The sequence below is a fragment of the Leucopleurus acutus genome, assembly GCF_964270905.1.
Source record: "Leucopleurus acutus genome assembly, chromosome: X".
Classification (NCBI taxonomy): Eukaryota; Metazoa; Chordata; class Mammalia; order Artiodactyla; family Delphinidae; genus Leucopleurus; species Leucopleurus acutus.
Genome location: NC_139148.1, coordinates 13,483,506 through 13,555,594, shown reverse-complemented (window position 1 = coordinate 13,555,594; position 72,089 = coordinate 13,483,506). Strand labels below are relative to the sequence as shown.

The 72,089-nt window shown below is 42.9% G+C and overlaps 1 pseudogene across 1 annotated transcript; it reads left to right on the top strand.

Annotated features, from left to right (window-relative positions):
- The first annotated feature begins 12,890 nt into the window (after positions 1 to 12,890).
- Positions 12,891 to 64,424, top strand: LOC309978075 (transcription initiation factor TFIID subunit 9-like; annotated as a pseudogene). Its single transcript has 2 exons — positions 12,891 to 13,040; positions 63,631 to 64,424. The product of its transcript is annotated as a transcription initiation factor TFIID subunit 9-like (transcript).
- Positions 64,425 to 72,089: the final 7,665 nt, after the last annotated feature.

Below are 72,089 nucleotides of genomic sequence, written 5' to 3'. Positions count from 1 at the left end.
TTTTCTGATATGGTGACCAGGTGCATTTTTATGGTTGGGGAAAGATGGCCTGGTTCTCCTGCTCTTCTTGACGGGGGTGGGGTAGCTTGGCTCCCCTGATCACTTGGCATCCTGCCCTGGTCTCCACTGAGGGCTGGCTGGTCTTTGGTCATTGTGCCAGCACCCCCTGCTGATGACGGCAGCCCTTGCCATTGCCTCCACTGGAAGGTCCCCAAATTCTGCGAGGTCTCCTCAGGCCCTCTCGAGTACCTCTGCCCTCTCAATGCTTTCACGCCCGAGTCAGGAGCCCAGGAACTCCCTACTGCCTTCTGGGTGCGAGTACACAAGGCTGTGAGGCTGATGTCGCCTCACTTCTTCCTCGTCCGGGAGGATGCAGCCCAATGCTGTCGCAGGTTCCTGAGATGCTCGTAGCGATTCAGGATGTGCCTGGTGAGGTGGTCACTTACCCCAGTGCTTTCAGGTTCTCCCAAGCTTAGGTGGATGTTTCTATAACCCCTTCCTTCAGCCTCCATGCCTGATTTGGAGGGTGAGAAGGATGGGGAGATGGGGGGGACATTTGCTTCTTCCAGCTTCACCTCTCAGAACTGGAAGGGTGTCCCCTCTCCTGCATGTGGTGGCCCCCCTTCCTCACGCTGGGTCCTCATCCTTCCTACTCTATGCCTTTTCCATGGTCAACCCTCTAAGCTCCGATTTCTATTTTATAAGAGCCCAACTCGGAATCCTGAGAAAAGCCTTTGCTTTCCCTTGTTAGTCTGCCTTTCAAGGTTACTGTCCTAGGAAGGGCTTTTAAGAATCTAGTTGAAATGTCAAGCTAAGCAATGATCATGTGTCCTACACCATACCCACCTCTTCCCAGGACAGTAAGCCTCCATCGCTTGGCATAATCTTCATGACAGAACAACAAGTGATTTTTTTCTCTTTCTTTCTTTCTTTTTCTTTTTTTTTTTTTTTTTTTTTTTTTTTTGCGGTACGCGGGTCTCTCACTGTTGTGGCCTCTCCCGTTGCAGAGCACAGGCTTCCGGACACACAGGCTCAGTGGCCATGGCTCACGGGCCCAGCCGCTCCGCGGCATGTGGGATCCTCCTGGACGGGGGCACGAACCTGTGTCCCCTGCATCGGCAGGCGGACTCTCAACCACTGTGCCACCAGGGAAGCCCTTCTCTTTCTTTTTTTAAATAAAACCTACCTACCAAACACGGAAAACACATTTGGATAATATTTTAAAATAGTCTCCTACTATCTAAGCTAAGTAGAAGAGTAACGTCGTGAAAAGTTGTGGTATATTGGCTTTTATTTTAAATTACATCTACTCTAAGAAAATGAAAATTGGTTTGCTGATAATTAAAACATTGAGTTATTTTATTGCATTTTGCATAAATCTGAATTCAACTTAATTATCATTATCCATGGAGGAATTTTGAAGCCAGAGGGAGAAATCTTTAAATATTACCTCCAATACACCAGGTACAACATTTGAAAAGTGTTTTCCCAGGACAGAAGCAGCGAGATCATGAATTTAGAAGACAAAGTTCTCATCGGCAATCATCATCTGATAGATCTACAACACCCACCAGCAGTCACATTTGGGTTAATGACAAGCTGATTCCTCAATGTGTACACACCCTTACACTTTTGGGGTGAGTTTTCCTTTACCCTGAAAACATACATTTGGGAAAAGATGAGCTTTGTGTGTGGATGAGATTAGAGTGGGCAGGAGGTTCTGTTGGGTTATTTGAACAGAACCAGGAAAGGTCCCCATCCCTAACTGCCTTCCCCAACCAGGTGCCAAGGTGTGGAACATTTCACCATTAGAGAGTTATTTCTCTAACCTAGGAATTACCCTAATCAGCAATCCTCTTTTAAAATTTTCTTACGAGCTTTACCAAATATTTAAAGAGCACTATATACAAGTCTCTATACTAGGGTTCAAAGATGAGTTGGGATGGAGGGTGGGCAGAGATGAGGGAGAAGCAACAAATTGATTAAAAGTCAGCAACGCCTTAGTGTGACTTTTCCCAGAAGTTTTCCCTCCTTTGGGAATTAGGCTTAATGAGAGCTTTGGGTATCTGAAAAGAGAACAGGAAGAAGAAAGAGAAATAGAAGATGGAAGTTGGGAGAAGGGTAGAGAAGCTGCTAGAAACTATCATATCTCCTTGATTTAAGTTATCATTTCTCCCTCCCTCACACATTTTAATAATTTCTCAAGTCAGGATTTATCCTGCAATCCACATATAGATTTAATGAGGCAGTGCATTTCTTCTTTTTTCTTAAGTTATTAAATTGAGCTTGTCATTAAATAGTGCTTCTTATAATCCATGGCAGGTAATACTAAGAGATCAGTAGTATTTTAGGAGAAATTTTAATTGAGATAATTGTGGATTTACATGAAGTCATAAGATAAAACACAGAGATAACCTGTGAACTCTTTATCCAGTTTCCCCCAGTGGTAACATCGTATAAAACTACAGTATAATATCACAACCAGGACATTAACATTGATACAATCCACAAATCTTAATTGGATTCCCCCAGTTTTACTAGCACTTCTGTGTGTGTGTGTGTGTGTGTGTGTGTGTGTGTGTGTTTAGTTCTATGCAACTTTATCACATGTACAGGTTCATGAATCCACCACCACAGTCAAGATAGCACAATATACAAACAGCTTATGCAACTCAATATCAAAAAACCCACAAACAACCCAATAACAAAAAAAGGGCAGAGCACCTAAATAGACATTTCTCCAAAGAAGACACACAGATGGCCAACAGGCACATGAAAAGATGCTCAACATCACTAATTATTAGAGAAATGCAAATCAAAACAATGAGGCATCACCACACACCAGACAGAATGGCCATCATCAAAAAATCTACAAACAACAAATGCTGGAGAGGGTGTGGAGAAAAGGGAACCCTCTTGCACTGTTGGTGAGAATGTAAATTGGTGCAACCACTATGTAGAACAGTATGGAGGTTCCTTAAAAAACTACAAATAGAACTACCATATGATCCAGCAATCCCACTCCTGGGCATATATTCAGAGGAGATGAAAACACTAATTCTAAAAGATACATGTACCCCAATATTCATAGCAGCACTATTTACAACAGCCAAGACATAGAAGCAACCTAAGTGTCCATGACCAACCAGATGAATGGACAAAGGAGATGTGGTGTACATATATATACACAATGGAATAGTACTCAGTCATAAAAAGAATGAAATAATGCTATTTGCAGCAACATGGATGGACCTAGAGATTATCATACTAAGTGAAGTAAGCCAAAGATAAATATTATACAATATCACTTAAATGCAGAATCTAAAACAAATAATACAAATGAACTTACTGACAAAACAGAAACAGACTCACAAACATAGAAAACAAACTTATAGTTACCAAAGGGAAAGGGGGAAGGGATAAATTAGGAATATGGGATTAACAAATACACACTACTATATATAAAATAAACAACAAGGATTTACTATATAGCACAAGGAACTATAGTCTATATCTTGTAATAACCTATAATGGAAAAGAATATGAAAAATAGTATATATATACACACATATATAAAACTGAATCACTTGCTGTACACCTGAAACTAACATAATTTGTAAAACAACTATACTTCAATAAAAAAAAAGATACCACAAAATTCCTTCATGGTGCCCTTTTATAACCACACCCACATCTCTCTCACCTCCCAACCCCACCCCTAACCCCTGGCAACCACTAATCTGCTCACCATTTCTAAAATGTTGTCATTTCAAAACTGTTATATAAATGGAATCACACATTATGTAACCTTTTAGGAGTTCTTTCTCTCAGCATAATACTCTGCAGATTTATCTAAGTTTTGTGTCTATCAGTAGTTCCTTCCTCTCTTCTGCTGAGTGGTTTTCCAGGGGATAGACATAGCATGGTTTAGTTAACCATTCACCTGTTGAAGGGCATCTGTGCTGCTTCCAATTGGGGTTATTACATTAGTAATATTTATTGAGCACCTACAATATATGTTAGGTACTTCTGTATCTGTTGCCCCAACTAATTTTTACCCCCCAAATCCTTGTGAAATAAATATTAGTATCTGCATTTATAATATATATTAAGAAATTGAGCCTCCATTATGCCAATTAACATGCCAAGGTCACACTAATGGTAAGGTCTTCAAGTGCCAAGCCCATGAGTGCTATTTGCCAGTTGATTTGATGGTTCTTCCCTTGGGCTAGCTTGGGTTTCGGGCCTCGGGCTGGCCAAAATGAGCTCAGAGTGAGAGCACTTGGGGCTGTTTATGCAACCCCAGGTTTCTTCATTATTTTCCCACCATAAATCAGAACAGGCCTGGGGAAATGGGCAGTGAAATGCCTGGTATCTCACCTGCTCGATGTTTCTCTGCTTCAGAGGAGCCTGTGCTCAGGGGCTCATCAACAAACCAAATAAAAAGATGAAGGTGAGATTTGGTTTCCCCCATCTTGATCAAGATTCAACTGTTACTTGTGCTCTTTTCCCACTTTCTCTGCCAATTGACAAAGGTATCAGGGGAGTGGTAGTTAAGCAGACACACTGTCATTTTGAAAACAAATGACTGGAAATGCCATGCCAGCTCATACAGTTCCAGAAAAAGCCTCAGAGCAGCCCGTCTGCCCAGGGGAGGGACACACTGTGCCTGTCATAACTGAAGCAAGTCTCCTGGAAGAATGAGTATGCCTGTCAATAATGAGCCAGCTCTGACGGGACAGCCTTCGAGAAAATAGGCACGTGGATGTTACCTCCTTTGGGATTTCAACGCTGGGGCAATTCCTAAGCCCTCTCTCCTATTTAAAGTGCTTCTCCCATCAGCCCATGGCCTGCAATTGCCATGCCCACCCCATACCCCTGAAACCAATCAGAAGTTCTGAAATTGTGACAACAGTCAGGGGGCATATGTACATTTCAAGGGGGAAGTGAAAATCACACTGAGAGACCACCACACACCCACCACAATGGCTAAAACTAAAAACACTGACAATACCAAGTGCTGACAAAGGGCAAAGCAACAGGAGCTCTCATACACTGCGGACAGGAACACCAAATGGGACGACTGCTTTGGAAAACTGTTTGGCAATGTCTACTAAAGCTATAATATGCATCTCTTAGAGCCCAGCAATCGACTTCTAGGCATAAATTCAAGAGAAATGAATGCTCATGTCCACCAAAAGACATGTACCAAAATGTTCACAGCAGATTTATCCATAATAAACAAATGTCCATCAATTGGACAATGGATAAATAAGTACTGAATATTCATACAATAGAATATTAAAGAGCAAAAAAAATTACTGATATTTACAACCGGGATGAACCTTACAGAGGCTGAACTCAAGAGTACATACTGTGTGATACCATTTACATGAAGTTCGAGAACAGGCAAAATTCACCTATGCCGACAGAAGTTAGAAGAGTGGTTACCTCTAGAGGGAATGGGAGATGGTTACTGACTGAACAGGGGCATGGGGAGCCATATAGGGTGCCTCATCTTGATCTGGGGGGTGGTTGCTTGAGTATATACATAGGTAAAAATTCAACAAGCAAAACACAAGATCTGCCCTTTCCTAAATAAATATTATTGCCAAAATTTAAGTTAAAAAAAAATACAAGGGAGAGTTGCTCCACATTCACCTCAGGGGACACTGGACCAGGCCACCCTTCTTTCCTGCCTTCCTCCTCCTCATCTACGGATCTGATGGACATGGGGATGTGTCCCAGAGCCAGCTGACCGCTCCACCCAGTGGATGATTTGGGGAAGCCAAATTGATACAACAGTAGGGTATAATTAGTGGGAAAGCAGATGAGAGATTGGCACCGCAGTTGGAGGCAGGATAAGCATTTCATGCTAAAATGCCTCCAGAGACTTTTCCTGTCTCCAGTGAACAAAAGGGTGACTCATGCTGAGGCGGAGATGGAGGAATTATTTCAGCATGGATGATTTCCGCTCCCTTGGAAACCTGAGCTGGGGACAGACACACACACACACACACACACACACACACACGCACACACACACACACACACACACACGCACACACACAGAGAGTAATCTACTTCTGACAGGCACTGATTCCAGAGGGATTTAAATATTCAAAACAAGAGATAGAGAGTTAAGAAAAATCAGCAGGGTGCGCCAACCTCACACAATATATGCATTTATTCTTTTTATTGATCTAATTGGCAGCAGTAAAATTTACTCTTTGTAGTATATAGTAGTATAAGTTTCAACAAATGCATATGGTTGTGGAACCAGTACTACTATTAAGACACAGAACAGTTCTATCACACCAAAAAGTTCCCTTGAAGTGCCTCTTTGTAATCAACCCCTTGTCCCACCCAACACTGGCAATGCTGATCCCTTCTCCAACCCTACGGTCCCTAGAGTTTTACCTTTTCCACGTCACATAAATGGAATCATACAGTACGGAGCCTTTTGTTTTTGTTTTCAAATATTTGGTAATTCTTTGTTTTATTATTTTTTTAAGATTCATTTATTTAGTTTTTGCTGTATCGGGTCTTAGTTGTGGCGTGCGGGATCTTCTATTGTAGTGCGGGTGCCCTTCGTTGCAGCGCGCAGGCCTCTCTCTAGCTGTGGCGTGCAGGATTTCTCGTCTCTAGTTGTGGTGTGTGGGGTCCAGAGCACGTGGGATCTGTAGTTTGTGGCACACGGGCTCTCTAGTTGAGGCGCACGAGCTCAGTAATAGGGGCGCGCGGGCTTAGCTGTCTCACAGCATGTGGGATCTCACAGCATGTGGGATCCCTGACCAGGGATCAAACACACGTCCCTTGCACTGGAAGGTGGATTCTCTACCACTGGACCATCAGGGAAGTCCCATGGAGGCTTTTGGTTTGACTTCTTTCACTCAGCATAAGGCCTCTGAGAATCAGCCATGTCGTTGTGTGTATCAATAGTTCATTCCGTTTTATTACTGAGTTTTATTCCATGGTATGGATGGAATACAGTTTAACCACCCACTAAAGGACACCTGGGTTATTCTTAGTTTGGGGCAATTATGAATAAAGCTGCTACAAACATTCATATATAGGTTTTCATGTGAACATATGTTTTCATTTCTTGGGAAAATACCTACAAGTGGGATTGCTGGTAAGTGTAGGTTTGACTTGATAAGACATCAACAAACTATTTTCCGAAGTGCTTGTACTATTTTGCTTTCTCACTTGCGATGCACAAGTGTACCGCTTGTTCTACATCCTCACCAACATTTGGTATTTTCACTTTTTTTTTTGAACTTTTGAATTTTATTTATTTTTTTATACAGCAGGTTCTTATTAGTTATCCATTTTATACATATTAGTGTATCCATGTCAATCCCAATCGCCCAATTCATCCCACCACCACCACCACCCCCGCCACTTTCCACCCGTGGTGTCCATATGTTTGTTCTCTACATCTGTGTCTCTATTTCTGCCCTGCAAACCGGTTCATCTGTACCATTTTTCTAGGTTCCACATACATGCGTTAATATACGATATTTGTTTTTCTCTTTCTGACTTACTTCATTCTGTATGACAGTCTAGATTCATCCACGTCTCTACAAATGGCCCAATTTCGTTCCTTTTTATGGCTGAGTAATATTCCATTGTATATATGTACCACTTCTTCTTTATCCATTCATCTGTCGATGGGCATTTAGGTTGCTTCTATGACCTGGCTATTGTAAATAGTGCTGCAATGAACACTGGGGTGCATGTGTCTTTTTGAATTATGGTTTTCTCTGGGTATATGCCCAGTAGTGGGATTGCTGGATCACATGGTAATTCTATTTTTAGTTTTTTAAGGAAGCTCCATACTGTTCTCCATAGTGGCTGTATCAATTTACATTCCCACTAACAGTGCAAGAGGGTTCCCTTTTCTCCACACCCTCTCCAGCATTTGTTGTTTGTAGATTTTCTGATGATGCCCATTCTAACTGGTGTGAGGTGATACCTCATTGTAGTTTTGATTGGCATTTCTCTAATAATTAGTGATGTTGAGCAGCTTTTCATGTGCTTCTTGGCCATCTGTATGTCTTCTTTGGAGAAATGTCTATTTAGGTCTTCTGCCCATCTTTGGATTAGGTTCTTTGTTTTTTTAATATTGATCTACATGAGCTGTTTATATATTTTGGAGATTAATCCTTTGTCCATTGATTAGTTTGCAAATATTTTCTCCCATTCTGAGGGTTGTCTTTTCATCTTGTTTGTAGTTTCCTTTGCTTTGCAAAAGCTTTTAAGTTTCATTAGGTCCCATTTGTTTATTTTTGTTTTTATTTCCATTACTCTAGGAGGTGGATCAAAAAAGATCTTGCTGTGATTTATGTCAAAGAGTGTTCTTCCTATGTTTTCCTCTAAGAGTTTTATAGTGTCCAGTCTTACATTTAGGTCTCTAATCCATTTTGAGTTTATTTTTGTGTATGGTGTTAGGAGGTGTTCTCATTTCATTCTTTTACATTTAGCTATCCAGTTTTCCAGCACCACTTATTGAAGAGACTGTCTTTTCTCCATTGTATATCCTTGCCTCCTTTGTCATAGATTAGTTGATCATAGGTGCCTGGGTTTATCTCTGGGCTTTCTATCCTGTTCCATTGATCTATATTTCTGTTTTTGTGCTAGTACCATACTGTCTTGATTACTGTAGCTTTGTAGTATAGTCTGAAGTCAGGGAGTCTGATTCCTCCAGCTCCGTTTTTTTCCCTCAAGACTGCTTTGGCTATTGGTATTTTCACCTTTAAAAAATGTTAGCCACTTTAACAAGTGTGAAGTAGTAGTACATTGCAGTTTTAACTTGCATTTCCTTAGTGACGAATGAAGGTGAGCATTTTTCCATATGCTTATTTGCCGTCCTCATACCTTCTTTGGTGATGTGTCTGTTCAAATCCTTTGCCCATTTTTTAAATGGGATGTTTATTTGCAATAATGCTGAATTTGGGGAAATCTTTCTATGTTCTGGACACCAGGGCTTTGTCAGAAGTGTGATATGCAAATATTTTCTCCCAGTCTATGGCTTGTCTTTTCACTCTCATAAGAGTATCTTTCAAAGAGCAGAAGTTTTCAATTTTGATAATGTCTAATTTATCAATTTTTTCTTTTATGGATCATCATTTTCGTGTCATGTCTAAGAACTCCTTGGGTCAAAAAGCTTTCCTCCTATGTGTTCCTAGAAACTTTACAGCTTTATTTTTATGTTTTATATTTGTATATATGATCCATTTTGAGTTAATTTTGGTATAAGTTGTGAAGTTGGATAGAGGTTGATCTTTTTGCGTATGTATGTCCAATTGTTCTAGTACTATTTATTAAAAAAACTATTTTTTCTCCATCGACTTGTGTCTGCAACTCTAATGAAACTCAACTGACTATATTTGAGTTGGTTAATTTCTGGACTTTGTTTTATTTCACTGTTCTGTGTTTCTGTCCTTTCACTAATACCACACTGTCTTAATTAATGTAGCTTTATAGTAAGTCTTGAAATCATAGAGTCCACTGACTTTGTTCTTTTTCAAAATTGCTTTGGTTAATCCAGTCTGTTTGCTTTTCCATGTAAATTTTAGAATCAGCTTATCAATATCTACCCCAAAAAATCATGCTGGGGTTTTGATTAGGATTGCATTGAATTGATAGATCAATTTATGGAGAACTGACATCTAAACAACATTGAGTTTCCCAATCCACGAACATGCTATCTCTTCCCATTTATTTAAATCTTCTTTTATTTATTTATTTGTTTGTTTGTTTATTTATTTAATTTTGGCTGCATTGGGTCTTCGTTGCTGCGTGTGGGCTTTCTCTAGTTGCAGTGAGCAGGGGCTACTCTTCGTTTTGGTGCGCAGCCTTCTCACTGCAGTGGCTTCTCTTGTTGCGGAGCACAGGCTCTAGGCACGCAGGCTTCAGTAGCTGTGGCTCGCAAGCTCTAGAGCGCAGGCTCAGAGTGCAGCACACAGGCTTAGTTGCTCCATGGCATGTGGGATCTTCCCGGATCAGGACTCGAACCCGTGTCCCCTGCATTGGCAGGTGGATTCTTAACCACTGCACCACTAGGGAAGCCCCCTAGATCTTCTCTCACTTACTTCTTCAGTGCATTACAGCTTTCAGCATACATCCTATGTGCTTTGTTACACTTACACTTAAATGTTTCGCATTTTTGTTGCTGTTGTAAATAGCACTGTTTTAAAATTTTGAATTCCAATTATTTTGTTAACACCATCGCTTATTGTATATTTGCCTTGTATCCTGTGACCTTGCTAAACTTACTCATTAGTTCTAGAAGCTTTTTTGGTAGATTCTTTGGGATTTTTCTACATAGACAATGATGTTGTCTGTAAATAGAAACAAGTTTAATTCTTCCTTTCCAACCTGGAGGCATTTTATATACACATTTTAAGGTCAATCCCATGGCTGGTTAAAATGCTTCCCTTCCAAAAGCCAAACTTCGCAGTTCTTCAGATAATGCCTCTCTCTCATATTGCACACTAATAAGTAAAAGTGGGGACCACTAAACTACAGCAGTCAGGATAGGTTACGTTTTGCTGTAGTAAAATATAGTCCTGGTGCCTCAACAACAAATACCTCTTACAACGGAAAAGTTGTAAAATCTTGCTCATAGTATATACCCATTCCTGGTTGACAGGAGGACTCTGCCCTTCATGGCCTCTCAGGGACCCAGGCAGATAGACCAGCCACTGCCTTAAATGTTCTCGGTGACTGTGCCAGAGCAAAGGAGAATTCCAGAAATTTGTTCACAGAAGATTCAGCCCAGAAGTGACTCATACATTCTGCTCACGAGTCATTGACCAGAACAAGTCAAATGACCACACTCCACTAGAAGGGGAGGTGCCATTCTACCATATGCCCAAAAGTGGAGAGCCAGAAATATCTGGCGAAGAGCACTAATGACTATCAAGGCACACACACACGCACACGCACACACACACACGCACACGCACACACACAGATAGGATATAAAAATCATTGTAATGCAAGGTAGAAAGTGGTATGCCCCTCTAGAGTGGTACAGAGAAAGTACACATGGAATTAAGAGAAGGTTTCTCTTGTATGAGCTTAGGGGAGGCTCCCGGTGAGGCTCCAAGCACCAGGAATCTTTAACACTAAGCCTTGTAAGATGTTAGAAATCTGGTCTTCAGTATGTTTACATTTCATAACGTACTATAATCATTAAGGCCAGGGGTTCTGGAGACAGACGGTTCAGGTTCAAATGCCAGATCTGCCCAATACTAGCTGTGTGACCTTGGATAAGCCACTTAACATCTCTGTGCCTCAGTTTCCACATATATAAAATGAGGAGACTAACAGTGCCTGCTTCATAGGTTGTTGAGGATTAAGTGAGTTAATACTTGTAAAATTCTAGAGTAATGCCTGGCACATAAGTACTATAGATGGGCAAGTGCACACACACACACACACACACATCTTCAACCAATTTTAAATCTGTGAGATTTTTAAATGCAGACACTAGATAACTAATTTTCTATTTTTTTCTTATCTGTGGTGAAATTTACCCCTGGTTCTAGTGAGTAAGGGTTGCAAACTGACAAAGCCACCCATTCCCTGCCCCCCTGACCCGGAAGCACTGAGCAGGGCTCCTCCTGTCACTCATAACCAGCAACTCAGACCAGACTTCTCAGCTATAAGTCAGCATTCTCCCTTCCCTGTCCAGAGCTAGACCAGCCCAGCCTTTCCTAGATTTTCCTCTCTGACTGTGCAGACCTAAACGCCATTTAGGAAAGTCCTTTCACTAAGCTGTGTGGAAATAAACCTTCGTTCATCATCTGCCTGGGGCCGTCTGTGGGTACCATGGAGGAGCAGAGCCCCACAGGACAGTAAGAGATTTGGCCAAAGACACTCTTTCAGGAAAAGGATGGAACTGGTACTTGGAGACCTCCACATCTCCCTGAAGATGAGCAACTAAAGAAATATTTCTACTGTAAATGGGAAAATAATAAATCTCATAAGTAGAGTGATAATGAAAACTTTCATGGGTTTAGCTCGTTTGTGCAAGTAAAGCCCTTTGGGGTACATTCTCCTGTTTGAGTCTCAGAAACGACTCTGCCAGGAATGCAGTCACTCTCATTTCACAGATGAGGAAACAGAGACTCAGAAAGGTGATGAGATTTGCCTGTGGCGTTGCAGACTGTAAGCGACACAGGAGAAACTTGAACTCAAGAGCTCCTCCTCGCGGTTACCTCGAAGGCCCTGTTTTCCAAAAGATGAAAGGCACACTGCCAGCGGGGTGCCAAATGATTTCATTTTATATTTGATATATTGATTAGCAAAATGTAAAAACAGAACAAACTAGGGATTTGAAGCTTCCCTTTTCAATTCATCTGATTTGTTTAAAACATTAGGCAATTTAAAGAAAATCTTAAGCAATCAACGGCACAGATGGCGCGCGGACGTGGCAAAAATAGTGAAGATGATCCTGAAAGGGATGCAGGCTGGAAACCCTGCTGTGTGGTGTGTGGAAAGAACAGTGACTTCAGGACCAGGGCGCTAGGCCTGGCTCTGTCACTGAAGAGCTCTGTGACCTTGTACTAGCCATGACCTCTCTGAGCGTCGGTCCCATCCTGCCTAGAATGAGAGGGTCCGTTGCAGTCATTTCTGAAGCCTCTCCAGCAGACCTTCTATCGTCTAGGTAGAAGGTGGGTGTCACATGCAGAAGTGTGATGGGCTGGGTGACTTTGGACCCCTTCTTCTGCAGTCTGCTTTCGTTGCCTGAAATAAAGCCGACAGAACGTCAGTTGCTCAGGAGCTTCCAAGGAGGGCCGGCTTCTAAACTCTCCTGCCCCCTCGCTGGCTGTGTGCCCTGGGCTCCGCGGCCCACCTAGGAAGGGAGACCATGACGGATGCGGGAGCGGAAGAAAGCGGTTTCCGCAGAGCCATCCTCCAACAAGGAAGGAGCGAAGGGGAAGCCTTGTAAGAATTCCAGCCGGGAAGGGATCGAGGGCAGCAAGAGGAATGGAATTGACAACAGGCCCACGCTGAATGGGATCAGGGTCAGTGGGAAGGTTTCTTGCAAAGAGCCAGGATTCCCATTTGAGTGGGTCTTGAAGGTACTTGTGGGTGGATGGGTGGCAGTTGCCCTACCACTGAACCAGGTCAGCACCCAGAACGAGAAGGTACAGGAGGGTCACCATCAGCTCATGAAATTATGAGGAAATCCAGGGCCACCCTGACCTGCCTTGTGACCTTGGGCAAGAGCTCCGCCTCTCTCTGCCTCCGTTTCCTGATCTGTGACATGGAAATAATAACTATCTCCTAAGGCTATGGTGGGGATTAAGTAAAATAATACATTTAAAGCCTGGCACGTGGCAGGAATAAATGTTACCATTTATGTTTACCACTGAGAATCTGAGCTGGGGCAGCCCATATGGTGTTCCAGCTTGGAGTCAGACAAACGTGGGTTGAAATCTTGGCTTGGCCACTAATCAGTGCTGTAACTGCGGGCTGCAGTTTCCATTGATAAAATGGTGATACTAATAGTATATCCCCATCAAGAGAGAGTGGTCATCAAAATTCAACTGCGTGATTGCACAAAGCACTCGGCAGAATGCCTGCATGTTTGAATTACCCAATAAATTACAGTCGTGATAGACGTGGAGCTGTGCATGCCAAATCCTCCCTGGAGGACAGCCTCGTGACCCCAGCTGCGGGGAGTGTGACCAGCAGACCGGGCCACTGTCGGCACCTTCGGGGCCTGTGTGACCCTAGTAAGTTCTCTGAAGGCAGAACCTCCCACTTCTTGGTGTCCCCAGGATACGCAGCACAGCGCTGCAAATATACGAGGTCAGCTCTAAATACTTCCGGATGGGCTGACTCATTAAATGACTTACTTCTGAAACTCGGGATGTATTTCAGTGGTGTCTACTTTGAAACCCTGCAGGTGAGAGGAGGGGAAAGTCCATGGAGCCTAATTCCAAGTCCACAGCAGGGATGAGGCTGCCCTTGCCAGCATCACTTGCCAACTTAGGAGGTTGCTTTCCTTTCTTTCTTTCTTATTATTTTTTTAAGATGGGCTACAGAGCAGGGGCTTTGGGGGATGCAAGTGAGTTCTCATCAAAATCCCTTCCCTCCCTCCCCAGGCCTGGCTGCCAGGGAAGACACTAGCTCTGCGTTGACCCCGTTTCCAGGCGAGGTTGCCTGTGAAAGCGTAGTCTTGGCGGATGTGCCCTTTCGAGAAGATTTTTATCTTACAGAAGAACTTGACAGATTTTCGGCCTCACTCTTTCATTTGAAGTTTCTCATATTACCCCCTCTCCTCCTGTCATTCCGGCTGGGGTAATTTTTCTCTAATGCGCCAGTTTCTCAGTTGGGGGTTGCATTCCGAGTGGGTTAATGTGAAAGGCAGAATGGCCACATCTTGAATAACTTAAACCAAAGGGAGGGCTGAATATGGGATTGACCAGAAGCTAGCACAGTCCTGTTGAGCAGTGCTTTCCAAACACCAGTCCATGGAGCAGGGCCAAGGCCCCAGTCTCAAGGAATTGGGAGCCAGTGGGGGCGCGGTCACATGCAATAAAGGCTGCCATACTTGGCAGCTCCCCTCATCAAGAGGTGGGGTCCATTTCCGCACCCCTTGAATCCAGGCTGGCCTTGTGACTTGTTTCACCCGTGGAATGCAGCAGGAGTGACACCGTGTCAATGCCTGGCTTAGACCTGAAGAAGCCTTGAAACTTCCACTCTCAAGCTCTTGGAACGCTCCGACCGCCATGTGAACAAGCCTGCGCTAACCTGCTAGAGGACAAGAGAGCATGTGCAGAAAGGCCCAGTGCCCCCGCCTTCCCACCTTATAAACCAACCAGTCCCTGCTGACCCAGCAGCTGACAGCAGAAGCATGAGAGGCCTGGCCCAGATCAGCCAAGTCCAGCACAAGCAGAAGAACAACCCAGCTGAGCTTAGACCAGATTGGCAGCTTAGAAACTCATGAGCAATTAAATAAGTAATGATTTACGTCACTGAGTTTTGGGCTAGTTTGTTCCATAATAATATTGCTAAAGGGGGAGACGGTAAGCCAGGAAGGACACAAATTTTTAAAAAGATCAATATAATGCAAACTGTGACACGAACAATAAAGGAAGCAAACAGGGTTGTGTGATGGAGAAGGACTATGGGTGACAAATTTGGAAAGTGAGTCAAGGGAAGACCTCTCTAAAGAGGTGACATTTTTGCTAAGACCCAAAGGAGGGGAAGGAGTGAGCAAGGTGAAGACCTGAGGGCACAAAAATAAACAAATGGGACCTAATCAAACTTACAAGCTTTTGCACAGCAAAGGAAACCATAAACAAAACGAAAAGGCAACCTATGGAACGGGAGAAAATATTTGCAAATAACGCAACCGACAAGGGCTTAATTTCCAAAATATACAAACAGCATACAACTCAACAACAAAAAACAAACCACCTTATCCAAAAATGGGCAGAAGACCTAAACAGACATTCCTCCAAAGAAGACAGACATATGGCCAACAAGCACATGAAAAGATGCTCAACGTCGCTAATTATTAGAGAAATGCAAATCAAAACTACAATGAGGTACCACCTCACACCGGTCAGAGCGGCTATCATTAAAAAGTCTACAAATAACAAATGCTGGAGAGGGTGTGGAGAAAAGCGAACCCTCCTACACTGTTGGTGGGAATGTAAGCTGGTGCAGGCACTGTGGAAAACAGTATGGAGGTTCCTCTGAAAACAAAAAATAGAATTGGCATATGATCCAGCAATCCCACTCCTGGGCATATATCTGGACAGAACTATAATTCTAAAAGGTACACGCACACCTATGTTCATAGCAGCACTATTCCCAATAGCCAAGACATGGAAACAACCTAAATATCCATCGACAGTTGATTGGATAAAGAAGATGTGGTTCATATGTACAATGGAATATTACTCAGCCATAAAAAGGAATAAAATAATGCCATTTGCAGCAACAAGGATGGAACTAGAGATTATCATACAAAGTGAAGCAAATCAGAAAGATAAAGACAAATCCCATATGATATCACTTACATGTGGAACCTAAAATATGACACAAATGAACATATCTATGAAACAGAAACAGAATCATGGACACAGAGTAGATTGGTGGTTGCCAAAGGGGAGGGGGTTGGGGGATGGGTGGAATGGGAGGTTGGGGTTAGCAGATGTGAGCTTTTATATATAGAATGGATAAACAACAAGGTCCTACTGTATAGCATGGAGAACTATATTTAGTATCCTGTGATAAAACATAATGGAAAAGAATGTTAAAAAGATGCATATATATGTATAACTGAATCACTATGCTGTACAGCAGTAATTAACACAACATGGTAAATCAACTATACTTTAATTTTAAAATATGGACAAAAACTCAAAAAAAAAAAAAAGACCTGAGGGGAGATGAGGCTGCCAGCACAACCTCGAAGGTGTGTTTTCAAGAAAGGGAACCAAGGCTAGTGTGGCTGGAGCCCAGGCAGAGTGGGAGAACAGGGCCAAGGGGAGTCAGAGGGGTGGGCAAAGCACAGCAGCAAGCCACGGGAGGGTTTTAAACAGAAGAGAGACACTATCTGAGTCCCATTTTTTTTTTTTTTAAATGCATGTCCCTTCTTCCATCTATACTTCTGTGACTGGTGGTGTCACATTTATAGACGGAGTAAACACAGCCTTCATGGAAGAGATATGCAGTGTGAATTGCTTATTTTTTTAATTTTATTTATTTATTTATGGCTGTGTTGGGTCTTCGTTTCTGTGCGAGGGCTTTCTCTAGTTGTGGCAAGCGGGGGTCACTCTTCATCGCGGTGCACGGGGCTCTCACTATCGTGGCCTCTCTTGTTGCGGAGCACAGGCTCCAGACGTGCAGGCTCCGTAGTTGTGGCTCATGGGCCCAGTTGCTCCGCGGCATGTGGGATCCTCCCAGACCAGGGCTCGAACCCGTGTCCCCTGCATTGGCAGATTCTCAACCACTGCGCCACCAGGGAAGCCCTGAGTCCCATCTTTGAAAGGTCTCTGTGGCTGCAGTGTGGGTGTGGAGGACGGCTCATAAGGTGCCAAGAGCGGAAGGCTACTGCAAAATCCAGGCGAGCCAAGATGCTGGCTTAGACGACGGAGCTATCAGTGGTGGTCAGAGGATGGGGTCAGATTCTCGAACTATTTTGGAAGGAAAGTATCCTTACAGCACATATGCTGGCTTGAAACCAAAGTTCGTTATTTGAGCCAAATGTCTAATAAACTTTAGGTCATTGGTATTGCTTTACTCTACATATGCTTACTCCAAAAATTTTACTGAAGAGTTTTTAGTAAGTGTTTAATTTACTCATATTTTATACCAGTTTTTATTGTTAATTATTAATAGGTGCATGAGGTCTTCCCTATACTTAAAAGTGGATGAAACCTAAATCCAATATCTGGTTGTACAGACAATGGAGTATTTGGTTCATAATTCTTATATTCACAATTTTGTGAACAGGATTAAATTTTTTTTTCTATTCAGAAATCATTCTCAACCTTTTAAACCAGAATCCCCATTATCATCTCCCAAGATATCAACATTCACTTATAAACTATTTCCTTAAAATGTCAGTTTTCTTAGAAGTTAATTTGGAAACATCTGTTTGACAATTATTGAGAAACAGTATAGTTCAGTGATTAAAAAATCAAGGACTCTGGAGCCAGTCTGCCCAGTCAAAATTCTAACTCTGCCATTTATTACTTGTAGGATCTTTGAAATGTTTTTAACAATAAGGCAATAATAGCATTTCCCATATGGTGGTGTTGTGATGATTAAATTATTTAAATTATCTAACACACAGAAAGCACTTAGAATAGGCTCTGGTGCATAATAGGGGCCTTTAGGATGCCGATCACCAGGCTACATGTCTTTGTTGGCGTAACTACTTGAAAGGTGCAGAATAACATTTCATTTAAAAATTAACCGGATTGGAAGAATCAACATTGTGAAAATGACTCTACTACCCAAAGCAATCTACAGATTCAATGCAATCCCTATCAAACTACCACTGGCATTTTTCACAGAACTAGAACAAAAAATTTCACAATTTGTATGGAAACACAAAAGACCCCGAATAGCCAAAGCAATCTTGAGAACGAAAAATGGAGCTGGAGGAATCAGGCTCCCTGCCTTCAGACTCTACTACAAAGCTACAGTAATCAAGACAGTATGGTATTGGCACAAAAACAGAAAGATAGATCAATGGAACAGGATAGAAAGCCCAGAGATAAACCCACGCACATATGGTCACCTTATCTTTGATAAAGGAGGCAGGAATGTACAGCGGAGAAAGGACAGCCTCTTCAATAAGTGGTGCTGGGAAAACTGGACAGGTACATGTAAAAGTATGAGATTAGAACACTCCCTAACACCATACACAAAAATAAGCTCAAAATGGATTAAAGACCTAAATGTAAGGCCAGAAACTATCAAACTCTTAGAGGAAAACATAGGCAGAACACTCTATGACATAAGTCACAACAAGATCCTTTTTGACCCACCTCCTAGTGAAATGGAAATAAAAACAAAAATAAACAAATGGGACCTAATGAAACTTCAAAGCTTTTGCACAGCAAAGGAAACCATAAACAAGACCAAAAGACAACCTCAGAATGGGAGAAAATATTTGCAAATGAAGCAACTGACAAAGGATTAATCTCCAAAATTTACAAGCAGCTCATGCAGCTCAATAACAGAAAAACAAACAACCCAATCCAAAAATGGGCAGAAGACCTAAATAGACATTTCTGCAAAGAAGATATACAGAGTGTCAACAAACACACGAAAAAATGCTCAACATCATTAATCATTATAGAAATGCAAATCAAAACTACAGTGAGATATCACCTCACACCGGTCAGAATGGCCATCATCAAAAAATCTAGAAACAATAAATGCTGGAGAGGGTGTGGAGAAAAGGGAACACTCTTGCACTGCTGGTGGGAATGTGAACTGGTACAGCCACTATGGAGAACAGTATGGAGGTTCCTTAAAAAACTACAAATAGAACTACCATATGACCCAGCAATCCCACTACTGGGCATATACCCTGAGAAAACCATAATTCAGAAAGAGTCATGTACCACAGTGTTCACTGCAGCTCTATTTACAATAGCCAGGAGATGGAAACAACCTAAGTGTCCATCATCGGATGAATGGATAAAGAAGATGTGGCACATATATACAATGGAATATTACTCAGCCATAAAAAGAAATGAAATTGAGTTATTTGTAGTAAGCTGGATGGACCTAGAGTCTGTCATACAGACTGAAGTCAGGAAGAGAAAAACAAATACCGTATGCTAACACGTATATATGGAATCTAAGGGGAAAAAAAAAGGTCATGAAGAACCTAGGGGTAAGACAGGAATAAAGACACAGACCTACTAGAGAATGGACTTGAGGATATGGGGAGGGGGAAGGGTAAGCTGTGACAAAGTGAGAGAGTGGCATGGACATATATACGCTACCAAACGTAAAATAGATAGCTAGTGGGAAGCAGCCACATAGCACAGGGAGATCAACTCAGTGCTCTGTGACCACCTAGAAGGGTGGGATAGGGAGGGTGGGAGGGAGGGAGACGCAAGAGGGAAGAGATATGGGAACATATGTATATGTATAACTGATTCACTTTGTTATAAAGCAGAAACTAACACACCACTGTAAAGCAATTATACTCCAATAAAGATGTAAAAAATAAATAAAAATAAAAATTAACCCAAAATATCACATTTCAGATTTTCCCTAATCCAGCATTCGCTTCCTAACTTTCTGTGTCTGTGAGTTCTGACTATAGGTTGTCCACTCACGCCTGGTTTTCATGCTCCCTGTCCGCTAGGGCAGCACCAGCATTGAGTTCTCAACTGTGGATTGTGTAGGTAAGAGCAACCACATCGGCAGCACAGTGCATGGTGACTATGCCAGAGATGGTCATGGAAAAGTTGCCTGCTGCTCCAAAAGAGGTGGATGGAGAGCTAGTCCTGAGGTTGCACTTAGAGAGGGACTGGGACTGAGGTCATCTTGCAGGCTTATTAGGTCAAATGTCTAGTGCCTGGGTTGGGAGGATGTGACCAGCTGGGGCTCCTCGGGCATCTCTATCTCTATGTGGTCTCTCCCTGTGGCTTCTCCAACATGGCGGCCACAGGGTAGCCAGATTTCCTATATGGTAGCTCAGGATGCCAACAGTGCCTGTAGAGGGGTGGAGAAGGGGAGCAGGGGAGGCGGGACATGGGGAGGGAGGGGAGGAGAGAGAGAGAGCACACATGTGCCAGGCAGACACTGTACTGCCTTTTATGAGCCAGCCTTGGAAGTCACAAACTTGTCACAACTAATACTGTAGTCTACTAGTTGAGGCTGTCAGAAAGGCCCACCAGATGTTCAAGGGGAAGGAACTTAGACTCCACCTCTGGATGGGGGAGTGGGAAGGTTCTGGAAGAACCCATGGGACTGGAAATTTATGGACATTTGGGGAAAATATGCTCTGCCACAGTTGGCAAGAGTCAGTCAATTGAAGCATGACCTGTGCTGGCCCAGGAGATGATACCCACCATGAACAAAAAGTCACAGGTCCACCTGAGCCAGTGTACTTTATAGCTTTACCTGAATGGCCCTACTTTCATCACGTGAAGAGAAAGAGTGATTATGGGGGAAGGGGAAGAAGGACACTCATATTTATTGAGCACCTATTATGCCCGGAATGCTTCGCACAAAGCTGACTGTGGATCAACAACAACTCAGTCCATGATTCTTCAGGAAGGCAATTTGCATTAGACTCAGCTGGCCAGCTTGTCTGCCCTACACCAGCTTCAGCTGAGAGCTGGGCTTGCTGCTGCCTCATCAACATCATCAACCAGTTGATAGGCGAGGCACCTTGGTTCTCCCCAACCTGGTCTCTGTTCATATGATGGACGCAATCCCCATTACATGAGCACTTTTGAAGTGTCTTCTTACATCACGATTGCTTTCATTCCAGGGCCCCAATCAAGTCATGTGACCAGACAAGCTCCACAAATTTTGCAGGAGTGGGGACGCAGGGAAGGGAAGAATTTGCAGCCATTTTTTGCAGCGTACCCCAGCCTGAGAAGTCAAATTTCGTTCACCAACTCCACAATCATCTCTCACAGAAGAGGAGCACAGTGAGAGAAGGGCCATGCTGAGACTCCTTATGCTTTGCCCAAGGAGAGCCAGGGAGGACCAGGAGCAGCGTGTCCAGAATGGCTGGGCACACTAGAGCAGCCCCACGTGGTCCACAGGCACAAAGGGACATCCAGGGGCCACCTCTAGCCTGGAATGACAGCAGCATATTTTGAGACAAGGAAGAAGTATGAATGGGAGAAGAGTGAGGGGAAACTTGGCAGTAATGAGGACTTGAGAGGTAGAGAAAGAGTGAATTTTGGTGTGTCACTGAGAGACAACATGGCTGAGAATGGTTCTGCAGCCAGACTGCGTGGATAACAATTCTGGCGCACTGCTGCTTAACTAGTTTTGACCTTGGGATGTGATAATACGTGTAAAACACTTGTTCCTGGCACATCGTCAAGGATCAATGAATCATCACGGTCACCATCCTGTGTGTGGAGGTTACAGAGGGGAAGAGATAGGACAGAGGATTTTGATGAAGTTTTGTAACAGTTCACTTGCCACCAATTCCCTTTTGATATTTCCTGGAGAAAGACAGAACAAAAGCCTTAAGTATTCATTGCTTTTGTGTCTGCCACACTGTGTTTCTTCAAATGGGATGTCAGCCAAGACTGGAGATGCGGAGCTGCGTTTCCATTGGGATTATTCACAGAAAATGATGTTCTTATTTCATCCTCACAAGCACTCTGCAAGGTAGGTGTAACTCTTCCTTTACAGGTAAAGAAACAGAAACCCAAGGAGGCCAGGTGGATGGCTCTAGGTTACTTAGTACATGGCAGATCCAGGACTCAAGACTAGATCCGTCAGAGTTCAAGACCATGCCCTTCCTTCCTTCCTTTCTTAAACTTACTAGGAAGTTTCTTTTCCTTTATTACATTTCTTTTCTTTCAAAGACAACATGAGCCCACTGTAATCCAAAGGTGTATAAAGTTAATATTTTTACCCCAAGACCCTCTTCTCCTCAGGATCACCATCATGATCATGGTCCCTGCCTGCCCCACCTCCATCTTGCTGAAGTAACCAACATTATCAACATGGTGTGTATCTTTCTAAACATTTCTCCATACTCCTATAGACATACAGACGCATGTATAGAGGATGTTAACTGCTATTAACTTTTACAAAAAATGGATCATATTATAAATTATTCTGCAAATTGCCTCTCTTAACAATACATCACAAAGCAATCTTGAGAAAGAAAAATGGAGCTGCAGGAATCAGGCTCCCTGGTTTCAGACTATACTACAACACTAAAGTACTCAAAATAGTATGGTACTGGCACAAAAACAGAAATATAGATCAATGGAACAGGATAGAAAGTCCAGAGATAAACCCACGCACCTATGGTCAACTAATCTTTGACAAAGGAGGCAAGGATATACAATGGAGAAAAGGCAGTCTCTTCAATAAGTGGTGCTGGGAAAACTGGACAGCTACATGTAGAAGAATGAAATTAGAACACTCCCTAATACCATACACAAAAATAAACTCAAAATGGATTAGAGACCTAAATGTAAGACCGGACACTATAAAACTCTTAGAGGAAAACATAGGCAGAACACTCTCTGACATAAATCGCAGCAGTATCTTTTTCGAGCCATCTCCTAGAGTAATGGAAATAAAAACAGAAATAAACAAATGGGACCTAATTAAATTTAAAAGCTTTTGCACAGCAAAGGAAACCATAAACAAGACGAAAAGACAACCTACAGAATGAGAGAAAATATATGCAAACAAAGCGACCAACAAGGGATTAATCTCCAAAATATACAAACAGCTCATGCAGCTCAATATCAAAAAAACAAACAACCCAATCCAAAAATGGGCAGAATATCTAAATAAACATTTCTCCAAAGACATACAGATGGCCAACAAGTACATGAAAAGATGCTCCACGTCACTAATTATTCGAGGAATGCAAATCAAAACTACAATGAAGTATCACCTCCCACCAATCAGAATGGCCATCATGAAAAAATCTACAAACAATAAATGCTGGAGAGGGTGTGGAGAAAAGGGAACCCTCTTGCACTGTTGGTGGGAATGTAAATTGGTATAACCATATGGAGAACAGTATGGAGGTTCCTTAAAAACTAAGAATAGAGCTACCATATGATCCAGCAATCCCACTACTGGGTGTATATCCAGAGAAAACCATAATTCAAAAAGAGGCATGTACCACAATGTTCATTGCAGCTCTATTTACAATATCCAACACATGGAAGCAACCTAAGTGTCTGTTGACAGAGGAGTGGATAAAGAAGATGTGGTACATATATACAATGAAATACTACTCAGCCATAAAATAACGAAATAATGCCATTTGCAGCAACATGGATAGACCTAGACATTGTCATACTGAGTGAAGTCAGACAGGGAAAGACAAATATCATATGATATCACTTATATGTGAAATCTAAAATAAGGTACAAATGAACTATTTATGAAACAGAAATAGAGTCACAGATGTAGAAAACAAACTTATGGTTACCTGGGGAGGGAAGGGGGCGGTAAATTGGAAGATTGGGGTTGACATTTTTATATACTACTATATGTAAAATAGATAATAGATAATAAGGACCTACTTACTGTATAGCACAGGGAACTCTACTCAATACTCTGTAATGACCTATATGGGAAAAGAATCTAAAAACATGTGGAGATATATATATATATATATATGTATAACTGATTCACTTTGCTGTATACCTGATACTAACATAACATTGTAAACCAACTATACTCCAATAAAAATTTTTTTACAAACAGGAAAAAAAACAATACATCACAGACATCCTTCTAAGGCAACTAATGTAGATCTAAATAATTCTTTGTAAAAACTGCACAGCCTATGCACTGTGAATAGGATATACAATTTATGCAACAATTTTTCTGTTGACTGGTGTTCTGGCTGCTTCAAGAGTTTTTCTCCCCTGCAGGCAAGACACAAGTACATCTTTCTAGATCTACTTATATACCGATGATTGTGTGTCTATAGAATATATTCTGAAATGTAGGTCTTTTGGGTCCCAAATGTTGCAGTTACCTATTACTGTGCAACAAACCATCCCAAAACTTAGTGGCTTAAAAAATAACAATAATTTCCTTTTGACCTCAAATCATCTTCAATTCAGCAAGGAGTCAGAAGGGATGGATCACCTCTGTTCTCAGTGGTATCAGTTGGATCAGTTCAACAGTGGGCTGGGAGATCTACTTTCAAGATGGCTCATTCACAAGACTAGTAAGCGGTTGTCAGCTGTTGATTAGGAACTCAGTCAGGACTATGGGTCAGGGGCCTTAATTCCTCTCCACTTGGACCACGACTCCACAGGCTACTTGGGCTTCCTCACAGCATGGTGGCTGGCTTATAAACATGAGTGTGTCAAAAAGAACCAAGCAGAAATTGCATTATCTTTTTATAACCTAACCTCAGAAGTCATGCAGTATCACTGTTACCACATTCTATTTGGGGAAATAGTCACAAGTCCACCCAGATCCAAGTGTAGGGGAATTAGACTCCACCTTCTGACCTTCTGATGGGGGTGGTGGAGGGGCAAGGTTTTGGAAGAGCATGTGGGATGGAAGATATTGCTGCAGCATCTTTGGAAAATACAGCCCTACCAAACAAAGATCACACTGCTAATAAGTAATGGAACTAAGCCTAAAACCTTGGTCTGTTTTTTATTTCATAAGGTGATGCTGTGTGTTACTGGCATTTGGGTGGAGCCATCTCCTGAGGGTTAAATTTGGGGTATGCAGTCAAGGCCAGGAAAGACTGAACACAGGGGCCAAGTGTGCACTAAACCTTATGGTAATAACCTACCAGGATTATCCAATGACTTCAAACGCCCCTGGCTGCAGTGAAATGCCTTTCTGCCTATAGCATAACAAGGTTAAGACACGGTGGCTAAGGGGCCACAGGGACTTCCTAATGGTTTTGGCAACCAAGCCCCTTCCAGAGGATGTCTGTCTAGCACTGCTGCTCCCATTCATCATTTACCACCTGTCCCAGAATGGAGTTTTCATTCAGCCTCAATACATTCATACTACCATGAGCAAGAAAGTAAAATAACTCAGTTCTGCTTTTTGTTCTGTTTTTCTTCTTTCTACATTTTTGTTTGGACAGAGTGGAGCAGTTCAGACCTGGAGATGAAAAGAACAAAAGGTCAGCTGGAGCAGGAAAAGCTACTTACCACACAAAGGGACATGGTTACACAGTCAAAGCCCCAGAGGTAAGTGTGTTATTGTGCAGTGTGAGGTATGAGTGCATTTCAGAATATTAAATTATCTTTAAAAAAACTGTCCTTGGGTCTTTGACCTTCTTTATTTCTTCCACTTAGATGCCTCATTTATTTACCCCAAACATAAACCACAGCCTTGTTCTGAGGCTTCATCTATTTTGGGGGGTTAGTATTTAACTAAGCTATGAACGATTTGTCTCAAAGAACAATCAATCCTCATCATCACCTTCCATCCTCCTACCCCATCCCCACAGCTTGGCCACTAACCCCTTAATGGAGTTCCAAATCTCTGTTCCTCCTTCACTCAGGAGGATTAGGCTTGTGGAACTGAGACCAGTCTCTGATAGCAGACACACTCTAGGCCAACGTCTATGGCAAGTTCTCCCCAACTCATGATATCCTTTCAGAGTCATGTGAGCTGCAGGTAGGACGCTACTTGATTCCAGGACGCCTTCTAGTTGTTTCCAAATTCGTGGGCCTGGTAGCACAGGTAGGATATTAGCAGCCCCAAATATACATTAGGTTGTTAGGGCTGTGAGGAAGAATCTGTTCCAGGACTCTCTCCTAGCCTCTGGTGGTTATCTGTCAATCTTTTTTTCTTTCTTTTTTTAATTAAAAAAATCTATACATTTTTTAAAGCTTACTTTCCATTTACAGTTGTAACAAAATATTGGCTATATTCCCTGTGCTGCCCAATACATCTTTGAGCCTACCTTGCACCCAATAGTTTGTGCCTACCACCCCACCACCCCTATAATGTCTTTCCCCTCACTCTCCCCACTGGTAACGACTAGCTTGTTCTCTACAACTGTGAGTCTGGTTCTTTTTTGTTATATTCACTACCTTGTTGTATTTTTTAGATTCCACATGTGATATCATACAGTATTTGTCTTTCTCTGACTTATTTCACTTAGCATAATGCCCTCTGAGTCCATCCATGTTGCTGCAAATGGCAAATTTTCCTTCTTTTTTATGCCTGATTAATATTCCATCATATATATATATATACACCACATCTTCTTTATCCATTCTTCTGCTGGTGGACACTTCAGTTGCTTCCATATGTTGGCAATTGTATATAATGCTGCCATGAACATTGGGGTGCATGTATCTTTTTGAACTGGTCTACAAATAACAAATGCTGGAGAGGGTGTGGAGAAAAGGGAACCCTCCTACACTGCTGGTGGGAATGTAAGTTGGTGTAGCCACTATGGAAAACAGTCTGGAGGTTCCTCAGAAAACTAAAAATGGAATTACCATATGATCCAGCAATCCCTGGGCATATATCTGGACAAAACTATAATTCTAAAAGATACACACACACCTATGTTCATAGCAGCACTATTCGCAATACCCCAGACATGGAAACAACCTAAATGTCCATCGACAGATGAATGGAGAAAGAAGATGTGATACATATATACAATGGAATACTACTCAGCCATAAAAAAGAATGAAATAATGTCATTTGCAGCAACATGGATGCAACTAGAGATTATCATACTAAGTGAAGTACATCAGAAAGAGAAAGACAAATACCATATGATATCACTTATATGTGGAGTCTAAAATATGGCACAAATGAACCTACCTACGAATCAGAAACAGACTCACAGACGAAGAGAACAGACTTGTGGTTGCCAGGGTGGGGGTGGGGGAGGAATGGAATGGGAGTTTGGGCTTAGTAGATGCAAACTATTACATATAGAATGGATAAATGGCAAGGTCCTACTGTAGAGCACAGGGAATTATACCCAATATCCTGGGATAAACCATAATGGAAAACAATATAAAAAAGAATGTATATATGTGCATAACTGAGACACTTTGCTGTACAGCAGAAGTTAACAGAACATTGTAAATACTTCTATTAAAAAAAAACATTAAAAAATAAATAAATAAAAGGAATCCAAACAGGAAGAGAAGTAAAATTGTCACTGTTTGCAGATGACATGGTACTATACATAGAAAATCCTAAAGATGCTACCAGAATGCTGCTAGAGCTCATCAATGAATTTGGTAAAGTTTCAAAATACAAAATAAATATACAGAAATAAGTTGCATTTATATACACAAACAATGAAGTAGCAGAAAGAGAAATTAAAGAAATAATTCCATTTATCACTGCATGAAAAAGAATAAAATACCTAGGAATAAACCCACCTAAGGAGGCAAAAGAGCTGTACTCAGAAAACTGTAAGACACTGATGAAAGAAATGGAAGATGACACAAACACATGGAAAGATACACCATGTTCTTGGATTGGAAGACTCAATATTGTTAAAATGACCATACTACCCAAGGCAACCTACAGATTCAATGCAATCTCTATCAAAATACCAATGGCATTTTTCATAGAACTAGAACAAATAATTTTAAAATATGTATGGAAATACAAAAGACCCTGAATAGCCAAAACAATCCTGAGAAAGAAGAATCCCTGACTTCAGACTATACTACAAAGCTACAGTCATCAAAACAGTATGGTACTGGCACAAAAATAAACACATAGATCAGTGGAGCAGGATAGAGAGCCCAGAAATAAACTCATGCACTTATGGTCAATTAATGCACAACAAAGGAGGCAAGAATACACAATGGAGAAAAGGCAGTCTCTTCAATAAGTGGTGCTGGGAAAAGTGGACAGTTACATGTAAAAGAATGAAATTAGAACATTCTCTAACACCATATAAAAAAAAGAACTCAAAATTGATTTGAGATCTAAATGTAAGACTGGATACTATAAAACTCCTAGAGGAAAATACAGGCAGAACACTCTTTGACATAAATTGCAGCAATACTTTTTTTGATCCACTTCCTAAAGGAAAGGAAGTAAAAGCAAAAATAAACAAATTAAACTTATAACCTTTTGCATAGCAAGGGAAACCATAAACATAATGAAAAGACAACCTACTGAATAGGAGAAAACACTTACTTGCAATCTCTGATGTTCCTCGGCTTGTAGATGCATCACCCTGATTTCTGCCTTCATGTTCATATGGTTGTTCTCCCTGTGTGTGCACGTGTCTGTGTCCAAATTTCCCCTTTTTGTAAGGACACAGTCATATCAGATGAGCACGCACCCTAATGACCTCATCTTAATTTGATCATCTGCAAAGACCCTATCTCCAAATAAGGTCACATTCACAGGTACTGGGGTTAGGACTTCAACCTATTTGGGGGAGACATAATTCAACACACAACAGATGTCTGTGCACTAATCCCTGGAACCCATGAATATGTTACATTACATGGCAAAAGGAACTTTGCAGATGTGATTAAGGTTACTCAAAGGATTTTGAGATGGGAAGATTATCCTGAATTGTCCAAGTGAGCCCTATAGCATCACACGAGCCCTTAAAGTAGAAAATCTTTTCCAACTATGGACAGACAGATATGTGAGGATGGAAGAATGGTCAGAGAGATGTGATGAAGGTGACGGAAGAGGGCCCCAAGCCAAGGAATGTGGCAGCCTCTAGAAGCTAAAAAATAAAATAAAATAAAGAAAAATCAAAGAAATTGAGTTTTTCCTAGAGCTTCCAGAAGGGAATGCAGCCCTGCCAACACCTTGATTTTAGCCCAAGGAAACTTATGTCAGACTTCTGACCTACAGAACTGTAAGTTTCTAAAATTGTCTTCTTTAAGTCACCAAGTTTGTGGTAATTTTTAAGGCAGCAATAGAAAATTGGTCTTAGGTCACGTTCCCTAGAAGCAGAGCCTGAGACGAGGATCTCTGTGCAAATGATTGGGTGGGGGGAGCAGGATAGGATGCGGGCGAGGGAAGCTAAGCAACGATGTGGTCTCTACTGGAGACTGGCTTCAGCCTGATCCTATGAGGAGCTCTGGATCACAAACAGCACCACCAAGTCGGTCAGAATTCCAGAAGGCTTTTCTACCCCCATGCCAGTCAGTGATTGATCAAGGTCGTGGGGGTTTGGGGGAGAGGTTTAAGTAAGGGAGGGGCAGAGCTTGCAGAGACAGGAGCAGCTCTGAGTTATCAGCCAAAGCTCCCAGTAGCTGGGAAATGAGGGGCCTACAGATAACCTTTATGACCTTCAGCTGCCTCTCGTATAGACCACCAGGACAATTTTTTTCCCACAATTTTAGGGCACATTTTTTCCTGTGCCTCTTCAAGGACATGACCTTGCCCTGGTCAGCCGAAGGCCTCTATCTACTGCGAGATGGGGTGGGGCAGGGTGAGAGATTATTTTCCTATAGAGGGAATGTGGTGAGAAAGACCAAAGTAATATTTGGCTTTTGACATTCAAAATTGAAATATGCAGCAGGCAAGGGGCTTGCAAGCCAAGAGGTGGTCTTCCGGAAAGATTTTCCAGAATCCTTTGTCACCTCTTGGAGCCAGTCAGCAAATGAACTTGGACGACTCTGCTTCTGGGTTTTTACTGTGGTGGAAAAGGGGAGACCTTTGTCTGCCATGAAGGCACAGCTGGAGTCAGGAAGAAGGAAACATGACAAAAGGGAAATAAAAGCCTACCCCTTTCCCAGCCTCCGGATTTGTGAAAGGTAGGAGAGTGTGAGGAGAGCAAAGCAGTCACAGGGGTGTGTCCTGGGCGCCCCTTTCTGGAACGTGCAGTAGCCACACTGAGAAACAAGAGGGGCTCAGACCAACCTCAAACAGTCACCTTAGAGTCAACTGGGAGGTAATGGGATTGAGCACAGGGGTCTCTGGTCTCCCAAGCTGCCTTCGTTCCCGGGAGGGTATGACACCTAAGTTAAGAGCGAGAGGGCCCACTACGAGCCTACCTTGGCAGGACAAGGTCACCCTGCAGGGGGCTGCACAGAGGCATCCACAGGTACCCAGGGGGCTGCAGCCAGCAGGAGCCCCAGGGAGGCCTAGTCATCCCGGGAGGGCCACAGGCCTTGACCACCCCCAGAGAATGGTCCGAGCCCAAGTTGCACCAGCAAAAAAGACATCGGTCTAGTGTCCACAAGAGGCTAAGGAACCTGCCCAAGCCCCTTTCCTCCTGGAGTTGGGAAAGCGCTGTGAGAGCCAAAGTTTTCACCAATTCAAAGTCTGAATATCTCCTCAAAGGCCCATTTACATTGATCGCAACTGACTACATCAAAACCAGATTGGACATTTCATGTACGTTTTTCCCCACCAACAAGCAGGTGGGGGCCTTAGCAGACTCATTAAGGATCAAATAATAACTTTTCGGCACAGCCCCCGCGCAGGTGTTTGATCCTGCCATGTGCACCATGACGAGGGTGAGCCAAAGGGTCTTCCATGTGCTTCCTAACCTTGACGTTTTGGGACCGTGACCTGCCGCAGCGGAAGGGCCCGGGAGTGGTGAACAAGTAGAGAAGAGGCCCACCCTGGCTCTCCACGGCCGGAGGCAGCCCTGTAGCCCGAGCCCTCGTCCTCGTCCGGGCTTCTGGGGCGGAGCTGAGGGCCCTCGCTTCCGTGCTGCAGCTTCAGGGCCGGGCCCTCCAGCTCGTACTGCTCCTCTACTATCCCCCCGCCCCACAGCAGGAACTTTGTGCCTTTCAGGGCTCATGAGTACCTCTGTCATCGGAGAGAGGGCAAAGGGCAGAGAGCTAGCCTCTTCCGGTAGTTCTCAGGAAAGGTTTGCTGGAGGGAAGGCGAGGAAGCCCGCTGAGGTTACCATGAGGTTCAGAGATGGTCAGTGAGTTCCAGCAGCTCAACCAACACCAAGTGAACTTGACATTCTAGAACATGCCAGTTCTGCCCCCATGATCATGGCCTCACCTGCTTTTCCTTTCACTTCGACTGCTTTGCTTCAAGTGCATGGTTTCTCCTTCAAGCCCCACTCAAATGCCACCTCCTCAAGAAAGCAATCCCTGACAACTCCAGGAAGAGACGCCTCCCTCCTCTGGGCAACATTTTGTCCTGGCTGCTAATACAGAATTAAGTCCCTTTCGAGGGTTTCTGCCTTATTTATTTACTTATTTATTTATTTATTTATTTTGGCTGCATTGGGTCTTCGTTGCTGTGCATGGGCTTTCTCTAGTTGTGGCGAGCGGGGGCTGCTCTTCGTTGCCGTGCACGGGCTTCTCACTGCGGTGGCTTCTCTTGTTGCGGAGCATGGGCTCCAGGCCCACAGGCTTCAGCAGCTGTGACACACAGGCTCAGTAGTTGTGGCGCACGGGCCCAGCCACTCCAGGGCCTGTGGGATCCTCCCGGGTCAGGGCTCGAACCCGTGTCCCTGCATTGGCAGGCGGATTCCCAACAACTGTGCCACCAGGGAAGCCCCTCTGCCTCCCCTTTTAAAAGAAATTTCCGAACTCAGGTGCTGCCTTGGTCTCAGTTCTGTGTCCCCAGGGCCTGGCACATTGAAGACACTCAACAAATGTTTCTGGAATGAAGGACAGGCAGGAGGTGTGTCCCTGGACCAGGGGCATCATCATCACCTGGGAGCTTGTTAGAAATGCAGAAGCACAGGCCCCGCCCCCTGGTCATTCCTATATACGGTAATGCTTGAGCACCGCTGCCTCACACACCGTGCACTCAGGGACCTGCTGCCTGCAATGTGGGCAACATTCTTCCTCAACGGCCTGACAGTAAATACTTTCAGCTTTGTGGGCCTTGTACAGTCTCTGTGGCAACTACTCAATACTGTCATTGCAGCATGAAAGCAGTCATAGACCATGTGCAAATGGGTGAGCAGGGCTGTGTTTCAATAAAACTTTATCTACAGGAATAGATGGCTGGCAGGATTTGGCCTGCAGGCCAGTTTGCCAACCCATGGTTTACCAGAAGGAAAGGTGAATGTGCTCATGGAAACAATACTGTTTTGTCCCAAGCTCCCCTCCCACCCATGCTTCCACACGGAGCTTCTAAAAGGGGAGAAATTCCCAGTAACTCTTCGAGAAATGAGTAGCTTGACCTCTTAGCAGCTGAGCGCTCTTGTAGAATATCCCTTGCTTTTCATGGCGCCATTCGTAATTTGGAAGTGTTTCTTTTTGTGTGAAAATTTTGAGAGGAGAGATGCTTCAGAACTCTCTTTTATTTTTTTTAAATAAAGTATCAATAAAAATGTACACATACAAAAGAATGTATAAAACATATGTACAGTCCACAGAGGAGCAATGAACTGATAACCTATGTACCATCACACGGCCTAAGAATTCAAACTTTATCTTCCCCCAGAAGCCCTTGCACTCCCATGTCCATCTATAATTGAACTATCCTGTCCACCCCCACCAGGGGTAACTGTTATCCTTAATTGTGTATTAATCTCCCTCTTGGTTTGCTTTCTATTTTTTATCATCTATGCAGTTATTCTTAATTTTTTCATTTCCCCTTTGTTGAACTTCAGGCAAATGGAATCATTCTGCATGACTCCCCCTGTGACTTACGTCTTCCCAGCAACATCTGATTTTTGAGATTCGGCCACGTTGATGTAGGTAGCTGCAGTTCCCTCATTTGCACTGCTGTATAGTATGCCATTATATGCACTGTGCTACCACAACTCATTCATCCAGTCTGTTGTTGACAGACACATGGGTTTTTTCCAGTTTGCAGCTGTCATGCGTCCATGAACGTTCTTGCACACACCTCCTAGTGCATGTGTGCAAGAGCTTCCCTAGGGCATACGCTGTGGAACGGGACTGCTGCTTGTAGGGCGTGCACATGGGCAGGTCTACGTGGTAATACTAAAGTCTAGATTCAGCCATTCTCCCACAAGCAGTGGCTGAGGCTTCCTATTGGTCCACATCCTGGTCTCATGGATTTACTGATTCCAGTTCTCGCCATCCTTTTGTCTCCCTTTCAGTCATGGTTCTGGCCTCATGACATTGGCTTTTTCCTTGGGTAACTCTTCAGTTCTCCCACACCATTCATTCATTCAGCACCTACCCTACATCCAGACATCAAGTTGGGGGCTAGAGCTTGGACAAATATAAGATGTAGACTCTGCTCTCAAGGAGCTCAGCGTACTGATTACGACAGACACGTAAGAATTGCCACATGATCCAGCAGTCCCATTCCTGGGCATATGTCTGGACAAAACTATAACTCAAAATGATACATACACTCTTATGTTCATAGCAGCACTATTTACAATAGCCAAGACGTGGAAACAACCTAAATGTCCATTGACAGACGACTGGATAAAGATATGGTACATATGTACAGTGGAATACTACTCAGCCATAAGTAAAAACAAAATAATACCATCTTCAGCAACATGGATAGACCTAGAGGTTTTCATACCAACCAAAGTAAGTCAGAAAGAGAAAGACAAATACCATATGGTACCACTTATATGTGGAATCTAAAATATGACACAAGTGAACTTATTTACGAAACAGAAACAGTCTCGCAGACAGAGAGGACAGACTTGTGGTTGCCAAGGGGGAGGGGATTGGGGGAGGGATGGAGGGGGAGTTTGGGATTCGCAGATGTAAGCGATTCTATACAGAATAGATAAACAACAAGGTCCTACTGTATAGCACAGAGAACTATATTCAATATTCTGCGATCAACCCTAATGGAAAAGAATACAAAAGAGAACGTATATATATATGTATAACTGAATCATTTTGCTGTACTGCAGAAATTAACACGACATTGTAAATCAACTATTCTTCATTTAAAAAAACACAGACATATAAACAAATCTTTGTAAAATAATGTGGTTCAGGCAACGACAGAAATGCTCGCAAGGCGTTACGAGAGTTCTGAGGAGGGACACTGCAGGGCTTGGGTCCAAGAGGCGAATGGCTCTGCAGACGGGGCTGGGTGGAGAGGAGTGCCAGCCCAGACACTATCAACGTGGATTGCTGATGCGCACACGTGCGCGCGTGTGCGCGCGCGCGCACACACACACACACACACACACACACACACACACAGATTCCCACCCCCAGAGTGCAAGCTCAGCTTAAAAGGCTATGAAGTATCAGATCTGAGTCCCTTTCCCACAGTGAAAGGAATGTGAATTAAGTTGAAGTTTCCTTTGAAAATGCTTCTAAGTTTCTAATGGCCTGGCTCCACGTGCCGGGCCACTGCCCTATACAGAGAGGGGCTTGGGAAGCCCCACACCTACAACAAAGCATCTCCCCAACCCAGGCCAAACTCACTCTGTGCTCTTAGGCTAAAGTTGCTATTAACGGCTGTTCCGCGAGGGAAAAGCAGCCTCCAACTGGGCACAAAGTCGGTGACGTCACTCATCCACCCACACACCCTCAGAGCTATTCCCCATTTTGGCACGTGGCACCTGGTGCGCTTTCCCACCCAATCACCAGTACCTGTGTCTCGTTTGGCGGGCTGCTCTGATCATCAACAATGAGCTGCCCAGAGACAGTGTATTGGTGACGTACTGACGGGTATAGGCTGTAAACACCTCTTGTCCCTTAATGCGGACACAAACTCCAGAGCACCGTTGCAGGCGTGAGTCAGTTACCCCCATGGGCTGTGCCAGTTGCCTCGCCCTTGCCGGGCCCCCTTCCCTCCCCAGCCCCACTTCCCACTCCCCTCCCGGTCTTTAAATACAGCACCGTCCCATGAAGCCTCAGGCCAGGCTGTGCTTTAGGGAACCCATCCTAAGACAAAAGGCGAGTATGACTGGGGGTGGCTGCCGTTCCCACGGGCTTGATTTCGGTGAGGGCCGGGCAGGGGGAGCTGACTGCTTAAAGCCTCCGACCTTTGTCCGCGCCACCTGGTGACAGGCACCCGGGCCAACACTATTCCTTCTCCAGGCTGCAAGCCACGGTGTGACAGGGCCTGGCTCCCCTCACCAACGGCCCTGTCTCTCCCCAACCTTGGCCAGGGATTGCAAGCTCACCAAACTTTCTGGGCCAAGACCTTCTCTGCTCAAATGCTAACAGGTCTCCTAGAAGCCATCGAAAGTAGCTTCCTCGGTCAACTTTGCTTGGCCTAGCCCGAGTGGTTCTGCCAGGTGTCAGGGTGACAGCACAAAGGTTTGAGTGCTAAGTACTCATCCTGGGGTTACAGTGGGAAAGGGTGTGGGAGCACTTCTCCCGCAGAAGGGAGACGACCAAAGAACTCTCACTCCACATGGAGCCCTTCCTGCCCATGCTTGTTCTGAAGGGAATTCTGTTAAGAGGTGTCCTTGACCACAGAGGAGCATGAACACACTAAGGGAACATTTCTCATCTGAATGGAGCGCCTCTAAATCATGTATCTTGGCTGCACAGATCCTGCTGACTTGGGATGTCAGAACTGGCAGGTGAGAAAAATCCCTACCGTCCATCACTGCAAAACTCATCTTCCCCCTGGGGTCCGAAGCTAGCAGAGCTGAGGAGAAAGAAAACACATCGAAGAGGAGACCCTGCAGGAAAAGCGGCCAGGGCTTTCGGATTCAGAGACGCCGACATTCATCATCATTAGACAAATGAAGAGTAAAGCCAAGGGTCGGCAACCTACATTACTGGCTCCCTCCTCAGAAGGGCTGGCAGGAAGGCGAGCCACGCAGCTGGTGAGAGGCCCACGGACTGTGGCCCAGGTGCCTCGTGAAGACCTTCAGCAAAGCCGTGGCCAGGAACCCTTGATGCCCCTGCCCCAATGTCTGCATCCTAGGCAGCAACTTGGTAGAAGGTCCTTGTCAACCCGAGGAGAGCGTACACGAAGCACAAGATGGGTTCTGGAGAGGGCTCAGGGAGGCTCAAGAGGGAGAGGGCACAGGGAGGCTCAAGAGGGAGAGGGCTCAGGGAGGAAGAGATCCCCAGGGGCACGCAGGGCTACGGCCAAGCCTGCGACGTGGTCGCCAAATCCCTTTCGTGTCTTCACTGGCACACAGCAGGATACATTTCCCAGCCTCCCTTGCATTAGGCATTGACAAGTGACTGAGTTCTGGCTAACGTAATGTGGACAGAAACGCGGACGACTCGGCCTCGTCTGGCCCGCGGAACCTCCTCCAGGAGCCCCTGCGCTCCCCTCCCCCGCCTGCCTTCCGAAGGCAGAGGATCTCGCAGGCAACCGCGAAGCCCGGGAGAGCAGACGCACAGGTGGAAGGGATCTGGGGCCCTGCATGACCCCGTGGAGCCGAACTCCCTCCCCACGTGGCCAGCTGGGCTTTGTGTGAGCCACACACCAATGTGGCCTGTGTTAAGCCCCCAAGACTGACGGGTTTCTTTGTTACAGCAGCTGACATTACCTCCATTAACTCAGCAGGGAAGCTGAACCATGAGAAAAGCAACCTTTGATGTTTCACAACTGGGCCAAGGATGGGCCCCACGGACACTCATCCTCACAAGAAGCAAACAAACCAACAGAACACTAGCTCCCTGGATCCAGAAGTCCCCTTCCCGGTCTGAGGAATCGTGTACACAGACCAAGCGCTATGCAGCTTGACAAGACGTGAATCTGGCTCGGTCACTGGCTAGTGTGTGACCTCGCAAGGACCCTTCACCTCTGAGGGACAATCTCCTCACCTGTAAGCTACAGAGACCCACATCCCGTTTCTGTGGCGGTTGTAATGCTCAGATGCAATGAGACGACACATCTACTGTCCACACAGTGCCCCCCTTAAATATGAGTTTCTGTTCTCTTGTCTTTCTCTGGAAACTTCTCAACACTACCAGTTTCCCCCATAGTCACTGGGTGGTGTGTGACCTCGGTGAAATCGCCGAAACACATACCTCTTGCAATTTATCAGGTGCAGGAGAAAGACAGGGCCTGGTACTGGTCTGCTCTGTCACGCTGGGGTAACCGGACCGGGGCTTTCATTCCACTGACGGATCACGTTCATTTCAAGCTGCGTTTGGCTGCTCAGAGAAATTCATCCCCAGTCCTCACAGTGAGCTGGAAGGCTGGCCTGGCCCCAAAGACACCTCAGCAAATCTGCTACCCAGCTCCAGTGGCGGACAGCCAGGCGTCTGGTCCCTCGGCCTCAGTCGGGCAGCTGTGAGTGACAGGCAGCAGGGAGCTGAAGATCTGCTCTGGCTTCTAGAAAAACAGCGGCAGCAGCAGCAGGCTCTACCGGAAAGCAGCCCTGCCAGCACGGCCGATGCAGACGCCCCGCTGCCCAGGGACCCACACCGGAGGGTAAAACAGCAGGTAATTGATGACTTCCCAAACTAACTTAGCAGACTGAGTCGACTCTGAAGTTTAAGACAGAGGTTTGATTCCAGCCCGACCCTAGTGGGCCATTTCCTGCCAGCTCGGAGCAGCAAGCAGGAGCTGACTGTTGCTTCTTCGGCTGCAGACACAAATAATGCCTTGCAAGTGGCGGCGGCTCTAGTCGTGGGTCTCGGCCCTGCCTGCATAGTGGAATCACCTGGGAGCTTTAAAAACCACCCTGCCTGCATAGTGGGATCACCTGGGAGCTTTAAAAAAACGCCCTGCCTGCATAGTGGAATCACCTGGGAGCTTTAAAAACCGCCCGCTGCGCAGGCCGCTGACGTCAGCGTTTCCGGGGCTGGGGCCCAGGCATCTGGCCGGGGGGGGGGGGGGGGGGGGGGGGGGGGCGGTTTAAAGCTCCCCAGGTGATTCCACTATGCGGCCAAGGGCAAGAATCACTGGGCTACAGCCTCCAAGTTCTCACCCAGGCATTAGCTCCCTTGATGTTGGCCCCATTTGACAGAGCAGACAATAAACTCAGACAGGAAAAATCATTTGCTTAAAGTCAGATGCTTGGTAAGTGAAGGAGCTGGGACACGGCCCAGGCCTTTGGGTATTTAATTCACTCATCTTTCTCTTCAACCCTTCTGGCCTCATCTTGCTCTTCTATACAACGAACATTATCATTAACCTACCTCACAGGGTTGTTGTGAGGATGAAACAACTCGATTTTCTTTATTTGTTTTACTTTGTATCTACATATGGCCTTCCGCTGTGCCCAGCACGATTCTAGCACTTTACAAATAATATGAACTCGGCTAAGTTCACTAAAATAGCCTCCTGTACCTTCCTACACCCCTGTGGGGAATTGCTCTAGGGAGCAATTTAGCAGCCCTACCAGTTGCCTTTAAAATGTGTGAACTTTTTGACCAAGTGAAGTCTCATAAGTCATGCAGAGGAAATAATTAAGGATGTCTTTGAAAAAATTTAACCACAAGGGTGATCACTGCAGTTTTTATAATGACAAAATGGAAACACTAATGTTCGAATATAATGGATTCGTTAAGTAAATGATTGCACATCAAAAAAACTGAACTCGCATGGCTCAGTTTTAAATGGTGTGTGGCACCCCTTCCATGTTATCTGACTCTGATTCCACGGAAGCTATTTTACAACTCTTTAAATTGTATAACTGATAGCGATGTGAAATACCTCTTGCTTAGAGACATGCAAATCCTGCCCTGTCCTGTCCCACAGAGGTTCAAGTGGCTGACCTCTCCCACTGTGGAAGAGGCTGGTTTTGTCTCCACTGGCACATTCATGCCAATATTCTTGATCTATAAATGTCTGTTCTTTGGATTTTCTTTCGAACTGGTTATACCATATTCCTGGTTATTCCATATTCACTGACTAATGAGTTAAAAAATCTTTAACAAGGATAAAATAAAATAAAATTTAACCAAAAAAAAAAGTGTGCAGCAAACAGATTCTAGGGTAGTTTCATGTTCACACCCTGCATAATCCCCTCCCCTTGACTGTGGGCAGGACCTGCAAATTCTAACCAATAGAATATGGCAAAGGTAGACTTCCCTGGCGGCACAGTGGTTGAGAATCCACCTGCCAATGCAGGGGATACGGGTTCGATCCCTGGTCCAGGAAGATCCCACACACCGTGGAAAAACTAAGCCCGTGTGCCACAACTACTGAGCCTGTGATCTAGAGCCCGCGAGCCACAACTACTGAAGTTTGCACATCCTAGAGCCTGCATGCCACAACTACTGAAGCCCACACGCTCTAGGGCCAGCATGCCGCAACTACTGAGCCCACGTGCTGCAACTACTGAAGGCCGTGCGCCTAGAGCCCATGCTCCGCAACAAAAGAAGCCACGGCAATGAGAAGCCCACGCACTGCAACGAAGAGTAGCCCCCGCTCACCTCAACTAGAGAAAGCCTGCGCACAGCAAGGAAGACCCAATGCAGCCCAATCAATCAATCAATCAATAAAATGGCAAAGGTGATGAGATGTCACTGGTGTGGTTAGATTATAATAGTGATAAGAGAGAGAGATGTAGACGTGGATATAGACATAGATAGAATACTGATCTTGCTAGCACACACTGGAGAGACTCTCTTGCTGGCCTGGAAGAAACAACCACCATGTTGTGAGCTGCTTAAGAGAGCCGCATGGCGGGGAACCACGGGTGGCCTCTAGGACCCAAGAGCAGCCCCTAGCCAATAGCCAGAAAGAAGCGGGGCCCTCAGACATACAGCCTCAAGAGAATGAAATCTGCCACCAACCTGAATGAGCTGGGATGTGGATTCTTCCTCATCAAGCCTCCAGATGAGAATACAGCTGGCCTACACCATGACTGTAGCCTTGTGAGACCTCAAACAGAGGCTCAAGGTAAGCCAGGCCTGGGCTCTTGACCCATGGAAACTGTGAGATAATAAATGTGTGTTATTTTAAGCCACTCAATATGTAGTAATTTGTTACACTGAAATAGAGACTAATAGAGGTGTCATGGAAGAACATTCTCTTACATGAAAGACATTTACAAAATATAACTAAATTATAAGCTCAGATTATAAAGCAATATGATCCAATACCCTCACACACACACACAGAATCTGGAAAAGCAAATATAGTAGAACTTGGGGTGACTTTTATTTCCTTCTTTTCGATTCTCTGTTTCTTCTAAAGTTACTTGCATTATTAGTATAACACTAGAAAACATTGAAAATAAAAATACTGAATAAAATATTCAAGTGTTGACAGTGGTTGTGTCAGGGTGGTAAAATTGTGGTTGAATTTTATATTCCAGAATTCTAGAAAGTTATTTTAATTTTTCTACTTTGAAGAGTTGACATTTCTTGGTGTAATTAAACAAAATATCAATCAATAAATAACTCCCAATTATTTTTTTCAATTATTGAAAAGAAAATTCCACCACCAGTGCTTCCAGATTGAATTAACAGAGGAAAACTAGCCACATAGAGTCTGTCTGCCACACAGAGAGGTGCAGGATGACCTAGGGCTAACAGCACTAATTCTAGTACCACATGACCTCGATTCCAAGCCTGACTACCCAATTGCTGTGTTTTCTGAAGTTGGGCAAACTATTTAGCCTCATCTATAAAATGAGAGAATAATAATGTCTACCTCATAAGGTAAGGATATCATGGAGATTCTATAAGTCAGTGTATATAATTTATTTTTAAATGAGCCTGGTATATAGCAAGTGCTCAATAAATGTTTGTTAGTGTTTACCATCATCATTATTATTATTAACCAACCTGCCATTGTAGCGGTGGCCAATATTTCAGTCCTCGTGTTGTTCTTAGGTTCAGCTTTTAAAACAAGTGCAAAAGATAAACACAGGAATTATAACGATGGCATATTAATTCAGATATTAAAAGGAATATCACAACCCTTTAAAGACCTAAAGTAGATGCTTTGTTGTGGGTTGCTGAAGACACATTTTGCCCACTTCAATGGTAGAAAGAGGTTCTTAAATACAATTAACGTTACGTTCTGCTAGGTGACATGGGGTGAACTGGCCCTTTAAGAATCTGAGTCAAGCTGGTTTGAGGTTGATTGCATGCTACATTAAACTGGTTAGTTATGGTGTGAGGTGAGCCAACTCTAGGGCAACGCTCTCTCTCAACGTTCCAGGGGCCTCTGGGCACTGGGTGGGAGGTGGAAGCACTCCAAGGCCACCATGAAGCACAGCTGAAGAGCTACAGCTGCCCTTGGGATAGTGTCAAAATCTGGGTCGGCTGGGGCAGACCAGGCCAAGGAGACTTGACAAACAGGCTGGAGCAGGGGAGGGGCCGACATCACGGACCTACAGGCCAGGTGTCCGGTTGTGCGGCCACAGGCAATAGGCGAATGGCCAGCCAGACAGGCAGATGGAGTCAGGGATGTCCTACAAAGTTTTCATTGCCTGGGACAGACCTGGCCTTGGGTGTCTGGCAGAGACTGGTGGGCAGAGGCTAGGCCAAGCCACTGACAGCACAAGGGAGCCAAGCTGCTGGTAGCAGTGCCACAGCTAGGAGATGCTAAGGGTGGCTTTTGGTCCCAAGGAGCAATTCTAAGGGCTGAGTCTCCCTCAGAGGCACGTGGCTCCAAAACACTTCCAGGGACAGGCGTGGAACTACTCCCGGGGGAACAGGGTAAAAAATGAAATCCATCCAAATCTTCCCCAGGAAAACTCCTAAAGGATCCTCGCATGTCCTCAGGAGGACCTGTCTCCACACTCACGAGGGACTAAGCAGTGAAACAGTGGCATCCATCTTGTTTAGATTAGGAGCTCGGCAGCACATGCGAGGAAGGTGCCACTTATCCCCAGGCTTAGAGGAAGAATAGTGCCCCTCTGGTGGGTCAAGCTTTACCATCATCATCATCATCATCATCCTTTAAAAAAACCCTTCAGATGTGTTTATTTTTGAAAAACTGGCCTTTTCAGATTCCAATCCTAAAATACCAGGACCCATTTTCTAATTCACAACCGAACAGGTGGAAACCAATTTAGGCATAAGTATTTTCCTGTATATGTGGGAATGTCCACGATGTAACTAGTTTCCTCCCCTGGAAGGAACGTGTCTAACTTGAAAGGACTCTCTACTTTGGTGCTATCCTTTTTGCTCTTCTGGCCAAGACCACATCCAGATTATTGTCTCCTTAGACCCAGAATACTTCAGGAGGCTTTCTACCTTGCATTTGGCTGCTAAAGCCAGCATCCCCAAATCACTGCTTTGAGGGTTCCAATACCCCCACTCAAAAGCTTGCAATGGTGCCTACATTAGTCTGGGTGAGTAATGCCAGATGCTGTAACAAGCAACCCTCAAATCTCAATGACCTAAAAGTTTAACGTGATAAAGTAAAGTAGAACATGATAAAAGTTTATTTCTTGCTCATGCAAGGACCACTCTGCTGAGTGGTTCTCCTCTAAGGGGAGACTCAGGAATCCAGGTTGTATCCATCTTGAGGTTCTACCATCCTGTGTGTTCGAGGCTGAGCTGATATCACCAGCTGCCAGGTGGGGCATAGAGAGAGCATGGAGGATCTCATACTTCATACCTAGCCATCTCAACCTGGAGGTAACACAGACCCCTACCACTCACATCCCACTGGAGAGAACTAGTCGTGTGAAAAGAGAGCTGGGAAAACATGGCTCCTGGCTGGGCAGTCTGTTCCCAGCGACAACACTACACTATGCAATGTGGAACACAAATGTTTGGTCATCAGCCAACCGTCTATTCCACAGCACCTCTCTGCCCAGTGAATTACTTTCAAACTCTTTAGGGTGGCATTCAAAGCCTACCCCAGGGACTTCCCTGGTAGCACAGTGGTTGAGAGTCCGCCTGCCAATGCAGGGAACACGGGTTCAATTCCCTGGTCCAGGAAGATCCCACATGCCGCAGAGCAACTAAGCCCGCACACCACAACTATTGAAGCCCGCACGCCTAGAGCCTGTGCTCTCTGCAACAAGAGAAGCCACCACAACGAGAAGCCCGCACACCGCAACGAAGAGTAGCCCCCACTCGCCACAACTAGAAAAAGCTTGCACTCAGCAACAAAGACCCAATGCAGCAAAAATAAGTTTAAAAATTTTTTTTAAAAAGCCTACCCTGGGCTTCCCTGGTGGCACAGTGGTTGGGAGTCCGCCTGCCGATGCAGGGGACACGGGTTCGTGTCCCGGTCCGGGAGAATCCCACATGCCGTGGAGTGGCTGGGCCCGTGAGCCATGGCCACTGAGCCTGTGCACCCGGAGCCTGTGCTGCACAACGGGAGAGGCCACAACAGTGAGAGGCCTGCGTACCGCAAAAAAAAAAATAAAAAATAAAAAAAAAAAGCCTACCTCAACTTGGCTCCAATTCAAGTCATGAAGACCATGTTCTAGCCAATCAGGATGACCCAATTTGCCACCAGACATATCGGTTAGCTTGTGTTGCAAAGCAAACCATTCAAAACTTAGCGGCTTAAAACAACCACCATTTATTTAGCTCACAATTCCTCAGACCGGCTGTTTGGGTTGAGCTCACCTGAGAGGTTCTTCTGGTCCAGCGATGCTCACTCATGTGTCTGTGGTCAGCTGCCAGGTTGGCTGGGACTTTGGGTCCAGAAGATTTCTCAGCTGAGCCGGCTTGCCTTTGCTTCATGTGGTCTCTTATCCTCCTGCAGCCTAGTCCAGGCTTGTAGACACAGCAGTGGTGGGCTTGGAAGAATGAGAGCAGACTGGGCAGAGCCACCTAAGGCCCACACTCCCAAGTCACTCACTTTTGCAGCACTTTATCAGACAAAGCCAGTCACAAGGTCAGTGCAGATTCAAAGAGTGGACAAGAGATTCCACCTCTTGATCGAAGAAACTTCAAAACGACTCCACCAGATAAGTACTGTACTCTCCATGCCTTCCACACAATGTGCCATCTACCTAAAACCTCCCCCTCCTCTTTGTCTTTGCCTGTGGACCATTCCAGCTCAAATGCCTCCTATCCCATGGTGGCTTCCGCCTTAGCTTAGGCTCTCCCCCAGACAGTCTGAGACAAGGGCTTGAGTACAGATATCGAGTGAAGAAGTGTGAGGAGTAGAACAGAGACGCAGGAAAAGCCAATATAAGGATGCTTCACTGAGATCACTGCTATGGGCATGGGAGCTGATTCCACAGGGATCCGCTCAGCTACGGGATGCCTCTCAGAACTGTCCATCCTTCAAAGCGGAGGTGGAGCCTTTGTCCATCAGCTCCCGGAGAGCAGTATCTTCTCTGCACTTTCAGGCTGCTCTTGCATGTGGACTGAGCCAGCTCCGCAGTATGAGAGGAAAGACCCGAGGCAGAAAGATACACGAGCAGGCTCCAAGTGGGATGCTCTCAGCCTGGGACCCTGAGCTTGCCTGGAACAATCCACTACAGCTGTGTCTGAAATCAGAGACCAGGGAGTGTTTTGTGAGGTACCAAAGAGGTTAGGTATGATTTCTCTAATGTCTGCTTGGAGGGGATTTCTCCCTCCTCAGGGATCCTGTGCTCTGAAATTCCCATCATCCTACAGTACCAATTATACACTGTTTTTAATTGCACACATTCACATATGTGTATAATCTCTCCTGCTGGACTACAAGCTCCTAAGGACAGCGGCCACATTGGATAGAACTTTTTAGACCCCTGTGCTGGCCCCTAGCACAAAGCCCTATCAGTTTTCCTGGCTGAGTAAGAGGAGAAACTTCCTAGATCCAAGACATTGTCATCTTTCACTCAGACGCTCCTTCAACAAGTAACCGTAGGTACCTACCATGTGCAGTGCTACAAGGGTTGTAAAAAAAACAAAACCCAGCAGAAGATCCACAGTCCCCAATATTGAAAAAAATTTAATTGGGTATATACACCACACATACACCATAAAGTCTAAAAGGAAGCATGTCTAAGGCAGTGCCATGGGCATAATCTGGGGAGACGACGGTTATGCAGGGAAGCCTCAGTGGAGGTGGTGATTTGGTCTGGAGGCCATAACGGAGGCTGAGCTGAAGAAGGAGATGACGCAATAAAAGGAGGGGCCGTTTTCACCAAATTGTTCAATATGTCTACAATGCCCTTCTGACCATAAATATGATACATGCACATTACAGAAGAGTTAGAAAAGCAAAAAAAAAAAAAAAACCCCAAAGAATAGAGCTACCACCCCGTCACAGTCCTACCACCCAAAGGTATCTGCTAAAAACATTTTGATGTAGTTCCTTCTCACCTTCCTCCTACACGCTCATGTTACATGACTGGAGTCATTTCTGATTTATTTAGCATGAAAGCCAGAAGAGACAGAGAAAATTGAGCTCAACCTCTTCACTATATAAGTGAGAAACAGGGAGCTTCCCTGGCGGTCCAGTGGTTAAGACTCTACGCTTCCACTGCAGGGGGCACGGGTTCGATCCCTAGTCAGGGAACTAAGATTCCGTAAAATGCAAGGCCAAAAAAAGAAGAAGAAGAAGAAAGAAAGAAATGCGAAACAGGAGGCCCAAAGAAATCAAGGGACGTAGGAAGGCCCTAGGGTTTGAGACCAGAATGGAGGTCCCCCATTCCCAATCCAGGGCACCTTCTTCATGCTGCTGCCTCTATTTAACTCTTCTTCCTCCCCACACGATTGTGAGTACAGACAAGAAACTTACGTTCGGGGCTTGCGATTTTCCAAATCAGTATGTGTTCCTAAAGTTGTCTGTCTACATAGGTAAACATGGCTGGGGAGAGAGATCACGGCTGCCGACAGAGTCACTGTGAGAGGTTAAGGCAACAACACAAATGAGAAAGCACCCTGCGTGCAGCAGGGGCCCCGGAAGTGTGGCTGGGGCGGGGTGGGGGCCGGGGGACCCCGTCTTCTTCCACATGTCCTCGGGGACGGGCTCGCAGCACTCTGCTGCCCACGTCCCAGGACAAAATAACCGGCTTCTCAGCCAGAAGGGTGGCTCTCCCAGGTCCCCTCTGTGTCTGGGTGGATTCATTTTTCTCTAAACTCCATGGTCCTTTGAAAAGAATGACTACAAGGGCTGCAGAGGTCGCAGGCTCCTGTGAGCAGATGTTCATGCCTGTAAGAATCTCAGGGAAATTATACCTCAGCCTTTTAAGTTAATGAGCTAAAACCCAACAGAACATTCTGGGCTCATTTATTATTTTCCCCCAGTACAGCAGGCTGTGGATTAGTAGCCAGGAAACAAATACGCTTCCTGGGGAGTAGCCCATGGTCACTGGAGTCACAGAGAAGACCAAGCTCTCTGTGTCTTAGCCACTCTGGTTATCTCTCTTCTGGGCTTTGCTGATGACACAAACCCTCCGGTATTAGAGGAGAAATACATTCAGGGACTCTGTGGGTGGCAAAGGAAACAACACCTCCCCACCTCTCTTCCCACCAGCCACTTCCAAATCCTCCACTGCCATCATCACCCATGCCAGGGGCGAGAATCAGAGCGGCAACAGAGAGCTTGGCAATTATTTAACCTTCCTCCTGCGCTGGAAGCCGGTGCGGTCTTGGAAAACAACATGTGTAACAATCAGGAAGGCTTAAAGGAATTTTAGAAATAGAGCCTTAGATGAAGTCACAGCTTGCTTTCTCTCTGTCTTTCTTTCTTTTAGTAAATGCAAGAACATCTCTTTTGGACTGGACATATGTATACATATAACTGAATCACTTTGCTGTACAGTAGGAACTAACAATATTGTAAATCAACTATACTTCAATAAAATTTTAAAAAATTAAAATGAAAAAAAAGAATCAGTGGAGCATATGGGAGAAAAAAAAAAAGAACATCTCTTTTGTTCACCTATACCTCAGCGTCTAAACACACTTTTGTGGGGAGGGATCAGGTTACCTGCGTAAAGCAATGCATCATTTCTCTTGGAGAATAAGGCCAGGGCATAACCTTCTCATCACCATGAGCAAAGAGGCACCCAGGCTGCTCTCTTTCCTCCCTTCCACCCAACCTCGCCTCCCTCCATAGCGGCCCCCTGCCCAAGCGTGGAGGTCAATGAGTGATGAGTAACAATCTCCCTAGCATGACGTTCTGATGAGGCCAGGGCATTGCAAACGGCAGACTGCAAGGAACTTTCCAAAGCAGAGTCTGTTCAAAAACACACTCCACTCCTCCCTCAGGCAACTCAGAAGGATGCAGGTTGGGTCACAACCAGAATCCCCTCAGAGGTAGAGAGAGAGCGACATCCCTTGAAACAGAACTTGGAGAGAAAGAGCCACATGAAAATGTTGGGCTCACTTTAAATGCACAAGGGGAGAACAAGATTCCCAGACGTTGAGAACAATTTCTAACCAGCAAACAAATAGGCACTTCATCGCTGAGCCCGTCCCAAGCGAGGCAGCCGGGATCCAATCTGGTTCTGTTGGTGGCAGTGGACAAAGGTCCAGGTTCCCCTAGTTTCTCCCACTGGTTTGTCCATCTCTCAGTTAAATGTGCAGAGTTTGTTTTTAAAAGGCATTGCCAAAGGCTTCTCTCACAGTCTGACTGACTCACCGGATCTGTCTTCGGGTGGAGTAAATCAGGGCTGTTAGTAAGTTTGGTGGTCAGAAGCTGAGGAAGTTCCCGTCTGATGCCTTCTGTTTTCTCTAGGAAAATGATGACAAGTTTATTTCCTGCAAATTCAATGCAGGTGGTGTGTGCATGCGCGTGTGTGTGTCTTGGTGGAGGGCAGTGCTGAAGAAAATGGAGAAGTTTGAAAATAACTCTGGCAGAAAACAGGAGAGACATCTAAGGACACAGAGAATGACTATATAACAGTTTTGAGGACCCAGTAAACTTGGACAATCTAACTTTGTATATGCCATTGTCTGAACTTTTTTCCATGCGTGCAGCTACAGATTGAATGAGTCTGAGTGCCAGACTGATCCAGGGTGGGGTTCTGTCAGGCGAGTACAATTAAAAGACAATGAGGACATGGGGTTGAGGAGATTTTCGAGAGAGTGAAGAGTAGCTAGAGGGAAAATCAGGAACAAGATGACCTACAACTCATACGAGGCAGGATACAGCACCCATTCCCACCAGCCAGAGTGGAAAGTCTCAGAATTCATGGGGCATCAGGTACAGTACTCAGAAGCCTGTTGACTCAAAAGTGGGAAATAATGAGCCTCAAACTGAATGCTGCCCAGTCCTGCCTAGCAAATCTTAAAAGCAAGACCCAAAAGAATCAAACTGTTTCTAAGTAATTTAACCACATCCCAGAAAAAGGGAAAGCAATTTAGAAGAATGCAAAACAATATCCAACACCCAACAAGGCAAAATTCACAATGTCTGGAATCTACTTTTAAAAAATATCAGGAAAGCAAAGAAGCAGGAAAAATCAATCAATTGAAACTGATCGAGAAGGGAGAAATGATTGAATTAGTAGACAAACTCATTAAAACAGTTATTATAACTGTATTCCATACGTTCAAGAAGCTAGACGAAAGAGCACAAGTTAACTGGAGACAAAAATGGTAAAAATATAGGCAAATCATAGTTCTTTAAAGCATGTGTGAAGGTTGAAAGCAAAATACATAACACTGTATGATGGGGATCTCAACATAGGTAGATGTAATATATAAGACTATAGTATAAGGGGGAAGGAGAGAGGGATCCATATGGTCGTAAGGTTTCTACATTTTCATCGAAGTAGGAAAACACTGATTCTAAATAAAATGTGAAAACTTAAGCATGCATTTTGCAATCCCTACAGCAATTACTAAAAGATAAGTCAACTGTTTAGAACATACCATGGCACTGACCTGATGAAGGAAATACTACCTCTGCTGCAACAAAAAAGCTAATAAAATATCATAAAACTACCATCACCACAATTATTGCTCTAGGACAGGGGGTGAGCAAACTATGGCCCATGGGCCAAATTTTTGTAAATAAAGTTTTATTGGAAAACTGCCATGCTCATTCATTTATGTATTGTATATGCTGGTTTTCATGCTACAATGGCAGACTTGAATAGTTGCAACAGAGACCACATGGCCCTCAAAGCCACAAATATTTACTATCTGGCATTCTATAGAAAAAGTTTATTCAAATATCTTTGATATCGCTTATATGTGGAGTGTAAAAAAATGATAAAAACGAACTTATTTACAAAACAGAAACAGACTCAGAGATTTAGAAAATAAACTTATGGTTACCAAAGGGGAAAGGTGGTGGGGAGGGATAAAACGGGGGTTTGGGATTGACATATACACATGACTGTACTTAGAATAGATGGTCAACGGGGACCTACAATATAGTGTGGGGAACTCTACTCAGTATTCTGTAATAACTTCAATGGGAAACGGATTTGAAAAAGAATAGATATATGTACATGTATAACTGAATCACTTTGCCGTACACCTGAAACTAACACAACACTGTAAATCAACTATACTCTAATATAAAATAAAAATGTTAAAAAAGGAAAAAGTATGTTACCTCCTGCTCAATTACCATACAGCCTCAACAAAACAAAAGCCCCATGATCTGTTCCTCAACACCCATGAAGGGAGGGCTTCATACAGGGACCACTGTAAATGCTGCTGTAGAGAAACAAAACTCTACAACTGTGTGTGCCATAAGAAGCATGGTGTCCGCCTCATTTCCACTTAACAAATCTCTCAGGGAGGTTATCTTCACGGCAAAACCTAGGACGCATATGGAATCCAAGCTATAAGAGAAAATGAGAAATGACTTTAGCTTTCAAATCCCCAGCATGCAGTAAGGCACGCTATAGAGGGTTGGAATGGAAGTGAGTGGGCAATTCGTACTATCTGTCAAACCGTCCACCCTGGTGGTCATTCAAAATAAGGAATCCACAATCAAGCCAACAGAAGGGGGACCAGGAGAAGGTTTAAAGCGGAGAATAAAAGGCACGTTACTTCTATTATTTAATTTTTATTGAGATATAACTCACATACCATAAAATTCACCCTTTTAAAGTGTATGATTTAGTGATTTTTAGTAATGTTCACAAAGTTCTGCAACCATCACTACTATCTAATTCCAGAATATTTTATCACCCCAAAGATAAACCCCATATCCATTAACAGTCACTCCCTATTTGCCTCTCCTTCCAACCCCTGGCAACCGCTAATCTACATTCTGCCTCTACGGATTTGCCTACTGTGTACCTTTCATATAAAGAGACTCATGCAATATGTGGCATTTTGATTTGCAGCAACATGGATGGACCTAGAGATTATCACACTAAATGAAGCAAGTCAGACAGAGAAAGACAAATACCATATGATATCACTTACAAGTGGAATCTAAATTACGACACAAATGACCTTATCTACGAAACAGAAACAGACTCAGAGACATAGAGAACCAACTTATGGTTATCAAAGTGGAAAGGTGGTGGGGAGGGATAAATTAGGAGTTTGGGATTAGTAGATACAAACTATTACATATAAAATAGATAAACAACAAGGTCCTACTGTATAGCACAGGAAACTATAATATCCTATAATAAACCATAATGGCAAAGAATATGAAAAAGGATATATATATTCTTTTTACGTATATAACTCAATCACTTTGCTGTATACCAGAAACTAACACAACATTGTAAATCAACTATACTTCAATTTAAAAAAATACGTGGCAGCTTGTGTCTGACTCCTTTTACTTAGCATAATGTTGCAAGGTTCATCCATGTTGTAGCCTGTTTGTCAATACTTCATTCCTTTTATGGATATGTATAGACACACCATATTTTGTTTATCTCTTCTTTGATTGATGGATATTTGGGGTGGTTCCACTTTGGGGCTACTATAAATAATGGTGCTATGAACATTTGTGTACAAGTTTTTGCATGGACATTTCAATTCTCTCGGGTATATGTGTAGAAGTGGAATTGCTAGGTCACGTGGTAACTCTCTGTTTACCTTTTTGAGGAGCCGCCAAATTGTTTTCCAAAGGAGCTGCACCATTTTACAATCTTAACAGCTTTGTACAAGGGTTCTAATTTCTCCACATTATTGCAAAATTTGTTATCTTTTGCTTTTTCTTTCCTATTACCAACCTAGTGTGTATGAATGGTATCTCATTATGGTTTTGACTTGTATTTCCTTAATGACTAATGGTGTTGAACATTTTTTCACGTGTTTGTTGGCCATTTGTATATCCTATTTAGAGAAAAATCTATTCAAAGACTTCACCCATTTAAAAAATTGGGTTATTTGATTTTTATTGGTGAGTTGTAAGAGCTCTTTACATGTTCTGGTTACTGGTCCATTATCAGATAAATGATTTGTAAATATTTTGTCCTATTTTGTGAGTTGTCTTTTCACTTTCTTGATAGTGTCCTTTGAAGCACAAAAGTTCTTAGTTTGATGAAGTCAAAATTATCTATTTTTTTCTTTCATCACTTATGTTTTTGCTATCATAGCTAAAAAACTATTGTCTAATTCAAGAATATGAAGATTTATTTATGTGTATACTTTCTTCTAAGAGTTTTATAGTTTTAGCTTTTGCATTCAGGTTTTTGGTCCATTTTTAGGTTAAATTTGGCGTATGATGTGAGGTAGTGGTCCAACTTCATTCTTTTGCATATGGATATCTAGTTGTCCCATCACCATTTATTGGAAAGGCTATTCATACCTTATCGAATTGTCTTGGCATCCTTGCAGAAAATCAATGGATCATAAATGTAAAGGTTTATTTTTGGAATCTCAGTTCTACTCCATTGATCTATATGTCTATACTTATACCAGTACCACACCATCTTGATTACTGTTGCTCTGAAGTATTATAAGTTTGCAACTGGAAAGTGTGAGTCTTCCAACTTTGTTTTTCTTTTTCAACATTGTTTTAGCTGTTCTGCGTTTTGTTTCTTTTTTTTTTTTTTTTTTTTTTTTTGCCGTACGCTGGCCTCTCACTGTTGTGGCCTCTCCTGTTGTGGAGCACAGGCTCCGGACGCGCAGGCTCACTGGCCATGGCTCACGGGCCCAGCCTTTCCGCGGCATGTGGGATCTTCCCGCACCGGGGCACGAACCTGTGTCCCCTGCATCGGCAGGCGGGCTCCCAACCACTGCGCCACCAGGGAAGCCCTGTTCTGGGTATTTTGAGCTTCCATGTGAATTTTAGGAGAAGCTTGTCAATTTTAGCTTTAAAAACAAAGCAGCTAAGATTTTTATAGGGACTGTGCTCAATCTATAGATCAATGTTGTAATCTTAACAACATTAAGTCTTTCAATCCATGAACACGAGATGCCATTCCATTTATTTAAGTCTTCTTTAACTTCTTTCAGTGATGTTTTATACTTCCTAGGGTACAAGTCTTACACATCTTTTGTTCAATTTACTCCTAAGCATTTTATTCTTTTTATTTCTTTTGTAAATGGAATTATTTTATTTTATTTTATTTTTGGATTCTTCATTGCTAGTGTATAGAAATACACTTGATTTTTTAATATTGATCTTTTGTCCTGCAATTTTGCTGACCTCTTGATTAGCCCTAATTGTGTGTGTGTGTGGGTGTGTGTGTGTGTGTGTGTGTGTGTCTGTGAGAATTCCTCAGGATTTTCTACATACAAGATCATGTCATCTGCAAACAGAGGTAGTTTTACTTCTTCTTTTCCAATCTAGATACCTTTTATTTCTTTTACTTGCCTGACTGCCCTGGCAATAACGTCCAGTTAACTGTTGAATAGAAGTAGCAAGAAGGGGACACCCATCTTGTTCCTGTTCTTAGGGAGAAAGCTTTCAGTCACAAGTATGGTGTTAGCTGTGGGCTTTTCATAGATGCCCTATACCAAGTTAAGGAAGTTCCCTTCTATTCCTAGTTTGTTGAGTGTTTTTTTTTTATAATGAAAAGGTCTTGAATTTTGTCAAATGCTTTTCCTTGCCTATTGAAGTGATTATGGGGTTCTTCTTCTTTATTAATATGATGTATTACATTGATTGATTTTCATACGTTGACACCTTCTTGCATACGTGGGATAAATATCACTTGGTCATAGTGTAAAATCCTTTTTATATTTGGATTTGGTTTCCCAGTGTTTTGGAGAGTATTTATGCATCTATAATCATAATGGATATTGGTCTATAGTTTCTTTTCTTGTAACGTCTTTGGTTTTGGTATGAGGGTAATACTGACCACATGGAATGAGTTGTTAAGAATTCCCTCCTTTCTATTTTTTGGAAGAGTTTGCAACAGCTTGGTGTTACTTCTTCCTTAAACACTTAGTAGAATTCATGAGCAAAGTCATCTGGTCACGGGACTTACATTGTGGGAAGTTTTTTGATTCCTGATTCAATGTTTTTACTTATATTTAGATTTTCTATTCCTGCTTGAAACAGTTTCAGTACTTGTATCTTTCTGGGAATTTACCCATGTCATCTAGGTTATCCAATTTGTTGGCATATAATTGTTCATATTATTCCCTTCTAATCCTTGTTATTTTCATAGGGTCGGTAGCAATGTCCTCACGTTCATTACTCGCTTTAGTAATTTGAGTCTTCTCTTTTTTTCTTGCTCAATCTAGATAAAGGTTGGTCAATTCTGTTGATCTTTTCAAAGACCCAGCTTTTGGTTTCATTGATATTTCTCTATTGTTTTTCTATTTTCTATTTCATTAATTTCCACTCTAATCTTTGTCATTTCCTCCCTTCTGCTTGCTTTGTGTTTAGCTAGTTCTTCCTTTTCTAATTTCTTAAGGTAGAAAATTAGGTTATTTATTTGAGAGGCTTCTTTTTTTAATATAGGCGTTTATACCTATAAAATTCTCTGTAAGCACTGCTTGAGTTGCATTCCTGAAGTTTTGTCTACATCTCCCTTCAATCCAGTCAGCTTTTGTTTCATGATTTTTGGGAGTCTGTTGTTACATGCACATATATTGATAATTGTTCTATTTTCCTGATGAATTGACTCTTTTATCATTAGAAAATATCCTTCTTTGTCTCTAGTACCAATGTTTGTAATAAAGTGTCTTTTGTCTGATATTAGTATAGACACTCTAACGCTTTTAGCTTACATTTTCATGTTATCTTTTTCTTTTACTTTCAGCCAATTTGTGTCTTTGGATCTAAAGTGTGCCTCTTGAAATAAAAGCAAAAATAAACAAATGGGACCTAATTAAACTTAAAAGCTTTTGCACAGTAAAGGAAACTATAAACAAAACAAAAAGACAACCTACTGAATGGGAGAAAATATTTGCAAAGGATGTGATCGATAAGCAAAATATATAAGCAGCTCATGCAACTCAACATCCAAAAAAAAAAAAAAAAACAACCCAAATAAAACATGGGCAGAAGATCTGAATAGACATTCTTCGAAAGAAGACATACAGATGGCCAACAGGCACATGAAAAGAGGCTCATCATCATTCATCATCAGAGAAATGCAAATTAAAACTACAATGAGATATCACCTCACATCTGTCAAAATGGCTATCATCAAAAATACCACAAATTACAAATGTTGACAAGGATGTGGAGAAAAGGGAAGCCTCCTACCCTGTCGGTGGGAATGTAAATTGGTGCATCCACACTGGAAAACGGTATGGAGATTTCTCAAAAAACTAAAAACAGAACTACCATATGTCCCAGCAAATCCACTCCTGGGTATTTTTCCAAAAAAAACAAAAATAATAATTCAAAAAGATACATGCACCCCAATGTTCATAGCAGTGAGTGTCCATCAAGAGATGAATGAATAGGTGTGTTCCTTTCCCATAAATACAGCCCATTCTGAACTCTCCACAGACTGGCCTGTAACTTGCAACACTGAGCCTTCCAGAATTACAGTTCCTCTGCTATTCCCCAGTAAACTCAAGTTCAGAAACCCCATCAAGACTCTGGCCTAGAGTTTCCTCTGACTCCTGTCTTTGCCACCTGACCAAACCCTGGACCATCCTCTGTGGCCCTGCATGGCATGCAGTAACTCCCCTCTGGGATCTCTGTGTGGCTGATAGGGTCTTGCTGTTCCGGACGGGTGTCATGCATGAGCCTCTGACGTGGGAGAGCCAAGTTCAGGACACTGGACCAACAGAGACCTCCTGGCCCCAAGTAATATCAATCGGTGAGAGATCTCCCAGAGACCGCCATCTCAACGCCAAGACCCAGCTCCACTCAACGACCAGCAAGCTCCAGTGCTGGATGCCACATGCCAAACAACTACCAGGACAGGAACACAACCCCACCCAGTAGCAGAGAGGTTGTCTAAAATCATAATAAGTTCACAGACACCAAAAACACCACCGGATGCAGTCATGCCCGAGAGAAAGAAAAGATGCAGCCTCATCCACCAGAACACAGGCACCAGACCCCTCCACCAGGAAGCCTGCACAACCCACTGAACCAACCTTACCCACTGGCAGCAGACACCAAAAACAATGGGAACTATGAACCTGCAGCCTGCGAAAAGGAGACCCCAAACACAGTAAGTTAAGCAAAATGAGAAGACAGAAAAACACACAGCAGATGAAAGAGCAAAGTACAAACCCACCACACCAAACAAATGAGGAAGACATACGCAGTCTACCTGAAAAAGAATTCAGAGTAATGATAGTAAAGATGATCCAAAATCTTGGAAAGAGAATGGAGAAAATAAAAGAAACATTTAACAAGGACACAGAAGAACTAAAGAGCAAACAAACAATGATGAACAACACAATAAATGAAACTAAAAATTCCCTAGAAGGAATCAATAGCAGAATAACTGAGGCAGAAAAACAGAGAAGTGACCTGGCAGATAAAATACTGGAAATAACCACCGCAGAGCAGAATAAAGCAAAAAGAATGGAAAGAATTGAGGACACTCTCAGACATATCTAGGACAACATTAAAAGTACCAACATTCGAATTACAGGGGTCCCAGAAGAAGAAGAGAAAAAAAAAGGGGACTGAGAAAATATTTGAAGAGATTATAGTTGAAAACTTCCCTAAGATGGGAAAGGAAATAGTCAATCAAGTCCAGGAAGCACAGAGAGTCCCATACAGGATAAACCCAAGGAGAAACACACCAAGACACATATATCAAACTATCAAAAGTTATTAAATACAAAGAAAAAAATATTAAAAGCAGCAAGGGAAAAGCAACAAATAACATACAAGGAAATCCCCATAAGGTTAACAGCTGATCTTTCAGCAGAAACTCTGCAAGCCAGGAGGGAGTGGCAGGACATATATAAAGTGATGAAAAGGAAAAACCTACAACCAAGATTACTCTACCCAGCAAGGATCTCATTCAGATTCTACGGAGACATTAAAACCTTTACAGACAAGCAAAAGCTAAGAGAATTCAGCACCACCAAACCAGCTTTATAACAAATGCTAAAGGAACTTCTCTAGGCAGGAAACACAAGAGAAGGAAAAGACTTACAATAACAAACCGAAAACAATTAAGAAAATCGTAATAGGAACATACATACCAAGAATTACCTTAAATGTAAATGGATTCAATGCTCCAACCAAAAGACACAGACTGGCTGAATGGATACAAAAACAAGACCTGTATATATGCTGTCTACAAGAGACCCACTTCAGACCTAGGGACACATACAGACTGAAAGTGAGGGGATGGAAAAAGATATTCCGTGCAAATGGAAATCAAAAGAAACCTGGAGTAGCAATACACATATCAGACAAAATAGATTTTAAAATAAAGAATGTTACAGAGACAAGGAAGGAGACTACATAATGATCAAGGGACCAACCCAAGAAGAAGATACAGCAATAGTAAATATTTATGCACCCAACATAGGAGCACCTCAATACATAGGGCAAATGCTAACAGCCATAAAAGGGGAAATTGACAGTAACACAATCATAGTAGGGGACATTAACACCCCACTTTCACCAATGGACAGATCATGCAAAATGAAAATAAACACGGCAACACAAGCTTTAAATGATACATTAAACAAGATGGACTTAATGGATATTTATAGGACACTCCATCCAAAAACAACAGAACACACTTTCTTCTCAAGTGCTCATGGAACATTCTCCAGGATAGATCATATCTTGGGTCACAAATCAAGCCTTGGTAAATTTAAGAAAATTGAAATCCTATCAAGTAACTTTTCGGACCACAATGCTATGAGACTAGATATCAATTACAGGAAAAAATCTGTAAAAAATGCAAACACATGGAGGGTAAACAATACACCGCTAAAAAACCAAGACATCACTGAAGAAATCAAAGAGGAACTCAAAAAATACCTAGAAACAAATGACAATGAAAACACACTGATGCAAAACCTATGGGATTCAGCATCAGCGGTTCTACAAGGGAACTTTATAGCAATACAACCCTACCTCAAGAAACAAGAAACATCTCAAATAAACAACTTAACCTTACACCTAAAGCAATTAGAGAAAGAAGAACAAAAAAACCCCAAAGTTAGCAGAAGGAAAGAAATCATAAAAATCAGATACAAATAAATGAAAAAGAAATGAAGGAAACAATAGCAGAGATCAATAAAACTAAAAGATGGTTCTTTGGGAAGATAAACAGAATTGATCAACCATTAGCCAGACTCATCAAGAAAAACCGGGAGAAGACTCAAGTCAACAGAATTAGAAATGAAAAAGGAGAACTAACAACTGACACTGCAGAAATACAAAGGATCATGAGACATTACTACAAGTAACTATATGCCAATAAAATGGACAACCTGGAAGAAACGTACAAATTCTTAGAAAAGCAACATCTTCCGAGACTGAACTAGGAAGAAACAGAAAATGTGAAGTTACCAATCACAAGCACTGAAGTTGAAACTGTGATTAAAAATCTTCCAACAAACAAAAGCCCAGGACCAGATGGCTTCACAGGCGAATTCAATCAAACATTTAGAAAAGAGCTAACACCTATCCTTCTCAAAGTCTTCCAAAATAGAGGAGATGGAGGGACACTCCCAAACTCATTCTATGAGGCCACCATCACCCTGATACCAAAACCAGACAAAGATGTCACAATGAAAGAAAACTACAGGCCAGTAACACTGATGAACATAGAGGCAAAAATCCTCAACAAAATACTAGCAAACAGAATCCAACAGCACATTAAAAGGATCATACACCATGATCAAGTGGGGTTTATCCCAGGAATGCAAGGATTCTTCAATATACACAAATCAATCAATGTGAAAAACCATATAAACAAATTGAAGGATGAAAACCATATGATCATCTCAATAGATGCAGAAAAAGCTTTTGACCAAATTCAACACCCATTTATGATAACACCCCTCCAGAAATTAGGCATAGAGAGAACTTTCCTCAACATAATAAAGGGCATATATGACAAACCCACAGCCAAGAATCTTCTCAATGGTGAGAAACTGAAACCATTTCCACTAACATCAGGAACAAGACAAGGTTGCCCACTGTCACCACTATTATTCAACGTAGTTTTGGAAGTTTTAGCTACAGCAATCAGAGAAGGAAAAGAAATAAAAGGAATCCAAATCAGAAAAGAAGAAGTAAAACTGTCACTGCTTGCAGATGACATGACACTAGACATAGAGAATCCTAAAGATGCTACCATAAAACTACTAGAGCTAATCAGTGAATTTGGTAAAGTCGTAGGATACAAAATTAATGCACAGAAATCTCTTGCATTCCTGTACACTAATGATGAAAAATCTGAAAGAGAAATTAAGGAAACACTCCCCTTTACCAGTGCAACAAAAAGAATAAAATACCTAGGAATAAACCTACCTAAGGAGACAAAAGACTTATATGCAGAAAACTATTAGATATTGATGAAAGACATTAAAGACAATACAAACAGATGGAGAGATATACCATGTTCTCGGATTGGAAGAATCAACATTGTGAAAATGACTCTACTACCCAAAGCAATCTACAGATTCAATGCAGTCCCTATCAAACTACCAGTGGCATTTTTCACAGAACTAGAACAAAAAATTTCACAATTTGTATGGAAACACAAAAGACCCCGAATAGCCAAAGTAATCTTGAGAAAGAAAAACGGGGCTGGAGGAATCAGGCTCCCTGACTTCAGACTATATGAGAAAACTACAGTAATCAAGACAGTATGGTACTGGCACAAAAACAGAAATATAGATCAATGGAACAGGATAGAAAGCCCAGAGATAAACCCATGCACATATGGTCACCTTATCTTTGATAAAGGAGGCAAGAATATACAGTGGAGAAAAGACAGCCTCTTCAATAAGTGGTGCTGGGAAAACTGGACAGCTACATGTAAAAGAATGAAATTAGAACACTCCCTAACACCGTATACAAAACTAAACTCAAAATAGATTAAAGACCTAAATGTAAGCCCAGACATTATAAAACTCTTAGAGGAAAACACAGACATAACACTCTATGACATAAATCACAGCAAGATCCTTTTTGACCCACCTCCTAGAGAAATGCAAATAAAAACAAAAATAAACAAATGGGACCTAATGAAACTTAAAAGCTTTTGCACAGCAAAGGAAACCATAAACAAGACAAAAAGAGAACCCTCAGGATGGGAGAAAGTATTTGCAAACGAAGTAACTGATAAAGGATTAATCTCCAAAGTATACAAGCATCTCATGCAGCTCAATATCAAAACAAACAAACAAAAAAAACCAATCCAAAAATGGGCAGAAGACCTAAACAGACATTTCCCCAAAGAAGATATACAGATTGCCAACAAACACATGAAAGGATGCTCAACATCACTAAACATTAGCAAAATGCAAATCAAAACTACAATGAGGTATCACCTCACACTAGTCAGAATGGCCATCATCAAAAAATCTACAAGCAATAAATGCTGGAGAGGGTGTGGAGTAAAGGGAACCCTCTTGCACTGTTGGTGGGAATGTAAATTGATACAACCACTATGGAGGTTCCTTAAAAAACTAAAAAATAGAACTGCCATACGACCCAGCAATCCCACTACTGGGCATGTACCCTGAGAAAACCAAAATTCAAAAAGAATCATGTATCACAATGTTCATTGCAGCACCTTTTACAATAGCCAGGACATGGAATCAGCCTAAGTGTCGATCGACAGATGAATGGATAAAGAAGATGTGGCACATATATACAATGGAATATTACTCAGCCATAAAAAGAAACGAAATTGAATTATTTGTAGTGAGCTGGATGGACCTAGAGTCTGTCATACAGAGTGAAGTCAGTCAGAAAGAGAAAAACAAATACCATATGCTAACACATATATATGGAATTTAAGGAAAAAAAAAAAGGTCATGAAGAACCTAGGGGTAAGACAGGAATAAAGACACAGACCTACTAGAGAATGGACTTGAGGATATGGGGAGGGGGAAGGGTAAGCTGGGACAAAGTGAGAGAGTGGCATGGAGATGTATACACTACCAAATGTAAAACAGATAGCTAGTGGGAAGCAGCCACATAGCCCAGGGAGATCAGCTCGGTGCTTTGTGACCACAAAGCAAAGGAGTGGGATAGGGAGGGTGGGAGGGAGACGCAAGAGGGAGGGGATATGGGGATATATGTATAGGTATAGCTGATTCACTTTGTTATACAGCAGAAACTAACACACCATCGTAAAGCAATTATACTCCAATAAAGATGTTAAAAAAATTTTTAAGTTTAAAAAAAAGAAGAGATGAATGAATAAAGAGGATGTGGTATATATATACAATGGAATACTACTCAGCCATAAAAAAGAATGAAATTTTGCCGTTTGCAACAACATGGATGGGCTTGGAGGATATTGTGTTAAGTGAAATAAGTCAGACAGAGAAAGACAAATACTATATAATATCACTTATATATGGAACCAAAACAATAAAATGAACTAGTGAACTTAACAAAAAAGAGGCAGACATATATAGAGAACAAAGAGTGGTTACCAGTAGGGAGAGGGAAGAAGGGAGGGACAAGATAGGGGTAGGGGATTAATAGGTGTAAACTACTAAGGAGTATAAGATAAATAAGTTACAAGGATATATTGTACAGCACAGGGAATATAGCCAATATTTTATAATAACTATAAATGGAATATACCCTCCAAAAATTGTGAACCACTATGTTGTACACCTGAAACTTAAATAATATTGTAAATGAACTATACTTCAATAAAAAAAGAAAAAATACATATGTGAAATGGAAAACCCAGCTTTGCAGATTGATAAGGTGATAGATGGCAATACCAGGTGTTAAATCAACTGAAAGTTGTTGACTCAGATAAATATCACACACACACAAAAATATATTCTGCTCTATTCGAAATCCTGTTGTCTCCACTAAATAGCTGTGATCTTGCACAAGTTGCTAGAATTGGGAAAAGTAGTGATATCAATTATAGCAGCAGTAAAATTATTAGTTTACTAATAATATTAATGTTTAATAAAAATATTTGCCTCAAACAGATGAAGTGTGCCTGTTGTAGACAGCATATCATGGATCATTTTTCAAATATCCATTCTGCCAATCTCTGCCTTTTGATTGTTTAATCCACTTATATTTTATAATATAGGATCTACATCTACCATTTTGTTACTTGTTTTCTAAATACATGAACTATGTCTTTTTTGTTCCTATATTCCTCCATTACTGCCTTCTCTTGTGTTAAATACATATATTTAGTGTACCATTTTAATTCTCTTTTTATTTCTTTTATTATATTTTTTAGCTATTTTCTTAGCAAATGCCCTGGGGATTATAATTAACATCTTAACGTCCAATTGCCAAAGATAAAACAATTTGAACAACAAAATAACTAATGATAGCATTGGATTTTAACCCAATAAATAATATCCATGAGTCCATACTGAAATAAATGATTGATTTGCATTTCGCTAATAATTAGTGATGTGGAGCATCTTTTCATGTGTTTGTTGGCCATCTGTATGTCTTCTTTGGAGAAATGTCTATTTAGTTCTTCTGCGCATTTTTGGTTTGGGTTGTTTGTTTTTTTGACATTGAGCTGCATGAGCTGTTTGTATATTTTGGAGATTACACCCTTGTCAGTTGCTTCATTTGCAAATATTTTCTCCCATTCTGAGGGTTGTCTTTTCGTTTTGTTTATGGTTTCCTTTGTTGTGTAAAAGCTTTTAAGTTTCATTAGGTCCCATTTGCTTATTTTTGTCTTTATTTTCATTACTCTAGTAGGTGGGTCAAAAAAGATACTGCTGCGATTTATGTCAAGGAGTGTTCTATGTTTTCCTCTAAGAGTTTTATAGTGTCTGGGCTTACATTTAGGTCTTTAATCCATTTTGAGTTTATTTTTGTATACGGTGTTAGGGAGTGTTCTAATTTCATTCTTTTACATGTAGCTGTCCAGTTTTCCCAGCACCACTTATTGAAGAGGCTGTCTTTTCTCCACTGTATATTCTTGCCTCCTTTATCAAAGATAAGGTGACCATATGTGCGTGGGTTTATCTCTGGGCTTTCTATCCTGTTCCATTGATCTATATTTCTGTTTTTGTGCCAGTACCATACTGTCTTGATTACTGTAGCTTTGTAGTATAGTCTGAAGTCTGGGAGCCTGATTCCTCCAGCTCTGTTTTTCTTTCTCAAGATTGCTTTGGCTATTCGGGGTCTTAACACAACATTGTAAGCAACTATACTCCAATAAAAGTTAATTTTAAAAAATGAATAAAGGGAGAAAAAATGATTGAATAATAAATGGGGATGAAGAAGCAAATATTCCATACAGAAGAATTTCAATTAATTTCATATGCAGAAAGAACGAGAGAAAGAGAAAATCACCCTTAGTACACCACAGCAATATCTGCTGCAGGCAAGATTCATTGATGTGTATGCATATGTCAAATTCATCCAATTGTACACTTTACATATGTGCAGTTTCTTGTATGTCAATTATACCTTAATATCACTGGAAAATGTATTAATCTAATGCATGCTATTCTCCAGTGAAAAGTTCATTTGGTGCCTCACTCAACTAGAGAAGGTAACCTTCTGTAGGCAGAGGAAGTGTTCCAATACTTATAGCTCAGGTACCAGAGCATATCCAGGCTCTTTTGGTGGTCTGCCCTTATGCCCACACCCTTACCACTTCCCACTTCCAACAGCCAGCAACTGCGTTTGCCTGATGGATTTCTCTAGCTACTGAAGCCTAGTTTGCCTGCCATATGTCAGGCCAAAAGTGCCAGGAAATCAATGGCCCCAGAGGAACTGCCTTCAACCAGTGACTGCTGGGAACTGATTGGTATATAAATATCCCAGCTTCCTCAACCCTTGGTTGGAGTAACTGAAATGCGTGTTCCACACCATTTTCCAGAATTCCACAACAAGATTATGCTCTCCAATTGCCTACAGAAGTACCTGATAATGTATCTTTTATTGGCTGCCTTCCCATACTTGTCTCACTTCCTCACTTCCCTACTGGCATTTGCTTTACTTCCAAATAAACTACTTGCACTTGAATCCTTGTCTCAGGACTGGCTTCTGGGGGTACCCAAACTAAGAGAAATATGTAGTGGGCACCTTTAGTGAATAATGAGCATCTCTTAGAAATCTTGCTAACGAACATACTCCTCTTGAATAGCAAAGCTACCAAGAACTTCAAGAGCCTAAAATTTGGCCCCTCCCTGTCACGTGCAGGGTGCATGTGCAGAGGCGTCCTGAGCAAGCGCAGTGAGGACCATGTTGCTTTGGAACATCCTGCTCACCGGTACAACAGGGATTGGGAAAACCGCACTAGGCAAAGAACTTCCATCAAGATCAGGACTGAAATATGTTACTGTGGGTGATTTAGTTCGAGAAGTCTGATCACCGTATATCACGGAGTCTGGCAAGATGGCTTCTCCCAAGAGCATGCCGCAAGATACACAGATGATGGCACAAATCCTGAAGGATACGGGGATTACAGAAGATGAGCCAAGAGTTATAAATCAGATGTTGGAGTTTGCATTCCGATATGTAACCACAATTCTATATGATGCAAAAATTTATTCAAGTCATGCTAAGAAAGCTACTGTTGATGCAGATGATGTGCGACTGGCAATCCAGTGTCGTGCTGACCATTTACCTCTCTTCCCCACAAGAGATTTTTTATCAGATATTGCAAGGCAAAGAAATCAAATCCCTTTGCCATTGATGAAGCTATATTCAGGCCCTAGACTGCCACCTGATAGATATTGTTTGACTGCTCCAAATTATAGATTTAAGTAAGTCTTTACCACAAAAAGTACCTACTTCTGCGGGAAGAATAACAGTTCCGCAGTTAAGTGTTGCTTCAGTTACTAGCAGACGAAATACTCCCCCACATGGCCCACCAACCCAACAAACCATGTCTGTGTCAACTACAGGAGGGACTCCAGTCAACCTCAGAGGTTTACAGTACAGATGCCCACTTCAAAATCTCCATCTGTAAAAGCATCAATTCCTGCAACATCAGTAGTTCAGAATGTTCTAATTACTCCTTCATGAAATTAGGTTCAAAATCATTTTCATTACAACTAACATGGTGTCATCACAAATACTGCCAATGAATCATCAAATGCATTGAAAAGAAAATGTGAAGATTATGACATGACTATGATAATTTGCAATCTAGCTTTGATGCATGTAATATGTATACTTGGTTTTGAATCCATTGCACTGAGATTAAACATGCGTGCTGGCTGTTTCCAAGTTGTGTTTTAAAAAAACAGTATTTAATGAGTAAATATGGTTACCATATTTTTCATCTGAGATGTTGTGTTGGACTTTAATAGGATTAGAGACGGGTTTTCGTCAGCCTTTAAGTGTAAAAAATAACTTGTAATTCATCAGTTTGGGGAAAAAAAGAAAAAGAACCTAAAATTTGTGGGGGGTTTTAAAATTTATTTAATTTATATATATGTATTTTTTTGGCTGTGTTGTGTCTTCGTTGCTGCGCACGGGCTTTCTCTAGCTGCGGCATGCAGGGATCTACTCTTCATTGCAGTGCTCAGGCTTCTCACTGAGGTGGCTTCTCTTGTTGTGGAGCACGGGCTCTAGGCGCATGGGCTTCAGTAGTTGTGTCACGCGGGCTCAGTAGTTGTGGCTCGCAGGCTCTAGAGCACAGGCTCAGCAGTTGTGCACGGGCTTAGCTGCTCCACGGCATGTGGGATCTTCCTGGACCAGGACTCGAACCTGTGCCCCCTGCATTGGCAGGCAGATTCTTAACCACTGCGCCACCAGGGAAGCCCCAAATTTGTGTTTTTTTCAGCCTACGATATGTTTATAATTACTGTCTATAAAACCAGTGTGATTAAAAATAAGCAATAATATATGCAACTGACTTAGAGTTGATTTGCTCCTCACCGTTTCTGACGGAGAACTCAGGCAATGTTGGCCATCACTCAGTTTATTCTCAGCCTAACAGTATATATTTGTCTATTTGTCAGCAACTCTTCACCCCCGGAGTTTTTGTTTTTGTGATCCCTTACTCATTTGTTTTCATAAGATACATGAGAAGAAAAGACGAAAGCAAGCTCATTGCACAAAACTGCAGCTTTTTAAGGCGATTACTTATCCTAATGAGAGGGGGTGCTGAGCTCAAGGCTTGAACACAGTGGTTTTGACAGTGAACAATTTGCATCACGCATTAACGTGGCAATTACAAGCCTTGAGAAATCTAGATACTGGAAATGAAATGGTTCTGGAAATAGCAGCAGCTGACATGGTTACTTAACACCTCTGAGGGGAGAATGTTGGTAACTGTGATAGACTGCAAAAATTGCCCCAATTCTTTACCCTTCCCCGTTTCAATATTCTCTTTGCAAAGTAACTTTGCAGTGTTCTGCTGTGCCTTGTGGCTCAGCCATGTGGCTTACTTTAGGACACCCAGACAGAGACGAACAAGACACAAGCAGAGGCTTGAAAAGAGCTTCCATGATTGGACTGGCTCGCTCCTGCCTTCTGCCAACACCATGAGAACATGCGCAGGATGGCCTGCTGGTAGATAAGAGACGTGTGGAGCACAGCTGAGTAACCTCACTCATTTTAGCCAAGGCCATCATGGACCAGCTGACAGTCAGCTAATCGCCAGATAATGTGAGTGAGCTCAGGCAAGACCAGAGATACTGCCCAGCTGAGCCCAGCTTAAATCACCAACCCTCAGACACATTAAATTTTTAGTTAATATTTTAAGCCACTGAGTTTCACCGTGATTTGTTACACAGCATTTTGATGGAGACAGATAATTAATACAGTAAGGATGGAGACTGAGGAGTATATCCTTTCTTGGGCAATAAACCCCAAAATTCACATCAAATGGGTAAATTCAGCATGTCATCTGAATACTCATAAATACCTAGATAAGTGATGGATGGATTCTAAAACACCCAGGTCAGCGGGTGCAAACCGGTTGCCCACCATCCATAGAGATGCGATCCTATGCCATGATGAAACCATGATTTCTTGTCTTCTTTTAAGCCAGCAAGAATAATTGAGTCTATATTAGAGAGCTTACCTCCATTCGTTTAAACTTCTTTCACTGCTACGAATAGGATGTAAAAGCTAAAGCTAAAACCTGGGATCAGGAAAACTAGACTCTGTATCACAGGGTTCAGTCAGAGAAACAGAACCATGAGGAGTGGCGTAGAGTAGGAATTTATCATAGGGATTTGGCCTTGGGCAACTATGGGAGGAAGTGAGACGGTCTCGGTTTGGTTGCTTCTTCTGTGCCTGGTACAGAGCCTGGGATCGGGTAGGCATGAGGGAGGAGAGAATGGGGCCACTGGAACTGGCAAGGAACAAACTGGAACTTGCATTGATCTCCAAGCCTCCAGCCGCGATGCTTTGGGTGACGAGCAGGAGAAGCTGGTGCTCTTGCCACGAAGCCACACTGACATCTGACCCAGGATTTGGAGAAGCTGAGGAAAGAGATCCCGCGGTAGCTTAATTGTGAACCTGACTGCTGCTCTGGAAACAAGAGCAGGAGATCCAGCAAAATGTGCACTCACTGTTAAGAGGGCCTGACCCATGCTGAGTTTCTGAAAGCGAACATGGCGACTGCTTCACTTCCCCTTTGCAAACCTCCTGCAAACGTCTCCTGTGACCAACTCTAACTAGAAACATACAAGGAAGGGAACTCTGAGAAATGTAGTACCAGCTTCTAGCCAAGTCGACACATCACAAAGCCACCACATCTTGACACTTATTTGAACAAGTGAAAACTTGGCTGGAAATCAGGAGGCCAGCTATTATAACCTAAGCTTTCAATTTCTGGATGAAAACTAGAGAGACAAGAGCCATCCAATTCATCCTGTGTGTCTCAGGAAGCTTTTGACTGCAAGTGAGTCAAACCGGCTTAAACGTAGGGAGACTTCTTGTCTCACATGAGAAGTTCAAAGGTAGTGTGGTTTCAGAGAAGGCCAATTAACGGCTCAATGATTCCATCAGCATCCTTTCCATCTTCTTGTTCACCATCCTTAGCATGTTGGGTTTGTCCTCAGGTTTGTCTCTTCATGGTCGCAAGGTGTCTGAAGCAGTTACAACCATCACACCCTCACACACTAACATTCAAAAGTGTCTGTTTTTGACTTGTGAGGAAACCTTTCCAAGAAGTCTCCCTAGCAGACCTGTCTTGACATCCCATGGGACGGACTGGCCATATGTCCACCTTAAACCAATCACTGGCAAGGGGAATGGGATTATAAAAAGTTCGCTTCTTAGACTATGATTATCTCCTTGCCACTTTTTCTCTCATTTTGGTTATCTGCTTATGACATATGCTTCAAAGTACAATTATTAGGTCAAAAGGTATGACAGTACTTTTTAATTTTAAAAATGTAAATCTAAACCAGCCCTGTTATTGTCTTCATTCTTCCTTCCTGAGTTCATCATTGGAGTGTTTATATACTGAGCCAACCAGCGTCTCAATGGTTTAGCCTCCCGTGAATCATATGGCTACCCATGACCTGAACCAAACTGGGTTTCTATCAGCAAAGAACAACAGGAAAGACGGGCGGGCAGTGGCTTTTTGTGTGCCTATCCATTCACCCGGCATTTACTTTACACCTGCAACTGTATCAGGGGCACCAGCTATGAACGCTCCACGAATAACATACAGGGAAGGGGGACGAATCTCTTCTTGGCCCAGAGAAATAAAATGTGAGCATCATGTAAGTTCTGGAGCGAAGCTTTAAAATAGGCAAATGAAATGGCCAACAAACCCGTAAAAAAGATGCTCGATATATAATTAGTTATTAGGGAGATGCAAATCAAAACCACAATGAGGTACCACTTTATATGCACTAGGCTTTCCCAAAAACCAGGGTAAATAAGTGTTGGTAAGGTTGTGGAGAAACTGAAACCCTCATACACTGCCGGAGGGAAGGAAAATGGTACAGTTGCTGTGGAAAACCGTTTGGCAGGCCCTCAAAAAGTGAAACAGAATTATCATGACCTAGCAACTCTACTCCTAAGCATGTACCCCCCGCCACCAAATACAAATACTTGTCCACACAAAAACTCATTCACAAATAATTCATATCAGCAGTACTGATAATATGAAAAATATGGAAACAACCCAAATGCCCATCAATGAAGGACTAGATAAACCAACTGTGGTCTACCAGGTATACAACGGAACGTTAGCCATAAAAAAGAACGAAGTCCTGATGCATGCTACAGTACAGATGAACCTTGAAAACATTGTGTTAAGTGAAAGGAAGGTCACCTACTATATGATTCCATCTACATGAAATGTCCAGAACAGGCAAATCCAGGGAGGCAGAAAGCAGCTTAGTGGTTGCCTGGGGTTGGGGGAGGGGGAATGGGCTATGACTGCTCAATTAAACCCCATTTAAAGTATGGGGTTTCCTTTTGGGGTGACGAGAACGTTTTGTAACTAGATAAAGGTGGTGGTTGGAGAACATTGTGAATGTACTGCCACTGAATTCTTCACTTTAAAATGGTGAATTTGATGTTATGTGAACTTTATGTCAATTTTTTTAAATCTAAAAAGTAATAGACACATGAGAGAAAATAGCTTTTCCCACCTTATTGTTAAGAATACAGTGGTTGGGACTGCTAAAGCCACCCTGAGGTCAGGAAGAGACAAGTCTGAGGAATTACAACCTTCTAAAGACGGCAGAGCAAAAAGATGGAAGGAACCTGAGTTGTGGATAGGTTGTCAAGCCACTTAATTGATCTGCCGCAAAACCACTCTTGCTTAGGACTTTTTATTTTGTAAGATAATAAATTCCACTATTAAGATGTCCTAGGGATGGGATATTTGCCAAATGCTTTCATTTTTTTCTCTTTTATTTATATTTGCTGCCTGGAAGCTGGCAGGCTTCTGGAGATTTCCCTGAATGATTCCAGATACTCCCATAATCATTTTCCGGCAACTCAGCTTTTGAAAACACTCCTTTTCTATTTACCTGCAGAAACCAGACATGTACCATTCCTGCTGTTATAAAAGTCAAGCCCTGTGAACGTAACCACTTACAGAACCTAACCATTCCAGCCCTCCCAGAAACAGAGACCAAGGTAGGACAGAACACAGGTGCATCACGTCCAGATCCTATCTGTAGTCCACAGGCACTTGAGATTCCCCAGTCAGGAGGAACCTGACCTTCAACAGAATGGATCTCTCTCTTTTTAGTCCCAATCTCACGTCAATTAATTTCAGTGTTTCCGTATACGCTGTGGGGGCCTCTTCCCAGGCCCACCACTATACGTGTACGCGCATGCACAGGTGCACAGCTCCTCATACCATGCTCCTGGAGAAATGGTTTTTACCTGAAAAATCACTCAGAAATCAAAATGCCACGAATCCCTCAACGTAGTACTACCTCAGCTTCCCCCAGCCCTCCCAAGAAAACCACCTTGGGTGGAAGTGGAAAAGAGGTAGGAGGCAGCTTTCCACTTCCTGCCTCTGCCCCACACTGGAGCCATGAAGAAGGTAGCGATCCTCTGGGATACTGGAGATACGGCTGTGGGGGGGGGGTCCCATGTCGGCAGCCACAGCTGCCATCAGCAGGAGCCATGGCAGGGTCTCTTTTATGCTCTCCAAGGTGTTTTGTATGAAGAACTCAACTGATGTCTGTTGACTTAAGTTTTGTGTCAGTATCACAGTTGTCACAAATCCCAACCGTGACTTACGTGATGCCGTCTGTACAGCTGACAAAATGCTTCCACGTGCATCGTGTTATTTAATGGGGGCTACAGTTCCTTAAGGTGGGTCTTCTCGTCTCCACTTTGTGATAGGAAGCCAAGGAGAAGTTAGGAGAGGTGAATGTCACACAGCCACAGCCTGGAAGTGATCAGCAAACCTCCGGCCCAGGCCTTCTGATCCCAGATCTCTTGCTCTTTCTCTTTCTGTTCTGTGTTGTGGACATCTGGGGCCCAGGAGCCAGTACTTGGCCCTAGGGTCCTCCTCTGGAAGACGTGGGAGTCTCCAGGGACTCCTAACTCCCACCCCACACAGTTCAGGCATCTGATGCTCACTTTCCTAATGTCATTGTTACAGCATATATTTATAACTGTGCTAAGAAATGCTGCTTTCGTGGCCAGGCTCACGAACTGGGGAGTAAATAATAACCCTGCAGGACTGATGTAGATAGGAACAGAATCTCCTCTAGAAACCCACTAGAAGAACCCATTGTACCTCTATGACCTTTTTTTAAACTGTTCAAGACAGTCTCATAAAAACTATGAATGCTGGGAGAGGTCAGAAAGGGCTTTTTATGTTTTGGCCTCTCCCCTGTCCCTTCCTACTCCAAACCCAGGAAATTCTTGGTAGAATAAGGACTTTGTATTAGTTTCCTATCACTGCTGTAACAAATTCCGACAAATTTAGTGTTTTCAAACAACATACATTTCTTATATTACACTTCTGGAAATCAGATATCTGGGTGGAGCATGGCTCAAGTGAGTCTTCTGCTTAGCGTTTCTCAAAAACAAAATCAAGGTGTTGGCAGGGCTGTATTCCTTTCTGGAGGCTCTGGGGATGAATCTGCTTCCGTGCACATTCAAGGTGTTGGCAGAATCAGTTCCTTGTGACTACAGGGCTGATGTCCTGTTTCCTTGCTGGCTGTCAAGCTAGAAGCCTCTCTCAATTTCTTTGGCCGCCTGCATTCCTCATCACGTTGCCCCTTCCACCTGCAAGTCCTTCTCATGCTTCACATCTCTCTGTCCTCCTCTTCTGCATTTAAGAGCTTATGTGACCATACTGGGCCTGTTGGATAATTCCCCTACTTTAAAGTCAGCTGATTAGCAACCATAATTACATCGGCAAAGTCCCCTTTACCACGTAACATAACTACAGGAGTAATACCACAGGGCTAGGATCCTTGGGGCCAAAATTCTGCTTAGCACGATCCACCCTCTGGTGGCCCCCATGACTCCCATCCATTCCACATGCATCCATTCCTCATGGCCTCCTAGTCCAGATTTCTACTCAGTTTTTCTATGGTATTTAGGCTTTCTCTGTAATTGTCCTTAATCCTTCTGAGCCCCCACCAGCATCCTTTAATATCCGTATTTCTACTAAGAGTCTGTTCAAGGAAATCTAGGCTTTTCTCTATCATGCTGCCATGTCCTAAGTAAGTTACTTCACTTCTCAGGGTTAAAAACTTCCTCATCTGCATAATAATTCTAGTTTTAAATTTTAGGAGAGAGAATACTCCACAGAATGACCTTAATCATCTTCTGATGGGCTTCGGATTTCAGCCATTACCAGGCTCCACAAGAAGAATGTCATCAAATGACCCAGTGGTCACATTTTGGCCAGTTCGAAGAAGGGGAGAGCAGTTTGGCCAAGCTGTTTGCCCATCTTGAAACCAGGGCTTTGGGGCTCTGAGATGATCTCTGAGATAGGAGCTCCTGTGTCTTCTACTTCCCAACACTGGACACAATGCCAAGGCCTGACAACCACCAACTGTCAATTTTTAATTTAACGAACACATGTCTAACGCTTACTAGGCACTATTCTAAGTGCTTTATATTTATATTAACATATAGGCACTATTACTGGTAACTTATGGATGAGGAAGTGAGGCACAGAGAAGCAAGTAACTTACTTAAGATCACACAGTTATTAAGAGACAGAGCCAGACATGAAAAGATGCTCAACACTGCAAATTATTAATTAGAGAAATGCAAATCAAAACTACACTGAGGGCTTTCCCTGGTGGCACAGTGGTTAAGAATCCGCCTGCCAATGCAGGGGACTCGGATTCAAGCCCTGGTACAGGAAGATCCCACATGCCGCGGAGCCACTAACTGAGTGCACCACAACTACTGAGCCTGTGCTCCAGAGCCCACGAGCCACAACTATT